Consider the following 72,089-nt stretch of genomic DNA (forward strand, 5'->3'; position numbering starts at 1 on the left):
TTTCTGCATCATAATAAACTTGGCACTGCTCTCTTCTTTCTGTCTGACTATGAAAAAATTATTACTGAGCCACTCTGCGTTAATTGGATAACAATCATCAAGAATAAACAGACCATACATAGTCTGGTCGAGTTTGAGTAGTGATGAAGTCTTCTATTAATATGATGCAAAGCTCTAGTAACTCTTTTTTAATTTAACTCAAAGTTTCAGGTGACAAAATTCTAAGTACTTTAACATAATTTGCTCCTTTTAATTTTAGAACTAAGACATTAAGCTATTTAAGGTCTTATTACATTAGAAATATTAAGAGGCTCAAAGTTTTATTTCAGATAATTCAGTGACATATGTTTCCTGATAGGCCATAGGTATCAATATTTCAAGAGTAGAAATAGTAACTACTGTATAGATAGTGAAAATGATACTTGACACAGTCCTGATAACACAGTAACGCGTGACACTCTATTTAACACAACAAATCATATAATGTATCCATTAGCACACATTTATATTTACTGCAATACTAAATCATGATTCTTTCCTTTAAATACTCCATTAAAGTTTTGCATTTTAAAATTTAAGCACTTATGTGCTTACATTTACAAACAAAACCAGCACTAACTTCCCTGTGTCTTCTCCATAAAAAATGAAAGGGATTTTCTTGTATTTAGTAGGCTTTACTTTGCCTTTAGAGCCACAGCAGGGACAAGGTCACAGACTTTCTCTGTGCCTCATGCTCTCTTAGTAACACTTAGAGGAGTTTAGATTCATAATATTACACAGATACCCTCTCTGTCAATGCCCTGTTTCTCTCTGGATGGTAGCAAGGCTTGATGCTATGTGTTCTTAGGATAGGGTCAGGAAGCCTGTTCTCTCAAGATGTATTTATCCTTAGATTCATCCATTATCATTAGTACAATGGTGTATTGTGGGCTAAGACACAGCTAAAAGAGCTGCTGTTCAAACCTGTTGTATGGCAAGGTTTTGGTCCACTTTGAACATAAACACAAATAAAGACATCTGTTACTGAGAATAATAACCACAGAAGAGATTCTATTTTTTTTCTGTCCACATTGTCCCAGGAAGCAAAACCAGCCTTGAATGTCACCTTATGCTCTCTATATGTAATTTTTCTGCAGATTAGAAGACTTTGTAATGTGAAATGGAATGATGGGAAACCAGTTATGTCTAGATTAATAAATGTAGGTCTTTAATGTACACACACATTCATTTGCCACTTAAGACTCACAGATGATACTGCTCATTATTTCCTTCTTAGTTGTAATATGAGCTGTGTTCTCCATTTTCCCACCAGGAAATGTGGTTATGGACCACTTAGAGTTACTAGTATTAGACACTGTTAAATAGGTCTTATTTTGGCAATGACTTATTTACACAGTTTTATTAGTAAAATATCAAGTAAATAAAAGTTGTAAGTCTTCGTTTGTTTGTTTGTTTGGGTGGTTGGTTGGTTTTTGGTTTTTTGAGACAAGGTTTCTCTGTGTAGCCTTGGCTGTCCTGGACTCACTTTGTAGACCAAGCTGGCCTTGAACACACAGCGATCCACCATCCTCTGTCTCCCAAGTGCTGGGATTAAAGGTCTGTGCCATCACCACCCAGAAAGTTGTGGGTCTTGTAGTCATGAATTTTTCTTCTTACTCTTTCTAATGTTTGAGAATTGCATACATACATACATATATGGCATATATTTTGATCATATCTGTGATTTCTCTTCCAATTCTTAAACTAATTCTCACCATTTTCTCTACTTCATGTCCACATGCTCTTCTCACTTTAAAACCCAATGATTCCGAGTCCACCTGGTGTTGTCTGTATCTGCATGGATATAGGGATCACTGCTGGAGCACAGGTGCTACATTCCTGAAAAAAATTAACTTCTCTTCTCACCCTAAACACACAGGTTTCATTAGGCAACAAACAGAACTATAATTTCATGAGTTTATTCTGTTTCCATTCTAGGATTTCTGCTGGCTTGATTTCCGACAAGTCCAGAACAGACAATCATATCCTATATGGGTTGTATGTGCAACAATTCTGTTCTGTCTGGTAGATGCCATGGAAAGAATTGTGTTTCATTACTCCCATAACATGTGTGCTATAATTACACCTAGGCAAATCTTACCAGGCCACTCATTATTATCTCATAAGGTTTATAGTTAGCTAAAACTGTTAATCACTTATTTCCATTGGTAGCATACATAGCACTTCCCACTACTAGAATTAGTAGTCAGGATAGATGGAGTTTCCAGGTTAATATAAGCTTAATTTCTCCATGTTATATGATGCAGTTATATGCTTTTATCTCCAACATAGTCACTCCATCGAGTTCTGAAGATTATCCAAGAACAATAACACAGCCTATAATGTTTGGGAAGGATTATGGTATTCTGTTGAATAATAAAGAAAAAAGAAATAATCATTCCTGGTGCTGACTTTTTAATTGATAGTCTATAGTATCTGAGGGAAACACTGCCCTCTCATTATAAGATAATTCCTGGTAAAACACAATACATAAATACCTAAACACCTTCAGCAAAATAGCTGGATACAAAAGTAATTCAAAAAAGACAGTAGCCTTCCTATATACAAATGACAATCATGCAGAGGAAGGAATTAGGAAAACTACACCCTTCACATTAGCCTCAAGCAATATAAAATATCTATGAGTAACTCTAACCAAGCAAGTGAAGGACTTTTTTGAAAAAAAAAAAAAACTTTAAATCCCTGAATAAAGAGATTGAAGATGGCATGAGAAGAAGGAAGAGTCTCCTTTGTTTATGGATCCAGAGAATGAACATAGTAAAAATGGCCATGTTACCAAAAGCAATTTACAGATGCAATGCAATCCCTATCAAAATACCTACAAATTTTTAAAAAGACATTGAAAGGTCAATCCTCAGCTTCATATGGAAAATTAAAAAACCACAATAGCTAAAACAATCCTGTAAAATAAAAGATCCTCTGAAGGACTCTCCATTCCTGATCTCAAGCTGTACTATAACAACAGCAATTAAAACAGCATGGTATGGCACAGCAATAGACGGTTGATGAATGGAATCAATTTGAAGACACAGATAGGAATCCTCACATATATGGTCAATGATTTTTGACAAAGAAGGAAAATCTATTCAATGGAAAAACGATAGCATCTTCAACAAATGGTGCTGGTCTAACTGGATGTCTCCATATAGAAAAATGCAATTAGACCAATATTTGTCACCAAGCACCAAACTCAAGTACAAGTGGGTTAAAGACCTCAACATAAAACCAGAGACACTAAATCAGTTAGAAGAAAAAGTGGGGAAGAGCCTGGAATATACTGGCACAGAAGACAACTTCTTGAACAGAACACCAACAGCCCAGGCCTTATGGTCAACAACTAACAATGGGACCTCATGATGCTGCGAAGCTTCTGTAAAGCAGGAGACACTGTCAATAGAACAAAGCGACAGCCTACAGACTGGGAAAAGATCTTCACCAACCCTACATCTGACAAAGGTCTATTATCCAAAATATATAAAGAACTCAAGAAATTAAAAACAACCAAATCAAATAACCCAATTAAGAAATGGGGCTCAGAACTAAATAGAGAATTCTCAACAGAAGAATGTCGAATGGCTGAGAAACAGCTAAAGAAATGCTCAACCTCCTTAGTCATCAGAGAATTGCAAATCAAAACAACTCTAAGATTCCATCTTACACCCATCAGAATAGCCAAGATCAAAAACTCAAGTGACACCACATGCTGGCGAAGATGTGGAGAAAGGGGAACACGCCTTCATTGCTGGTGGGAAGGGAAACTAGTGCAACCACTTTGGAAATTGATCTGGTGCTTTCTCAGAATAAATGGGAATAGGGCTTCCTCAAGACCCAGGTTTTCCACTCCTTGGAATATACCCAGAAATTGTTCCATCACACAACAGGGTCATATGCTCGACAATGTTCATAGCGGCTTTATTCATAATAGCTAGAACATGGAAACTGCCCAAGTGTCCCTCAGTAGAAGAATGGATAAAGAAACTGTGGTACATTTATACTATGGACTACTACCCAGCTATTAAAAACAAGGAAATCCCGAAATTTGTGGACAAATGGATTGAACTAGAAATGATCATGATGAGTGAGTTAACCCAGAAGCAGAAAGACTCAAATGGTATATACTCACTTATATCTGGACACTAGTCCAAGGGGCATGTCTCATGAAAGTCTTCACTTACCAGGAAAGTGGGACAGAGGGGAGGACATTCTTTGGGACACTAGGTGAGAGAAGCATGAGAGAATGGGGAAATAGAAGGATCTAGAGGGTCCTAGAAACCTACAGGAAGAACATTATGAAGGGCAGATCTGGGCCCCGGGAGTCCTGCTCAAACTATGGCACCAACCAAGTACAATACATGCAGCAAATTTTGAACCTCTACTCAGATCTCGCCAATGGACAGGACATTCTTCACATTTGAGTGGAGAGTAGGGTCTGACTTTCACGCAAACTCTGGTGCCCTATATTTGACCATGTTTCCTGGATGGGGAAACCTGGTGGCACTCAGAGGAAGGATAGCAGGCTACCAAGATGAGACTTGATACCCTATGAGAATATACAGGGGGAGGAGGTCCCCCTCAATCACAGTCATAGGGGAGAGGGGAGAGGGAAGCATAGGGAGAGAGGAATGGGAGGATACAACGGATGGGATGACAATTGAGATGTAATATGAATAAGATAGATAGATAGATAGATAGATAGATAGATAGATAGATAGATAGATAGACAGACAGATAGATAGCAAACAATGCACCAACACCCTTCTGCTACTTCCTAAATGCACATCATTACGCTTTAGATACACAGCGTTATCAGTGTAGTTCATAACAGAATCAGAGAGGTTTCAAGAGAAAGCTCAGACACTAACAACACTGGCTTCTCTTCTTGATATATCACAATTGTTTTTAAGTCAGGTTCAAGGCATCTGCTACCCTTTTTATGCCTTTGCATGTACTAGGCATGCAAGTGATACTCAGATAAACATATAAGGAAAATACTCATACACAAACACATTTTATTTTAAAATGTAAAACAGACAACAAACATTAATAAAAATAAAAGAAAATAAAGAATAGAATAAAAATAAATTTTAAAATTGTATTGTATTCGATACAAGTATCTTATTTCTAATTTTAAAAATTAGTGACCTAAATATTTACAGAAAAAATTTTCAGTTTAGTAAAATGTCTAAGGTAGGTTTGAACAGTTTTTCCTACATGAGAACAAAATAAAGATAAAGGTAGGCAACTCAAAGATACTTTTTATTACCAGCTAAACACCAACAAAATTCATGTTATAATTGAAAAACATGAAAAGAAACCAAAGCTTAAAAATGATTCATCAATTATGTCTCAAATAATTTATAGTTGTACTAAAATTTTCAGCTGACAAAAATTACAGAGACTAATCAAGATTTATTATATATTTAATATGGAATAAAACCTTTAAGTAGTAGGACTACTTTTAGCATTCTAAGGCTAAATATTTTGTTTTCTGTGTTTTCTGCAGCATAAAACTAGGCATAAACTGGTATTTAAGTGCCCAGAGGCAATGTATTTTCAGATGCCCCAAGGGGACTTCAGAGTGTAGTTGTCAGCATTTGCAGTATACTTTTCGTCTTTAAGGTGGTAACAGGTAAACCCTCCATGACTAGATCATCTGAGCTTCTCTGAGGCATCTTAAATGTTAGAAACTCACTAATCATTGTTAATCCCCCTTTTCCATAAACTTGCCTTGAGTTGTTGACAATCTTGGCTGATTATCTTTGTGAATATAGCTCAAGTGCAACCCATCACCCTGCCTTTCCTCACCCCATCTCCATATCATTAGTCATCTGATTTTACTACTTCAATTCCTCCACTGTCCTCCTTTATCCACATATGTACACTCAAAATGATCTTCTAAAATGCAAACAGATTTATCCATATTAAATAATATATGGCTGCTTTACTCACTGCCTTGTTATGTAAATCTAAGTTTTGCTAGGGCTCCTAGTACAAATTGTTTAATTAGAATAGTGAAAATGCAATGTCCTGATGATAAGACACTGATTATTTCCAATTCAACATTTGCCCCTCTGGTCCTGCACTGTAGTTTACGCTTCCCAGAACAAACCATTTTTCTCTGCAGGAAGAGGCTTATTTGACTGAAAACTCTATTTATATTTTCATCTGTTTAAACCTCTCAACATTATATATTACTGGTCAGCTATAACTCTCAATAGATAATATTTGCCAAAGTATAACCACTGAACAATTATTCATTTGACTTCTCTTGAATTATCTTCAGTTATACATAGCAAAATATTAATCACAATATAATTAATTTATATATTTTTTAGAAATAATGAGGGGCTGTAGAAATGTCTTAGCTGTTAAATGTACTTGCTGCTCTATCAGAGGACCAGCGATTGGTTCCAACTCCTACGTCAGGTAGTCAAATTATCTGTGGTTCCAGCTCTAAAAGATCCAAAGCTCTCTTCTAGCCATAGTAAACACCAGAACACAGACACCAAACACACACACACACACACACACACACACACACACACACACACACACACACATACAGTAGGGGAAATGCACATACATAAAATGTTTAAAATGTTTTAAGAGTGACCAGGATGGGAGAGATAGCTCAATGATTAAGATCACGTTTTGCTCTTCCAGAGGTGCTACATTCAATTCCCAGAATCCACAATGGCATCTCACAACTGTTTGTAACTCCAGTGCCAGGGGATCAGATGCTATCTTCTGGCTTCTGTAGGTACCAGATACGTATGTAGTATACAGACATAAATAGCAGAGAAAGAAACACTCACATTCACACACAAAAAAGTCAACAAATGAACCAAATTTGGGAGCTAGAGAGATGTGTAAATGGTGAAAAGCACTTGCTTTTACGAAGATCCACTGTTTGATTCCTAGCACCCTCATGAGTCTCACAGACATATGGAACTCCAGCTCCATGGGACCCTTTGTCTTCTTCTGGCGTTCGCTGACCTTTGCAGGCAGCACACATGCACATGATGCACATAAAAGCATGCTGACAAAGCACTAACACATAGAATAATATTTTGAAATCTAATAAAAACTACAAAACTTTGAATACTTCCATCATATTCATCTCATTAGAGAGTCTTCCCAGACCAAACCATATTGCTTTAAATGAGAAGACACAATTTCATGAATATAATCAATATCAGTAAATTTCTTTGAATTTCAAGGTAATTACCAAATTTTCATTTGTAAATATGAATAATACACTTCATTTTGTTTAATTTGTTAACTTAAAACCAACCCAAAATTTAGTGAGTCATATCATAACATGGACACATAAACTAATTTTTATGATTTTTGTTTGTATGTACAATTTAGAAAAAAATCATAGGATTTTATATTATCTTTCCTATTAGGAATTATAAAGCAATTAAAAAGTTTTTAAAATCAAGCTAAGAAAGGAAGTGTTTCTCTCAAAATATAAATATATGGTATGCAAAGGCATTTGCTTAAAATAGAGTATATTTTCAGCAATAAGGAAAAATAAGTAAGAAGAATAATATAAGAGGCTTTACTATGTCTGAAATATTAAAGCTCAGGTAAGCATCACATTGAGATAATTTACATTGGCTATAACATTCTAAATAGTGTTACAGCCTTAACTTTTAAATGTTTGGATTTCATTCTTTTTGGAGTGTTTCTCCTTCCACGGTGACAGAAAGTCGCTTCTTCTGAAATTATGCCTTACTCATTTAAAAGTAGAAATTAAATTAAGGCATATTTAATTTCTCTCTGTTCAGGAGAAAAAAATTACAGACATGAAGGTCAACTGCAAATCGAGCGTTAGCTGGAACGACCCCATCTAACCACTGCGGGTTCTGCTGTGACATAAATGAGCACCTGAAACGGTAAATTGGTGCTTTTCCGAGAGGTACTGAAAAATAAACTGTTATGAAATTGTCAGCAGCTGCCAAGCAGAGAACTGATTCTGTAATTTAGTGAGAAACTAAAAAGATCAAGATCGCATTTCTGCCTTTTAACGGACCTATGGCTGTTGCACAGAACCTGTTAATAGCATCGTAGAAGCGGAGGAGGAAGTGGAGGTCATAGGCTCACATCGCTGGGGAAATGGATGTGCTTGCTCTTAGGCAGCTCTGAATCCCAAGAACAAAAGACTTAAAAACATGCTGGCTTTGCTGGGAGAAAAATTAACCAAATAACTTCAAATGTATCATCATGATATGTGAAGAGCCATTAATGTATCTACTAATAGTTTTGATTTGTTAGGCTTAGATAATTCTTCACCACGGGACACAAAACATCCACTGGCCAGCTTAGGTGGAAAGTGGATTCAGAAGAGGGATCTCTCTCAGGAGTTTTGTTTCTTTTTGTTTTGACTTCTGTTTTTTACATTACACCAGAGTAGCATGTACTACACAATAATTTCTTTTGTAATCCTGTGCTGTCCAGTAAATACAGTTTGAGGACAGGTGTGTGTGTGTGTGTGTACATGTTTGTGTGTATACATGAGTATGCAGAGTGAGGTGTTAGGGGGGAAATGTTCAATGTCAGTGGCTTCCTCTATTTTATTTCTCTTTGCACTTTTTTTCAATTGCTCTACGTGTTTATGTGTTTATTATCTATAATTAATGAGTAAGAGGGATCAGAAAGTTTGAAGGCTACACAATTTCACAAGATGCATTGCAGGGAAAAAAGAAGGGCTGATATTTATCAACCATGTCTTAGGGGCTTGGTGGATGCATTCCTGGGGGAGGTGGGCCTCTAGTGCCTGGTGGAGGCGGGTCTTATTCCTGGTGGGGGCACGCCCATAGGTGTCCCTCGAGCAGTAGGGTGGCTATTTTGAGGGCCCACGGCTGGTTTCATACCTGATACGTTTAAACTGGTTGGATTCGTTTTGTTTGTGCAATAAATTACTTGGCTCTTTAAAAAGTGCCAATGAGACAAAAGAAATAAACAGGGAGGACTCACTTTGTCAACTTCAAGGGTACAGCAAGAAGTTTTAGCTCATTAGTCGAAAGGAAGTAGTAGTGGCCCAAGAATTGATGTATTCATAGGTACAGAAAAGGGCAACAGAAAAAAGTTAAGGCAAAGATTTGTGGGAAAAGCTACTTACAGAACAAAGATTAAATGAGAATTTACTCTAAAAGAACATGCAGTTCATTTTATCGAAACAAACAACTGTGCTCTTACCAGCACAGACGATTTGGTCCAGCATAATATAAAATTTTATGACATCTGTTCACTTCTCTATCCCACGTGAGGTTTTGTTTCTGTTTCTGTTTTTTGGGGGGGGGGTTATTTATATAAGAAAAAGAAGGCGTAAGTGTATTATTATAAATACTATGTAAATATTACAGACTTCTAAAATTGAATGAGACTACTAGAGTACCCTGTAGCTTTCTGACATGCATAATTTTTGACTGAAAAGTCTTGGCCACAGCAACTGGTCAAGAAACAGTGCACAACTCTCCATTTACATCTTGCCAAAGAGCCTTCTCCCCTGAGCGGCTGCACTTGTAAAATATGTGCCTGCTGCTTCTCTTCAGCGTATAAACGTATTCAAAGTACAAAGAAGGTCTTCTGCTCACAAGTGACTGTGAAATTGATGGGAGGCAAATCCTTCCCAATCGGTGTGTACTGATATACTAGGGTGTGATAATATCAAAAAAGGGATGATCCAGAGTAATTATACAAAAACCAAATAGTAGCTTCTTGAAGGGTGGAAAGCAGGATAAAGACAGATTTTCAATAAGTTTTATTCATTGAACTGAGTTCACTTTGGACCTACGTTATCATTACTCATGATGTAGGCTATAATGTCATCCATTCATTCATGTTTTCTTTGCATATCTTTATATATATATATATATATATATATATATATATATATATATATATATATATATGTAAAATGTGTGCCAAATCTAAGATATAAAAGGTTTTGAGATGCTCAGAGAAAGATGTATGAGATAGTAACATGGACATTAAGAAGTTGAGAAAGGCACTGAGATTTAATAAAGTTTTTCTTGTTGTTGTTGTTGTTGTTTTACCATTTTGAGATCATAGAAGGCTGGAAAGTATAAGGAGAGAATATTACTGAGGCCAGAGGCAGGAGCAGCATAAGGACACAGAGAGGAACACTGGAAAAAGTGCTATATCTGTTGGTTGTTGTGATCTGTTTACTATTTGGTTATGGATAGAACCAACGTCACAGGACAACACTCTAAACTGGTTCTCATTATCAGGCTAAGAATATGCTGTTGAAAATCGGAGGAACATGTCAGTTTCTCCCTGTTTTCCTGAAGACAACACAATATTCTTGCACAGAACATTCATAAGAAATGTCAAATTGTTACAGAAAAAAAGTACTAAAACTGACCTTTGTTTTTGTTTAGCTTGTCAAACTAAGTAGTTTGGTAGTAATTTCACAATATTCACATGTCCAGTTTCTTGTTACAATACTAAGCTTTTGCCCTATGAAATCTACACAAGAAAAGGAAATTGTAGCAATAAAAGGTATGTAGCTTTTATTTTATTCTTCAATACCTAAAAAAATACTCACTATTTATTTTGAAATTGTTATTTTGGATTTTCTGGTGTTCTTATTTAGTGTATTAGTCAGCATCCTTTTTGTCCCTAGTATTTAATCCAACACATTTTTTTAAGTGGGAACTTAGTTTAATCTTTACATGAATTATATTATGAAAAAAATAGTGTTTTTCTCCAAAATCAAGTTAATTATGTTATAATACAATGTGTAAATATATTCCTAAATGTAGGGTTTATTTGTTAGCTATAAATGACCTCATAAATATACTTGGGATATGTTTCTAAAATTGCCCAGTGTTAGGGAGAAGGTATAAAGTGCTTGTATTATACGCACTAAAATTACAGATACATGAATGGAGTGGGAAAAGTCCACTTTGAGATTACCCAGGCCTAGAAAGTAAAACACTACATATGTGGAGACTAGAGTGTAATCTTCAGATTTTTATGTTTACTATGTAGTACCTTTAGATGCCAGGAAATAGAGAGGTACCAGAGAAGAGGGAGATTCTCTAGGGGATAGTGGAGCAGGATATAAGTGACACGAAAACAGAGAAAGGAAACTAGAGCTAGAGAGGGTTAAACAGGGAATAGGATGGAGAGGCAGGAAAAGTGGGTGGAATGGGGCAGTGAAGCAAACTGAGGGGAGTATGTTAAGCTGAATGGAAACCTACCTTCTTTTACCTAAGCTAAGATAAATGATGTATTTTTCAAGAAAAATTTGTAAGAATCTACTTTTGATGGGTGACAATCACTCTAATTAGAATGTATTAAATAAACTCCCTGGGCAAATATAGAATACATCCTTTGATATTGACCAAAGAGTCTCCAAAGTCTCCCAAAACAATAAAGGTTCTTGTTGTTCTAGGTTATCTAACAGATTTAATTGATAAGACCGTATAGAAGAAAATATCTAATCTGGTTACAAGATGGAATGAGATCAAGCTGGGGCTTAATCCAAAGTTTCATCTCTGATGGCTAACTTTCATGGTGGCAGAGGGTGATAAGCAAGTAGTTGTGGGTGGTAGTGCCAATGATCTTAACCAACTGTGAGGACTATGAATGAAAATATCAACTTCTCAGACTTGATTAGATATTGGTACAACAGTAGCATAACTTTGGTTGAACTTTGGTCTTCCCCACAAAGAAATGAGAGAGTCGTAGGGATTGGGATGACTTTATGACTTTTGCTTTGCCAAATTTGCATGGCAAATACAAAAATGGCTTTACATATGTGTGTTTATACCCCAAGACAAATGCTAATTTCTGCCTTAATCAGAGAAGTTTCTTTTTGCAGTTTATGTAGTGAATGCAGACTCACAGCTGTATAATCTAGCGAAAATAAGTTCTAACAAAGAGCTTACTATATGTGAGGTATTCATATTACCATTTAAGGCAGAAGATACACAATAAAAAATGGGCTTTAGGTATATAGAAGGAGGGGATAGAAAATGTTAGCAAACACTCTTTTCAGGGTATGGCATAAGCATTGCCATCAGGACTTCACAGAAACCATAGATACATCCTTCAGGCATGCACAATACTGGGGCAGTAGATAATCAGTTACGGATTACAGGACAACTCAAAGAATATTACCTTCCCTGCTGAACTGTTGGGTAGTGGTTGATACTGAGGGAGAGTAGTTTTTTCTCCCCAGCTGTATACTTACTTGTGAGCCCACCAGTGTCTACTGGGGAGTAACAAATCTATTGTCATACAGATAGGATTGGTAAAATACGGCCACAATTAAAAGAAAAATTAAGTAAAACAGACAAACAAAGAAACAAAAAAGCACCAAAAGAATACATGTAGAAAATAAAATTGTAGGGAAGAAGGAAGTTTGACAAGGTAATAGGAAATGAGGAAGCTTAAAGTTAGAACAATCATGGTGAATTATATATGTATAAATTGTCAAAGGATAAATTTGAGAAAAGTACTGTTACAGACACACTTAGATGAAAACACTTGTGTTAGATGTCGCATTTTGAAGTGTAGTCAGAACTCAAAATTCTCAAACACGATTTCGGAGCTTTCCACTGTGTGGTGTTACCTTTACGGAAGATTCTCTATTCTGAACCAGATTTACTAGTACTACCATGGTAATTTTTTTTTTTTTTTTTTTTTTTTTTTTTTTTTTTTTTTTTTGGTTTTTTCGAGACAGGGTTTCTCTGTGTAACCTTGGCTATCCTGGACTCACTTTGTAGACCAGGCTGGCCTCGAACTCACAGTGATCTGCCTGCCTCTGCCTCCTGAGTGCTGGGATTAAAGGCGTGCACCACCACGCCCAGCTTTACCATGGTAATTTTTATTGTCATAATGTCAAAATAATTTCCTCTGCCCAAAGCTCTGATCAAATGCTCCTAGGATTCAATACATTTTATTAATCCCTCTTGATATGTACAAATGTTATTATTCGCCCATCTAACAAACAATTTTGTGTTTTTCTAAATATAATGGTCACTCTAAGTATAAAAGTATGAAGAAAAGCTCCTCCCTTAAACTGTTTTCATGCTTCAGTTGGAATTGCTGAAGTTATGCCATAAAGACATACTTCTCCTTCGACTGCCATTCACTTTTCTCCTTTGAACATATCACTGGAAAATTCTGAAGCAGGTAAATTATAAGAGGAAACACCTGTGTCTCTTCCTAGTTGAAGCTTTCAGAGCTCTTGTGGACCAAGCAAACAGTTCTCTTCTTGAATATAATAGTAATATACCTTTAATCATCCCTGGATCATTCAGTCCTCATGAGTACAAAAATCTTCTGGCTTTTTGTTGGTTGCTGACATTTTAACCTTTGTTTGTTAGATAATCAAACTATTGTGACAGGCATATATGCCTAAGTGCCTTCTTACCCAGAAGGCATGGAATGCTCAAGGTGGAACTGAAGAAAAGTTTAATAAAGGAGAATGAGTCTGGTAGAAAAGAAGAGAAATAATGGTGCAGTATGTGAAAGCCAAAGCCTTATTGCATGATTCATAGACCTGTACATCAAACCTCAAGTAACTTCAGGCAACTAAATAATTAAGAGAAATAGTCTTCCCAAGGCAAGAGTACACCAAGTGTTTATCCAATACCAAATAAGCAGCCCTGAAAACATGTACCTATGTGTAACATTATATTGACTAAGCAGGATGTATGTATGTATTTAGTGACACACACACACACATATCACACATACACACCTGCCCCCCCATAAGACTTTTATGTCACACTAGTTAAAGGAAAAGAGGCCAAAGCAGAAGGTACATGGGAGGCTTTGGAGGGAGGAAAGGGAAAGGACACATGGTATGTTAAGGTTCAAAGGTTATAAAATATTTCAAATACCCATGTTTATATCACAACTCTACCAATTCCCACTTGGAAGATCCAAACATTTTTACTTACATGTATAATTTCTCTTTTGTAACATGGAGCATAATTCTCAGACAAATTATGCAAATTTGTATATGTATATGGACATTCACACATGACATACTAAATAAATGCTTGCTGTTATCACTTAAAAAGCCAATGAAAAGGTGGTCACAGGCTTTTATGGAGATAAGGTTCTCTGGATATAACTTTGTCAGGTGCTTCTATGATAAGCCACTTAGGGAATTAACAGAACAGCCTCACATTCTTGCACCTCTTGAGAAACAATGCTCTGGAGAGTGGAACCTAACTGGAAATTATAAAAAGAACTAGTAGTTCACAGAGTCAGAAGGAATATGGGTCTAGAGGGCAATGGGGAACAATTCACAAGAACAAAAATAACCACGTGTGTACAGGTAGTTAAAAAAACATGAAATAAGACATCTGCAATAAGCATATGGAAGGCTTTCTAGAAAATGATGGTAGAATGGACCAGAAAGTGATGAAAAGCATGAAATAATTCTTTTAGAAAATGCTCTTGGGTCTTTTATCCTGACAGAGATAAATCCCTTCTATATGTGATCTTCAGAATGAGAACAATGTCTGTTAATTATGTCTAAGATTTTAATGACACAAACTGGTGACTCATGAAGTGCCCAGATCAAAGACATTTTATATATTATATAAAGTGTCATTGTCTTTACCTTTAAGACCAAGAGCTTTTTTTCCTAGAACATTTAAAATTATAGAACTAGTTTGTAATTTTAATTGCACAATTAATATAAATCATAATACTTTCTATTAATTGAATGGTTACAATGTGCTAATTCCTATTCTGAGCTTAAGCACCTCCTTAATGCAGGTATCATTCAAATTCCTGCGTTACAGCAGACAATTGTCTCATCTGGTAAAATCCTTATTGAACAAGCCCAGTGACCAGTGTTTTATCCCAAAGTTCTATGGTGGAAGTAGATTATTGATTCTTAAGTGTTGTGTCTGACATTCACATGTGCCATATGAAACATGCATGTTAGCACAATGCACATGTATGCTACACACAATCCCACAGACATTCATGCACACATGCACATGGACTCACCCTAAAACACACATACCCACACTCACACATACACATATGAACATATGCACATAAACACACATTAATGTTAATAAATATTTTTAAATCTGAGCACCACAAATAAGTATTGAATCCAAAAGTGATTGTAGTAGATCATAAAAGACCAAGCAATGGAGGGGTGGATCTAAAGCTATAGATCTTACACAGTATAGATATGCATGATTACAAAGCTGAGGGTAAGAAAGCATTGGCAAGATCTAGGACTCAGTTAAGTAAGAACCAATAAAATAAATAGCATTTGATTTCTGAGATTATATATTGTGCTGATGGGGTTGAAAGGGCAGATGGGGAGATGTGATTGCAATTCATTGTGGGCTATATGGAATTCCCAAATTAAAGAAAAGCATGTCTTTAAAATGATTAAATAAAATGAAAGAAGAATTTAAATTGAAGGCAGACAGGACCAATCATTCCTCATGTTGTTTTTAACTAAAAACATAATAGCCACAAAACTAAAATGCATTCTTGCCCTTTGTTGGGATGCACTGTGAGAAGGTGTGTCTTTGTATATTCAATTGCTATTGTGTACCTGCAAAGAGTTATGGCCCATCACTGCCTTCATATTTTGTAAACATGCAACTAATAATAATCTAGAATTGTATTTGATTGGCTTTAGTAAAGATCTGACAGCCAATGGCTGGGCAGAAGGGGAAGGCCAGACTTCAGACCAGACTTCTTCCAGAGACCCAGCATTGAAGGGTCTATGTGAGAACTGAGATGCTGGCAGATTCATCAGAAAGACACAGAAAAAAACAGAAGTACTGGAGCCAAAAGAGAGGTAAAGAACTAGCCACAATGTTTTTAGTTCATGGCCTGGACTAATTGGTGGCTCAAGTGAGATGAGCTAGCTAGGAGTCTTCCCAGGTTAATACCTGAGGTTTTAGATATTGATAGTTCCCTGTTTTTTATTTAACTGCTGGCAGGTCCAAAGAGGGTCTTGCTGTAGCCCTTCAAATAATTAACATGATACTTAGAAAAAAGTATCTATCCTTACTAAGATTATGTATACTCACAGATGATGTGACTGTGTTATTTTAATTTAATGTATAAATACATTTATATTTATAGCCCTACATATGACAAAATATAGTAGTCTGTTAAATATGTCATGTTTTAATGACTTTGAGTTAAGCAATAAAAAGGAAAACAGAAAAAGTGTAATAGATGGATTTACTTTAATTGTTCAATTCATAAAGTGTGGGCTCAAGAAATCAGGCCCTTGAGATAGCTGGCTTAATATACCCATATCATTTGAATATTATAAAAGCCATTTGAAGAACCGGTGACAGTGTGTCTTCATCACTGTATCCATAACTTTGTAGGACAAACCTATTTTTTATCTTCTGCATTTAATGCTTAATTGTTTCTTATCTTCCTCTAAGGTGATCTAAGATGATTTTGGCTGTAATAAAATTTAGATGTGCTATTAATGAATGGTTTAAGCAGTCTTATTTTAAATGGCATGTTTCTTTCCCTTCTTTTAGTCCAGGTTTCAGCACACAGTTACTTATGTAAACCTTGCCAAAGATGTTTTCTATGATCATAATATGTTATTGTTCTCTCCTTTATGTAATATGCCATTTGCCATTGATATGTTAAAGGTAAAACATGTATTTAAAATATATATAACTTTGAAAGTGAGTAATTTAAATCTAAGATTATCAATGTTCATATGGTTTAAACCGACATGCCCACTTAAAGGATACTACTTAAAATTAAAAATCATGGAAAATACACTTGCATATATAGAATTGGGAAATACTAAAGGTTATAAAATGTGGATGAGAACTTAAGATCATAAGGTTATTCATCTGTATAAATACAAGAATATATATAACACTTGTATTAGTTTTCTTTTGTTCCATAACAATAGAAACCTCATTTATATGGTCATAGATATGAAACAAATTTTTTGTTTTGTGTTTTTCCGTCAGATTGTCTAATAATAGAATTACAGAATAATAGAATTAACCTTCTTTTTTTCTTATTGAGCCATGAAGAAGAAACAGAGTGGACACAGGAATGTCTATAACCTAATTTTCTGTGTATAATTTGTATTTTCCATGTATTATCACTAATAAAAATAAATGCAAAAGTGTCTGAAATTATGAGTGTGAATCTTAATTGAAACAACCTTAGAAATAATTTTAATAGTAGTTTATTATAATTTCGTTATATAAAACAATATTTGGAGGCTTTAAATATGGTTTTGTAGTAAACAGTGCTTGCAGTTCATATGAACGTCCAGAGAATGGTCACCAGCACACACGTTGGGCGGCTCATAACTCCTGCAGTCCAGTTTCAAGGACTATGGTGTCTTTGGTAGCCCTGAAACTTGCAGTCCATCAGGTGCTGGTATTACAGGTCTGAGCCACCAACCTGGCCATTTTCATTACATTTTTTTAAGTCCATGAATATTTTTCATCTTATCTATTTGTTTCACAAGTAATACCATGATGAATATTTTATACAAAATCGATGTGTTTCAATTCCCTCAGACAGATTTCCAGAGGGTAGAATTGTTAGCTGCATGAAAAATCTCATAATTATTCTTTTAAGAACTCTGTTTTGAGAAAGAGGCTACAGCACTGGACAATCACACCTACAGTAAGTGGCTTCTTGTGAGATTGTCCTATTGTTGGAAGAGGAAAAACACAGCTGAGATTTCTGGGTTGATCATGTGTAATGTTTTGGATATTGGATGTCTCTCAAATTTTCATGGTTTGAGAAACTGGCTCTCAGCTGGTGGTGCTTTAGAGTTGTTGGAAAAGGTAGGAGAATGTCTGAGGGTTTCTGTGGTTGTGATAAAATTATTACCAAACTCAACTTGGTATAAAATGTTTATTTCCTCTCAGTAATGTCAGGGCAGGCACTCACACAGGAAGAAACATGCCTTCAGTCATTGCTTAAGAGACCGGGAAGAAATGCTACTGCCTGCTCCTCATGCCTTGTTCAGACTGTTTTAAGGAGCAATGTGGGAAGGGTTAGAGGGAGGAAAGGAAAAGGGGGTAATTGACATAATTATATTTTATTAAAATATTCACACCTTGGTCATACAAATTTAAATGATCATTCTTGAAAACATGTACAAAAGTACCATTGTACAGAGTGAATGGGTTCTATTTATATTCAGAAGAATGAGTATACACAAACACAGACACGCACAAACACACACACACACACACACACACACACACACCAACACAACAACAACAACTGAACAATGAGAGGACATGAATTTGAAGGATGGTAGGAGGACAGAAACAAGGCATAGTGGAGAAATGTCTTGAGTAGATGTAACAGCCATCAATAAAGCCCTGTTCAGCCAATCGGCTGTGTAGAAGGTTAGGGAGGCTAGGGAGGGGGCCGAGCCAAGAACTGACAGTTGAAGGGGAGAAAAAATGGTTGACCGGAAAGAAACAAAGTTGATTCTTTGAGAAAAATCAGTAGGATTTAAAAACTCCAGTGCTCCCCAGGAGAACACTGGAAGCTGTTCCATAAGACGTAGTTTCAATTCCCAGCACCCCCATGGCAATTCACAACTTTCGTAAAACCAACTTCAGGGGATGTGACAGAATCACATGACAGGGCATATATGTAGGCAAAACATCAATGCATATAAAAATAAATAAATTATCTTAAAACTTGACATAGCCTTATTCAAATCAACTTAAAGAAAAAGAAAGAATATCCAAACTAACAGTATAAGAAACGAGAAGAAGTAAAAAGAAAATCACACACCAAGGAAATCCAGAGAATATGGACATACTTGAAGAATATGGATATACTTTAAGAACATGTACCCCACCTAATTTGAAAATATAAAATAAATTTATAATATTCTTAGCAAGGACCACCTATGAAAGGTAAATCATCATCACACAAACAAATTAAATGAAATTATAACCCTAGTAAAATAGGAGTGGTAATTAAACATCTCCTAACCAAAAAGGGACAGATGATTATAGCACAAAAATCTTCCAGACAGTTAAAGAAGGCTTAACTCAATACTCTTCAAATTATTCCACAAATAACAGAAGCAACATTGCCTAATTTATTTTATGAGGCCACACTTACCCTTCACCCCCCAAAAAAGAGAATTGCAGAGCAATTTCCCTTATTAACATAGATACTAAGCTATTCAACAAAATGCTTGCTAACCAAATCCAATAACATAAAAAAGTCATTCACCATGATGAAGTAGACTTCAAACTAGAGATACAGGCATGTTTTAACATACATAAATTGAGCTGGGTGTAATGGTGCATGCCTTTACTCACAGAACGTAGAAGGCAGAGACAGACTGATCTCTGTGAGTCTACAAAGTGAGTCCAGGACAGCCATGGCTCTTGTTACAACAAAAAACCCTATTTAAAAAAACCGAATAAAACAAAACAAAATAACAATAACAATATGAAAATTGATAAATGTAATATACTATATAAAAAAAAAAAAGACAAAACACTCATGGTCATCTCATCAGATGCAGTAAAGTCCTGTGACAAAATCCAACACATCTTCATAATAAAAGCCCTGGAAAGATTGAGGATACAATGGAAATATACCTCAAAATAATAAAGGCAGTTAACAAACCAACAGCCAACATGGAAATAAATGGAGAGAAGCTCAAATGAACTCTATGAAAATCAGGAACAAGCCATCATTGTCAGCTTTTTATGTACCTATTCAATGTAATATTTTAAGTCTTAGCTAAGACTATAAGATAACTGAAGGAGATCAAGGATACACAAATTTCTGGATGATATGAGAGAACACTTGCTGACCCTAAAATTCCACTGGAATATTCCTACAGCTGATAAACACTTTCAGCAATGTACCTGGATACATAATTAACTCACAAAAATAAATAGTCTGTCTATGTGCAAATAAGTGGACAGGGAAAGAAATCAGAAAAAAAAAGGAAAATAAAACAAACAACCACAAAAAAAACCCACCTTTTATAATAGCCACAAATAACATAAAATATTCTGGGGGAACTCTACTAAGCAAGTGAAAGATTTTTATGAAAAACAAACAAAAAAAAAACAAAAAAAATTAAAATATTGAAAAAAGAAATTGAAGAAAGTATCAGACAATGAAAAGATTGGTCATGCTCATGGATCAGGAGAATGATTACAGAAAAAATGGATTTCCCACCAAAAGCAATTGACATACTCATTGCAATCCCCATAAAATTTCCAACAAAATTCTTCACAGATCTCAAAAGGATAATTTTCAGCCTCATATAGAAATACACACACACAAAAATTGATAGTGAAAATGATCCTGAATAATAAGAGGACTGCTAGCGGTGTTACCATCACCTCTTTCAGGTTATACTACAGAGCCATAATAATAATAGCAGCATGGTATTGACACAAAACCCTAACACATTGATCTATTGAATATTATTGACAACCTAGACATAAATCTACACACCTATGGATACCTGATTTTTTTTTATTTTTTAAAAACTGTACAATTAGGCACTAGAAAAAATACACACTGGAATAAAGACAGCATCTTCAACATACAGCTCAAAATATGGTGCAGATCACAATGGATCGCCACTGATAGTAAAGCCCAAAATGCTCCATACTACTCACCCTGCATAAAACTCAATTCCAAGTGGACCAAAGACCTCAGCATTAAGCTAGATACACTGACATTGATACATGAGAAAGAGAGCAGAGTAGTCTTGGACTCATTGTCACAATATCCAAAATAAAGAACTCAATATACCAGATATCAAAAAAGCAATCAAATCAAAACTGAAGTGAAGATCTAAAGAGAATTATCAAAACAGAAATCACATGGCTGAGAAACACTTAAAGAAATGTTCAACATCTGTACTCATCAGGAAATTGCAAATCAAACCACTTTGAGATTTCATCCCACATTCATCAAAATGACTAAGATCTATTAAAGTGAAAGGTCCTGCAGGTGAGATATGGAGTAAGGGAAGCACTCATCCATGGCTGGTGGTAGTGAAAAAATGTACAGCCAGAGCAAAAATCATTGTGATGTTTCCTCAAAAAGAAGGGAATCGATCGAACTCATTATCCAACTATATGACTATAGGACATACACTAAAGGGCACTTCATCCTACCAAAGAGATCCATGCTTAACCATATTCATTTTTGTTCAGTCCACAATAGCCTGAAATGTAAACCACCTAGGTTTCCCATAAAAGAAGAATGGTTAAAGAAAACATGGTTCTGAGCCTCAGCATCTGACTCACTCAGCTGCTTCAGGTGCCTCTCAGAGAACAGTTAAGTAAGGCTCCTGTCTGCAACATAGGAGGATACCTTTAATGGTGTCAGGGAGTGGCTCTCTCCCATGGGATGGGTCTCAGGTTGGGCCAGGCATTGTTTGGGCATTTCCTCAGTCTCTGTCTTTATGTTTGCACATCTTATAGGCAGGGTAAATTTTGATCTGAAGGTTTTATAGGTGGATTGTAGTTCCCTTCCTAAAACTATAGGTCCTGCCTGGCTAAAAGGAGGCCTCCTCAGTCTCCTGTGCCCTGCTGCTAGGAGGCTCAGCTAGAGACAACACCATATCCTCCCTGTAGCCTACCCTGTTGCAGGTCTCCAGCTTGTCTCGATGATGCCTTTTCCCTCGGTTTCCTTTTTCTCTCCAGGTCCTCAAACCTCCCCTCTCCACTCTCCCTACATCTGATCCCCTCTCCTCATTTCTCTCCCCACACCCTTTTCTATCCAGTTCTCTCTCTACTTCTTCTTCTTCTTCCATTGTCTATTTATTAAGCAGAGCTGGGGGGAATCCTGTGGAAGAGTAGTAGGAAAGGATAGAAGGATCTGGAGGAGACAAGAATGCTACAAGACCAGCAGAGTCAACTAACATAGACCCATGGGGGTTAACAGAGACAAATACACCAAACAAAGCATGCACAGACTGGACCGAGGCCTGCTACACATATGTAACCAATGGGCAGTTTGATCTTCATGTGGGTCCCCTATTAAGTTCAGCAAGTACTGCCTATGACATGGACTCTGTTTCCTGTTTTGATCACATTGCCCTGATGGGGCTACCTTTCCTGGCCTCAGTGGATGAGGCAGAACTCAGGCTTGATGTGATTTGATATGCTGTGGTGAGTTGATGGGGAAGAGCCCCCTATGCTAACGACGAGGGGAAGGGGGATAGGGGAAACAGGGTCTGAAGGATAGACCTGGAAGTGAGGAGGAAAGAGGCTATGATTGAGATGTAAAGAGAAATTATAAATTAAAACTAAATTTAAAAATTAAAACAAAATGAGTATTAAAATAATCAAAATATATAAAGGACCCAAGAAATTAAACACTACCAAACCAAATAACCCAGTTTAAAAAATGAGGTATGGAGCTAAACAGACAAATCTCAAGAGAAGAATATAGAATGGCTGAGAAACTCTTCAAGAAATGCTCAACATCTTTAGTCATCAGGGACATGTAAATCAAAATGACTCTGAGATTCTATCTTATTCCTTTTAGAATGGCTAGGATCAAAAAACTCAAGTGGCAGCACATGCTGGCGAAGATATGGAGAAAGTTGAACACTCCTCCATTGCTGGTGGGAGTGCAAACTTGTACAAGCTATACCACTCCTGGGCAGATAGAGGGTTCATGAGCTCAACGAAGAGACCATCAAAGCTGAAGGATCTGGGTGGGGGTGGGGGTGCACAATCTGTTGCACACTAACTAAGGACAATGCATACAGCAAACATAGACCACCTGTTCAGATATAGCCAATGGACAGCTCATTCTTTCCAGTTGTGGTGAGAGCCAGGACTGCCTCTGACATGAACCCTGGTGTCCCCAATTTGATAACTTCCCCTTTGTGGGGAATTCTGGTGGCACACAAAGTAAGGCTTGAGACCAGATATGCTGTGGTCATATGGTTGGGGAGGATGTCCCTTCTGTCAGAGGTCTGGGGGAGGAGAATGGAGTGGAAGAGGAATAGGGGTAGGAATGGGAAGATGCAAGCAATGAGGTAACATTCAGGATCTAATCTGAATAAATTATAGTAAATTAAAATTAAGAAATAAAATGTGGCTCATTTATGCAATAAAACTTTACTCAGCCCTTAGAACATCCTCTGATAAATGAAAGGAACTTGAAAAACCACTCTAAACTAGTTATCCCAGACCCATAAATGCAAATAGAGTTCATATTTGGTCATATGTTGATTTTAGCTTTTAAGTCAATAACAAAGTAGCTATAGCACATATAAACACAGAGGTTAGGTATAGTCTTAGGCAAGGCAGATTGATCTCCTTAGGAAAGGGAAGTAAAATAGCTATAGCACATATAAACACAGAGGTTAGGTATAGTCTCAGGCAAGGCAGATTGATCTCCTTAGGAAAGGGAAGTAAAATAGCTATAGCACATATAAACACAGAGGTTAGGTATAGTCTTAGGCAAGGCAGATTGATCTCCTTAGGAAAGGGAAGTAAAATAGCTATAGCACATATAAACACAGAGGTTAGGTATAGTCTTAGGGAAGGCAGGTTGATCTCCTTAGGAAAGGGAAGTAAAATAGCTATAGCACATATAAACACAGAGGTTAGGTATAGTCTTAGGGAAGGCAGGTTGATCTCCTTAGGAAAGGGAAGTAAAATAGCTATAGCACATATAAACACAGAGGTTAGGTATAGTCTTAGGGAAGGCAGATTGATCTCCTTAGGGAGGGAAGTAAAATAGATAGTTATGAAAGGATTTGGCTAGAACATGATCAAATAGAGTGAGGAATGGAGAATGGTATGAGGAAGGAAATCCAGGAAAAGAGTTAAAATTTAGGGGCATTTGAGGGTCTAAATAAAGGAGACACTGCCGTGTGTGTGTGTGTGTGTGTGTGTGTGTGTGTGTGTGTGTGTGTGTTGTAAGGCATATAAAAGAAATTGCCAGATAATAGAGGAGATACAGCCCCAGCAGGCTGTCTCTTGTCTGTAAAAGAAGCCTTAAGTACTAGGATTGGATAGCCATTGAGAAGTAATATGAATAAATTAATAAAAAAATTCAAAAATAAAAAATAAAGATAAAAAAAAATGTACTAGGATTGGGTCAAAACTAATTGAGTTGTTAGCCAAAGGTGTCCTATGGCAATACACAAACAGTTGAGTCTGTTACCAACTACAGGTTGTTCTCTACAAACTAAAGTCAATGCCCTGTTCCTAAAGAGGACACCTACCCAACTCACTGATGATGGCTGGTGAGGTCAAGACGGTGCCTCCATAGAGCCTTCAACTCTACTGTCAGTATCTTTGGTACAGGAATATACTCTTCACGCTACCAAACAAGAAATATAAACGCCAACCCAACACAAAACCTATACGTTGGACAATGGTAGTATAAAGCTTTTTGGGGTAATCTACCAGTATCTGATTTTACTAAAGCTCATTCTGTGAGATGGAAAACATAGTTAACCCTCCTCGGGTATCCATGACCCTGAGACTAGATTGGCTGGATAAAGCCAAGTACTACTGTTCTAAATAAATAAATAATAAATAAATAAAGAAAGAAATAAAGAAATAAACAAAAATACTCCTAATGGCTTTTTGCTATGCAGAATGATAATTAATTCATATTATTAGTAAAACAGGGTTTGCTCCTTTTTTTCTCTTCAAGAAAATGTTTCTCTGTGTTGCCTTCACTGTCCTGGACTCCTTTTGTAGTCCAGATGGGCTTCAAACTCTCAGAGATTTGCCTGCTTCTGCTTCTCCAAGTGCTGTGATTAATGGTATACAACACCACAGCTGGCGGCAGAAGTTGATCTTTAACCAGCTATTCACTCAAATAACCACACAGAGAGACTAGGATTTATTTAATTTGCCAGAGCACAATACTGACCAATAATTACTCCATCCAAGCTAGTATCACTTCTCCCACTCGGATTTCCCATTTTATTCTTGCTTTTGAATCTTCTCCTAGGTCTGGTTCGTTTCTTCTGATGTTTCTTAGTCCTTTTCTCGCGGTTCTATATCCTACTTCCCCTCTCTCTTTCTCAACCTCTCACTGGTCCAGGATATCCCACCCTGTCCTCGGTATTGCTTTTCATTGGCTAGTTGATGTTTTATTGACAGAACAGAGAACAAATGGTAGGCGTGTTTACATAGACTTGAGACAGGAGGTACTTAAAATATACATTAGCATTTGAATAAACAAGAGTAAACTGTACTCAGTCCACAAAAACATGCTAACAATGTTGTGCCCCTAGATCAGAACCTTGCTCAGCCACCATTAGAGAAGCGACCTTTGGCAATATAGTGGGACAAGCAACAAATGCTGAGACCCATGCCCATACATTATGCAGAGAATGAGAGATTTTGGAAAACTAGTCGCTAAGGGGATGTCTCCATCAAATCTCTCCCTCGGGTCTCAGAGAACCATGACCAGCGGAAGAGGAGACAGAAGAGTATAAGGACCAGAGCAGGAAGGCCAAGAAAACATGTCCCTCTAAACCAACATGACTAAAGGTCATAGGAACTCACAGAGACCGAGACCCCGTGCACAGAGCCTACATGGGTCTGCGCCAGGTGCTCTGTGTATACATTACGGTTTTGAGATTAGTGTTTCTATGGAATCCTAAGTGAGAAAATTACCAGGGTTCTGATTCTCATGCCTTCTCTTGGGCTCTTTTCCTTTTATTTGTTTGTTTTGTCCAAGTCCAATTAGTTAGCTCTTGCTTCATATTATATTATATTTTACAGTTTTGATTATTTAAATAATATTCTCCTCTCCTTATATACTTTATGAACATGTATTTTCAAAAATGTGTGTTTGTTTGTTTGTTTTTTAAGCACATATATACCTTGCCAAACATGGTATAGGTCATACAATTTATACGAGCACTTCGTTCCTTTCGCCTTGTGGGTTCTTAGAAACAAACTGAGGTTGCCAGGCTTGTGGCAAGCACTGGCACCAGCTGTTCCTGCTATCCAGACTGAGAGTTTACTTTCAGTGGTTCTGAATCTCTAATGGTGTCTATAGTTTATTCCTAGAATTGATATACATGTTCTTCTTCTGCACTTTTATACTACCTTTTGAAATATATCACTTTAAAAATTTTCAAAGAAATCCCGTTTGATTCATATATTTTCTCTATTTCAATTACTTCAGTTTTGTCCTTATTACTTATTTTATTATGCTGACTCTGTGCTTCCTTATAGAACACCTTAAGGAAGGAAATTAGCATTCTAATTGAGAACTTTCCTCATCTGAAATGTCAGCACACACTTCTATAATTTCATCAGCACTGTCTAGCTGAGTCCTGCATATTTCTAATTTTTACATTTGCTTTCCCATTCAGCACTCTATAATTTATATTTTTAAAAGCTTTCAGGGGCTGGAAAGTGGCTCATTGGCTAAGACTATTTATTAATCTTGCCAAGCATCTAAATTCAATTCCTGAAATCCAGGTTAGGTAATGTACAGGCTCCTGTAACTCCGGCTTCAGAAAATATGATGCATCTACACTCATTATTCTCTCTCTCTCTCTCTCTCTCTCTCTCTCTCTCTCTCTCTCTCTCTCTCTCTCTTTCTCCTTGCCTCTTTTTGTCTCTCTTTTCTCTTTTACTTTCCTTCTATTTAACAAATGTGCATTTAAAAGGAAATATTGACTCATATATATTATTTGGAATGTTCTTTTTATACACATTTATATATTTTCTATTATTATTTTGATTATTTCTACTTGGTGTCTACTATCAAGTGATACAAAGTTCAAGCTGAAGTGAGGTTTCATGGCTTCAAATATGATTTATCTTGGTAACATCATACCTAATAAATTAAATGTAGCTAAATATAAAATTTTATAACTTTGCATGTGCATATATCTAGATACGTACATATATTCTTATGCAGATATCTATCGTATGTGCATATGTGTGCAAATGCTATGTAGAATTTTCTATGTATATTAGTTTACATCTCCAGATTTATCTTGTGACTCACTAGTTCCATACTCTCAGTTGTGTGATAATTTTTTAAAATACGTTCCATCAAACGCTGACATTTAACTGATTCAATTACACCATTTAAATTTAAGCTAATTATTTAAATGTTAATGTTTATATCTACATGTTTTAATTCATTTTTCTATATCCTCGAAAGAAAGTTTATGGATTCTTTGAACATAATCTGCCTAGGGTTCACCCAAGTTTTAAAAGCAGTTTTACGTCTTTTACCAAATTCAAGAATTTCTTAATAACATTTGCTTGTATTATTTGTTTCAAATAACCTGATACTCCAATGACAGAAATTATTAATGAAATTTCCCTATATATTAGGTACCAGAGGAATATTTTGTCTCCCGTTCTCTTGCAGTTGGGTAAATTTGTTGCTCCTATCTATTTTTTTCTCCATTGTAATTCTAAAATAATAAGATATCTAAGATAATGTTTTCTAATTGCAAGATTTGTTAAACCAGTATTTTTCCATTCTGTGTGGTGTTCAATTACTTGTTATAAAATCTTTATTAAGTTCCTCAAAATTTATCATTTTCCTTTATTTCTTTTTCTGATTAGTAACCTTGTGTTATTCAATAATTTGTCTACTGTGATGTATATTTCAGAAAACTGCGGTGTTGGAATCATTTCAGACTTTATTTTGGGTGACACCATCTCTCAATCAAACAACAATACTCTTTGGCTCTGCTATGGTGAAAGCTTTCTTTTTCATCCTACACGTGTTTTTCTTTCTCCATTTGATAGAGCACTTATGATCCCATTTAAACCTTTTATTTAGCAAGCAAGCAAATTAGGTTTTGTGCAAGAGCTTTAGCCTCCTCTCTTGGATTTCCGTTCCAAGTTCTGTTAATTTTAGAATCTCTCCGCGCTGTGTTGATCTGTGTGGTGGGCTGAATGAGACTGACCCACAGAGGACAATCTGTTAGAATACTTTGTCCCACGGCGGTGGAACTGTTTGCAAATGATTAGGTAGTGAAGCCTTGTTGGAGGAAGTGTGTCATCGGAGTCTGCTTCCATTGTGCTCTCTGCCCCCGTTTGTGTATCTGAGCTGTGAATTCTCAGCTGCTTCTCCCTTGCCTGCTGCCAAGCCTTACTTCTGCCGTCATAATGTAAAGAGCTCTAGTCCTCTTGAACTGTAAATGCAAGTAATGACTTTTTTTTTTTAAATAAGTTTTCATGGTTGTGGTGCTTTATCACAGAAATAGAAAAGTGACTAATACAGTTTTCTTACCACATTTGGTTCCATTAAGGGTCCCATGAGACTTACCTTTAGATCTTTTATAAAGGTAAAATGAGACCGTATAAAAAATTCAGCTTGTCAAATTACAACTTAAGACCATGACATGACAGAGACTATGCAGTTCCATACAATCAATTTCTTATTGCTCCCATGTATAAGTAGCTGTTACACACTATGGAGAGAAAGATTCTCCTAGTCTTCGATGTTAGGTCCCATCTGCCAATGTTGCTTATATCCTCTGCTTACATTCTGGAAAAGGAAAATAACATGAGTTGTGCAATACATCAGTTAGTTCTTTCTATAGGGAGAGAGATACAGCTTCTCTGAGTAGAAACTGGTTTACAAGAACAATATTTCAGCAACAGCTGTGTTTTCCACTATTAAGTTTTCTTAGAATTTTGTATCCTTTCAGCAGAGAGAACTTGGAATGCATATTTTTCATATATGCATATATTTTACATATGCATGTCCATTTATACATATTCATGTATAATGTGCTTATCTCCACACAAATTTAACAATGGTTATAAATATATAAGCCCATATCTTTGTATGTAGTCAAATATTTATAGACTCTACGGAGGCTATTACAAGAATCCATCACTGTCTCTGCATGTGTCTGTCTCCTTTCTCTCTTTCCTGTGTAGATAAGAACAGTAAAGTTACACCAACAGCTTCAATTGAGCTACAGTTTGCACAGAAGCACAGTTTGCATTCTCCAGTTAAGACTTTCATTTCTTTTGGCTGCAAACTGTAACTTCTTCTGATTCATTTTCTAACTTATTTATATGTTCACTGTGGTTCCAGAGCTTCTAAAGCCATACTGAACACATATAAATGTGCATAACCATGATAACACAGCTCAGCTTTTTGCCCATGTTCTCCAATCATAGAGTATAGTCTATGACTGTGGTCAAATTTGCCTTGTGTTAGCAGTGAAATAAAAAGAGATAGAAAATGGTCTTATGTTATAATTTGACAAGCTGAATTTTTTATATTGTCTCATTTTACCTTTATAAAATATCTATCATTTCTGTCTCTTTTTAAAATATGGTATATTATTTAATGTTTTATATAGTAACATATGATATAAAGTAATTTGTAAAAATTATCATTAACCTCTCTTTCAGCAAAATAATCACATAGTTGCATCTGTTCCGAGTGTAGTGGATAGCTAATTCAGATATTTTATACGAAATTTAGATTACAGAGTAAAGACTTCTGATTTTCAGATGTTGATAGAAGTTGCTAATATTTTTCCATCCTGCCCTTTCTCTTTCTGTTTTCTTCTGAGCTGAAAAGTAAATTCTTGACTGCATATTTAGTTTGAGAAATATTTTTTTCCACTTAGTTCTCTCTTTTTAAAATTTTATTATTTATTTAATTCATTCAGATTACATCTCAATTGTTTTCCCCTCACTTGTATCCACCCGTTCCTCCCTCCCTCCCTCTTTCAACCTGTTTCCCTTCCCTAGGTCTATGACTGAGGGGGACCTCCTCCCCCACTATATGGTTATAGGCTATCTATTAAGTCTCATCTTAGGAGCCTGCATATCCTTTCTGTGAGTCCACCAGACCTCCTCAACACAAGGAAGTGGTCAAATATGGGGCACCAGAGTTCATGTCTGAGTTAGTCCTTACTCTCCAAACAACTGTGGAGAATGTCCTGTCCATTGACTAGATCTGAGTAGGAGTTCAATGTTTACTGCATGTATTGTCCTTGGTTGGGGAAGTAGTTTGAGCAGAACCCCTGGGTCCAGATCCACCCTGGGTCCAGATCCACCCATCATGATGTATGTTTCTAGGACCCTCTTATCCTTAGAACAGAAAGGAACTCTTTGGATTCCTGTTGTCACAAAATCTAGAAATTTATGCTTAAGATGATTCTAATGTATGTAAACGTAAAGGCACACTGACTCAAGGAGGGTATAGACCCGGTTTTTATTTTGTCTGAAGCATGTCCCTCTATTCTTACTGTCTTAATATCCTTATTATTCATACACTGACTATGAAAGAAATGTAGTAAATCAAAACCAAATTAATATTCATCTTATGCAGAGGAGATCTGTGAAGATAGGCTCAATTTTTAAACGTTAAATGTTAAAACAGTACAGTTAGTGCCTGCTGCCCAAGTGTTTGTATGACTCATGTAATGTCACAGGTGTATCCTCTTCAAAGGACCTGAATTTAATTTAACAGTAAATGGTTATCAGTTGATATGTAGTAATATTTTTAAAAAGATATTTCTACTTTCCTTCTATTATTGAGCCTTCACTTATATAGAAATCATTGCTTTAAGTTCAATAAATTATGGTAACTATTAATGTGTTTTTTCCATGAGTTAGAATAGAGTGTACCTTGATGAATTAATTATAGTGTAGCTTTAATCTTATCTGGAAAGTCTTTCTTCCCATTTTAAGAAACATATTCAAAATTCTCATTATTAAATCCTGACATTATTTTGGTGGTGCAAGGTTGACAAATTAATGTTGCACAAACAATGATGCTTTTTTTTACTTCAAATGTTTTAGTTTTAAGTATTAAAATTTTAATTGATTTCAACTTTATAGACACTCTTCTCCATAACAGTGTATTAGTTAATTGTGATGTGCTTTAATTTGTGTGTAATCAATGATCAATTTCTGATTAGAATTTCCTTATATCATGTTTATTTGTATAGTAAAAGTTTGGATTGCACCTTAATTTTTTAGGCTGTATATCAGAAATGCTGATGCTATTTTTATTTTTATAAATATATTGAATAGTTTAAAAAGTATATTTATCTTTTTCTATCAGTTTTCTAAGGTAGCCTTCAGTTAGCCAGGTATGTGGTGTGTGCGTGTGTGTGTGTATGTGTGTGTGTGTGTGTGTGTGTGTGAGAGAGAGAGAGAGAGAGAGAGAGAGAGAGAGAGAGAGAGAGAGAGAGGTCAGTATAAAAGTCTATGTTTTTGTACATGAAACTCAGAAGAGGGTCTTCCAGTTGTCCAGTATCCTTTCCACTTTGTGTAAGTGAAGACCTACTCCCATCTAAAGGATTCTCTGATTATCTGGTCTCAGCCTTCCATTTTACAAAGGAGGCACTGGAATTACAGATAGACACTGTGTCCTGCTTTTACATGAGTTCAGGGGAATCTGGGGATTCCAACTCTAGTCATCTAATTTGTTCTGGAGGAGGTCTTCCACTGGAGCCACTCCAGCCTCTTTACAATTTTTTGTAATCTTTGTCCATTTTTATTATTCACTTAGTAAATATAAACTTCAGAATGTAGATAGACAGCCATGTAGTTGGAATATTTGTGGCAGACTTCAGTGTTCTTTCTTACATTCTCCTTTATTGTTATATTACATGGATAATAACTAGGTGCTGTAAGCAATGCTATATATTATAAAAGTTAAAATATAAAACACTTATTTCTGAATTAATAATGGCTATGATAAGCACAGAATTCATGTTATGTTTTTTCAGAGGCTAGAAAAATAAGTATTTCAAGAAATGTTTTAGTCAAGAAAATAACAATGATCATGGTCTCTTCTCTAAATGGGAGACAAAGTATGAGCCTCTATCAGAATAAAGTCTATGTCTTATAATTATTTCACTCTCTTTTGCATTTGGATTTAGGATCGTACTGCACATAACATTCCCCATAAATGTTAGACTGAACATTACCACACAGATATGGGCATGCTATGCCTCTGCTGTAGCCAGTTCATAGGACATTCTCACCAGGCACAGATGTGACAGAATGCCTTGTTGTTGTGTCCTTATCTTCATACCAAGCTAAGGTAAAACTGAAAAGTAGTGGTTCTCAACCATCTTAATGCCATGACATGTTAATACAGATCCTCATGTTGTGATGACCATAAAATTATTTTTGTAGCTACTTTGTAACTGCAATTTTCTACTGCTATAAATTGCAATGTAAATTTCTGATATGGAAGGTATCTATGAAAGGGTCATTTAACATCCAAAAGGGTTGCAACTAACAGACTTGGAACCACTGCTTTTAGAGAAATTCAAAAAAAAACCTTCCAGTGTCAGTCATCTCTTTAAAATGGTCTTGTATAATTTTGTTTTTCATTTTTTATCATTTGGTTTTTCTGCATATTATATAAGATATTGTTGTCTTTTCAAAGCTTACAAATATATCTTTTGATGTCTTATGGTGTTCTTTAGAAAGGTATTTAAAGCTTTTAAAATGAAAGTTTTCAGGGCTGACTCTTTGGCACTGAATGCCCAATTGGAGAGCTCTTCTCTTGATCCCAGCTTTGCTTATACTTCTTTGTATAGAGGATGAGGTCTTTGGGGGCTGTCCTCTTTTCAGTTTAAATTGCCCATCTGTTCAAGTATGGCAGTCACGTTGATTGAACTTTATGGATGTAACTTCTGATGTTAAAAGGACACAAAATATCACAACAAACCCAACTATATTGTTTTTGAATATGATCCATAAAGATAGTCACATATTTTATTTTATACTATTTAGTTAAACATGTGACATTTACATTAACTTTAACATTCTAACTTTGTAGGATATGTGTTTATATTCTATGCTGATATATTACTGGAGATTCTTATGTATTATATTGAATGCAACTGTGACATTGACCAGTACTGCACTGTGTTGTTAACTGCAGCAATAGAGTAGTTACTGAAAAATGATAAAGCTATATTCCATCTTTGCACATATTCATAATAATGCTGTATTTTCTATCAGTGCTAATGAATTACCTAGGTTCCCCTTTTCATCAAGAAATCATTCTGCTCTAGAGCCATACACAAACAATAGAAGAAAAAGCCATAGAACCCATAGGAATGGGGGCATCACTGGAGCTAGGGATTCATAGTTCAGAGCCCCTGTAGATGGCTCCGTTGTATAAAAGACACACATATGGCCCTAGGCTCTGGGAACGGTGCACTTTCCACCCACCCCAACATGTGTCTCAAGATCTAGAAATGCATACCTCCAGCATCTAGACCCCATACTCCTCCCATTTCTCCAGGACAGCTCCCAGATACCAGGTACAGTGTTCCAGCCTCAAGTCTATGGTTCTACTCATCCCCTGGTGGAGTATACAGTATCCCATCCTAAGAAGACAGAGCCCAGAGTAATCTGAGTACTAAGAGTGCAGTGTCTGAAGGGCCAGCAAACAACCACAATTCTGACTCTGAAACACAAGTGTCTGTTTATATTTCCCCATAGAGATGAGAGGATCCCAGCTTTCAGACATGCACTATAACACCCTTAGTTCTCCCAGCTACTCCTGACATCCTAAGGACAACTTCAGATTCCAGAGGCATGCTAACCCAGCCTATAACTCACAGCTCTACTAGCCTTCTTGAGGAGATATGCAAAACTTCAAGATTGCATAGGTTAGAAACCCACACCCTTATCCCATACATATAGATCCAACTGGGATGAAATCAGCAGATAAAATCTGTAGGCACTTTGAGGAGAACTAGCCCACAACCTAGGCCTCCCCACACCCCACTGGCACAACCCAGTAGTCTAACAAGCTCCAGGAACAACAAGCCAATGCCAGGGACAACCAGATGACTAAAGGCCAGCATAAGGATACAATAAACAAAAATTATATCAATATATAAGCCAGTTCTGGATATCCTAACACATCTAAAACATAGGAAAACAACCCTAAATCTATACTTAGGAAGATGGTAGAGACCTTGAAAGAGGAAACAAATGAACACCTGAGAGAAATACAGGAAAAAAAACTCAAATAAATAGGGGCCTTTAAAGAGAAAAAAAAGACAATTAAAGAAATACAGGAAAATACAATCAAACAGGGGAAAAATAATAAACAGTTCAATACCTGAAATTGGGAATAAAATACATAAAGAAAACACAAAATGAGGAAATCCTGGAGATGGATAACTTAGGGAAAGGAAAAGGAACTACAGCAGTAAGCATCACCAACAGAATACAAGAAACTCAATTCTCTAATAAAAAGACATGAGCTATCAAATGTATGCATAAACAGGACCCAATATTCTGCTATATACAGAAACATACCTCAGCAAAAGAGATAGGCATTACCTCAGAGCAAAGTGCTGGAAAAGGTTTTCCAAGCAAACAGACCCAAGAAACAAGCTAAAGTACCCATCCTTATTATCAATGAAAATTAATCAAAGAGGTGAGGAAGGACATCTCATTCTCATCAAAGGAAAAATAGATGAAGAGACATCTCAATCCTGAACATTGATGACCCAAATAGAAGGGCACCCACATTTGTAAAAAGAAACAATATTAAAGGTTGAATTACACATTGATTCACACACATTAATAGCTGGAGACTTCAACACCCCACTCTCACCAATGGAAAGATCATCAAAACAGAAACTAAATAGAGAAACAATGCAACAAACAGATGCCACGAGTCAAATGGAAAAAAATAGATATCTACAGAACTATTCACCCAAACACAAAACATTATACCTTTATTCTCAGCACTGCACTGAACCTTTCCCAAAATTGACCATGTAGTTGGTAACAAAGCAAACCTCAACTGATACACAAACTTTGAATTAACACATTGTACCTTATCTGCTCACTATGGACTAAAGCTGAACTTCAACAACAACAGAAATAAAGAGCCCTCACAATTGTGTAAACTGAACAACTCCATACTCCATACCCATGACGACTGGCTCTGGGAAGAAATAATGATAGAAGTTAAAGACATCCTAAAATTCACTGAAAGTGAAGGCACAATATACCCAAACTTATAGGACACAATGAAGGTAGGGCTAAGAGAAAAGTACATAGCCCTAAGGGCCTTAATAAAAATCGAAGACATTTCATACTACAACTTAACAGATCACCTGACAGCTTTATATTAAAACATAATAGATGCAAACACAGCCAAGAAGAGTAGATGGAAAGAAATGAAACTCAGGGCTGAAATCAATAAATTTATAAAAAAAGAGAACAATACAAAAGAAAAATATTAATAAACCAAGAGCTGGTTCTTTGAGAAAATAAAAAAAGTTAGACAAACCCTTAGCTAAATTAACTAAAAGGCAGAGAAGCAATATACAAATTAACAAAATCAGAAATTGGAAATAGTGCTGTCTAAGTCTCAGCTATACCAACACTGGGCATGTACCAAAAAAAAAAAAACCAAAAACAAACAAAAACGCTGTACCATACAAGCAGTACACTTGCTTACCTATGCTCATAGCAGCTTTATTTGTAATAGTCAGAATCTGGAAACAAACTAGATATCCTCAACCAAAGAATGGATAAAGAAACTGTGGTACATTTACACAATGGAATACTATTCAGCTTTTAAACACAAGGAAATATTGAAATTTGCAGGCAAATGGATGGAACTAGAGAAGAATATCCTGAGTGCTATAACCAAGGCCTAGAAAAGCACACATGGTATATAGTCACTCTGAAGCAGATTTTAGGCATATAGTGCAGGATAAATGTATCACATACCCAAAAAGGATAAATTACAATGATGAACTAAGGGAGGATGCTTAAACCTCCCTCAGAAGGAGAAATAGAATGGGCAGATGTCGCGGTTGAAGAGAGGGAACAAGGTAGGAGAGGAGGGAGCACAGATAGAAATTAGGGTGGAGATCAGACCTCTGGAGAGTGGGGGCTGTAGGACAGATGGCCTGCGGAGAGAAGAGAAACTGTGGGCAGAGGTTCTCTTTGACTAGCTGGAGACCTAAGACAGGGTAGGCTTCTGGGAGGATATGGTGTGACACTAGCTGAGACTCCTAGTAGCTTGGATCATGGAGACTAAAGAGGCCACCATCTAACCAGATAGGACTTCTAGTAAAAGCAGGAACACCAACCACCCACAAGATCATCAGCCCAAAATTTACCCTGCCAAGAATATATGCAGGGATAAATATGGAGCAGAGATTGAGGTTGTGTCCAACTAATTCCTTTCCCAACCTGTGACCCATCCATGAGAAAGATTCAACCCCTTACACTATTAATAATGCTCTGCTAAGCTTGCATAGAGGAGCCTAGCATAGCTGTCACCTCAGAGGCTCCACCCAGCAATGGATCAAACAGATGCTGAGACTCACAGCCAAATATTTGTAGTGTTGTGGAAAAGTTGGGAAAATAATATAAAGCCGTGGAAGTGTCAGGAGCTGCACAAGAAGATCAACAGAATCAATTAACCAGGGCCAAAAGGGGCTTGTGGAGATGGAAACACCCACCAAGGAGCATGCATGGGCTGGCACTAGGCTCCCTACATAGATCTAGCTGATGGGCTGCTCAGACTTCTTGTGGGTCCCCTGGTAAGGGGAGCAGGGGATGCCTCTATCATGGACTCTGTTGCCTCCTTTTATAACTTTCTGCTGGCAGGGCTACCTCTTCAGGTCACAGCATAGAAGGCTGCACTCATTCCTTATGTGACGTGATGAGATGGGGTGGCTTGGTATGCAGCGGTGGAGCTACTATTCTCTGAGGAACACTGGAGATGAGGTGGGGGGCTGAGGGAGGATGGGGCCAGGAAGAGATAATGGAGGGGACTACATCCGGGATATAAATTTAATAAATAAAATTTTAATGGCCAGAGACGGAGAAGACACGCATTCTTAATCACTGTTGCACTACTATTATGAAAAAGTTTATTTTCAAAATTTATCTAATTGGATAGATGAAAAGTGACGGGTTGGGAAGTGGGGTAGAATGCTGGAAGGATTATCAAGATTATAAAGATGCACCAAAACTTTTTAAAATAATTGATATATCCACCTACTTAGTTCCCAAAATGGGTGCCTGTGTTCACGGTTACCAAATCACAAACTTTAAGTGTGTGGGATACCAAATAGAAACGTCTCATTACTATCAATAATAAAACTGGTGCCTTTTCACAGGAGTGAGAATGTTTTCCAGAGAGGGTAGGTATGTGGTTTTTAGAAATAAGCTTTGATTTTTTCATTTTACCATTTTATATACATCATTTATTCACCTTAATAGTATTTTATTAACTATTTAAGAATTTAATACAATGAGTCTGATCGTATTTTACTTGTTTTGCCCCTTTGCCCTAACTACTCCTATGTCCACCCTTTCTAACCATACTTCCCACCCATGCAACTTTTAGTTTCTTTTTAAGTCCCATCAAGTCCAGTTTGCACATATTACTACTCTCTGGAGTGGGAACTACCCCACAGTATACTGTACTCATCAGGGAATCACAGAATTAAAAAAAAAATGACTCCCAGAAACCATGTGATTTCAATGGCTCCTCAGTTACGGTGTGATTCCTGCCCAATGACATACTTCCATTCAGTGATTTTGCCTTGATTGAGCTGTTCCAGATATTTGCATATGCTGTTATAATCACTGTGATTATATTTGTGAAACTTCACTGCTATGACTGGAAAATGTTGCTTCCTAGAAGTCCTCTACCACCACTGGCTCCTACAAGCAGTCCGCCCATCTCTATGGAAATCCCTGAGCAGGAGGTGTAATAAGTAGGTCCATCCCATTTAGAGATTCATAGTCTCTTATCTTCTAAATGATGACTAGTTCAGATATCCATGGTAACTACTGTCTACTGTAAGAAGTTTCTCCAGTGAGGGATGATGGATACATGGATCTGTTGGCATAGGATACTAGACTTTCATATAGCTGGTGGTTGTGATAGATTATGCCAATGATCATAGCACTTGTGTTGTATGTAGCCTTGAGAATTAGGAGTTCCAAGTCAATCTTGGAGAAGCAATCAGTTCAAGGATATACAGCAACACAAGTTTCTTTCTTTTTTGTTTGATTGGCTTGGCTCTTTTTTTCCTGAGACAGGATTTCCCTGTGTAGCATTGGCTGTCCTGGACTCCCTTTGTAGACCACGCTGGCCTCAAACTCAGAGATGAGACTGTTTCTGTGCCCCTGAGTGCTGGGGATATAGTTGTGTGCCACCATATCCAGCTAATATTCTTTCTTAATAAAATAAACAACAACAACAAACAAAACAAGTAAACCTTTGCCTATAAGTTTGTTTTGAATCCTCATTTAAAGAGAGAGGAGACAAAAAAAGAACCAATAGCAAAAACAACACTAGCCAAGTTACCAACACTGTCTGCAATTTAAAGGGCTTCTATGTTTTTTGTTTTATTTCTACATGATTAAGGAGCTAGATGTTTCTTGTAGACAGATTGAGTTTCGTCTACTTGGTAGATTTCCTGTCATGCTGGGGGACAAATCAAGGTTGTATATTGGTGACAAATTTAATTACAGGTGCTATCACACTTCATTCACCTTTGTCTTTGGTATCTTATTTAATTGAGGCAAACATAAAAACTCTTGAATATTTTGATTTTAGCAATTAGAATGTAATGGTTTAATGTAAACAAAGAGAAGATAATAACCATGGGAACAGAACTCCTTTAGAGATACTTAATTCTTTTTTCTCTCCAGTGCTGAGCTACATAATTAATCAGTGCAGACATTGAAAAACAGAGGGAGAGAACAGTGGAGAGCAGTCAGAGTTCCGGTGTCTCCTACCTTTCTCATTATCTTGCTCAGTTTTAGCCAGCTACAGAGAAGCTCTATTTTGCCTTTAAAAAGACCAAGTACTTTCATTCAGCCAAACTTTGTGCTTAAAATAGCTTGCCTACATCTTCATATTTTGTTGAGGATAAAATATTAACATGAACTGTCATCAAAAAAAAAAAAAAGTTTGTAAATAACACAAGTAACAGAGCACACAACATCCACCATGACTCCATGATTCGGCTGCACATCACTGGCAATGATTAAATAGGATTTCTGAAGTAGATACATTTTTTTTAGCATTCTCTGATGCGTTCCTCCTACTTCAGAATGAGTATCTGACATAAGCACAGCTCATGCTCTTACATTGTTCCTCTAAAACTAAGCCCTCCCATGTAAGCATGTAGGCATCCATTTGATAAATATTGATTACATCAAATTTGTCAAACATAAAACAAGCTTCATGTGGGCAACACAATCTCATGATTTCAGTTTTACCTCATTTAATACAGCTCATTACAATTTATATTTTTGTTTATTCCCGTGGGGAGCATCCATAATAATCATCACGGGTACAAAGGGCTTTAAAATAAAAATGACAAAGGCAATAAAATAATATTTGTTTGGAAATTAATGTCATTAATATGATTTTGTGGCTCTAAAAATTTAAAGATTTGGAATTGTATAACATGCTCAGCTGAAGAGTAATTGTCTCACATGCACCAGGTACTGGGTTTCAGCATCAAGTGCAATTAATTGAATAAACATTATAGAAAATATAATATGAACACTTCAACTCCAAGTTAAAGGTCTTTGTAAATTAACTTACTGTAATATAAAGCAGAGTAGCTCTGTTTTGTTCCTTCTCAAGAAAGGAATGTACAAGATTGAATGATATGCAAATGAAAGGCTTAGAACAGAGAGACTGAAAGTGATCATTGTTTTATATCCTCTTGAGACGCAGGCAAATACTCTCTAAAATAGTGTATGAAGTTCATCTCTACGGCCCAGGCAGCTATCTACGGCAGTTCTTTTAGCCAGGCGATTGCTACCAAAGATAGAAACAATTCTCATCCTAACTTTTAATATTAGGGTATGTCAGATACCAAGAACCTTCTTCATTGCAAAGCACTCTGGTACACAGCATATGTAGTTGAAGATTGTTGTCAATATCCAGGATTCAGATATGAAACTTGTAATAACACACATCCATAATTCACGATAATGAGACTTTTGACTCATGAGTTTGATGTTAGCATGTGTTGATTAATGATATATTGAAAATAATGGCAAATACAACAACAACCCTAAAAAATATACATTTTATGAGTGTATACCTGTTTACAGGATTATTTTTTGAAACTGAAGTAAAATTTCCATATTTCTCTCTTCCTTTTTGTCTTTCCAATCTCTGGCAGGTATGTGATCCTGCTATCCTTTACATTAATGGCCATTTTTCATGAATTATTGCTTTCATATTATTTACATATATAGGTATCTATAAATATAATAAACTATATTATTATTAATGGTTTTTTGGTTTTAAAAAGTTTGTACACACAATGAAATATGACAATATCTACCACCATTACACCATGCATCTTCCCCATATCTCCTACAAATTCATGTGTTGTCTTTTTTTCATATAACCAAGTACAGTAAAGTACATACTCCATCAAAGAAGCTGTATATAACCAAGTACAGTAAAGTAAACCCTCCATCAAAGAAGCTTCACTTTACAGTGGATGGACACTATCACACAAAACTACAAATGGATGCAAAATAGAAACCAAAGGACCATGTAGAGCTCAGGGCCTCTTGATCCACCTGCATCACAGGTCCTGCGTCTGTGGCTCAGGGAACACTCTGGAAGATGGGGCAGAAAAGTAAAGGAAGAATGCCAGGAAATCATCTATTAGACAGACTCTTCTTAAAATGAGCATATAAATAAAATATAATCAATTACAATAACAACAAGCATGTTATAACTGGAGGTGACAAATCTCATGGGGTTTCAATGCTAGACAGAGCTACAAGCAAATATTGACTGCTGAGAGATGGAAGAGGAAGAATTATTCTCTAACAGGTATAAACTGACTACATAAAATTTAAGGAACAGTTTCAGTAGGACTCTCTCTGTCTCTCTCTCTCTGTCTCTGTCTCTCTGTCTCTCTGTCTCTCTCTGTCTCTCTCTCTCTCTGTCTCTCTTTCTCTCTCGCTCTCATATCTCCTCCACTCCTCTTTCACTCTCTCTCTCTCTCTCTGTTAATAATAGTCAAAGAAAAGACCTATGTGTGAATGTGGTATGCGGGAGAGACGCTATGGAGAAAAGAAGCCATGGGAAATTATGTAATTACATTTCTATTAAACTGCATTGAAATAAACAAGAAAACTAAAAATATATGATGTGTATATGTAACGTGGCAAATACAGATGCCTTCCTCAAGCCACAGAATGCAGGGTTTACTGGTAGGTCAGACCACAGTATTCATAAGTGGGATCATACCTTGTACTGTGTGTACCAAGTTCGAAAGGTTTCATGGCCAAAGTTTTTACACACTCACTTTTACACAAAGTTTTACATCTCACTTGCCCTAGAATACATTTTGCAATTCTTGAAGATTGGTTTCTTTTGCATTGCAATAGGTTATACATTAAAGTTTGAATGAATATCCTTGCAAAGAATTTTCATCGTTACCACAGATCTTTTACCTTTCCTTTAAATATCAAGAACATAAGAAAGTCAACAGGAATTGGTGACCTATTTCTTTACTTTCAAGCACAGAAATAGCACAAAATTAAACATGAGTTCAGGAATGAAGTTTATATATGCAATTATAATATGTCTGTTTAAATTGTCAGCACAATTTAGCTCATCATATAGAGTTTATAAATCACAAGTAATAAATTCAATATTTTATAGCTTGGCTATGATGAAATGTTTTTAAAATATGATCTGTATTCTTCTAAATATTAGAATATTTGTATCACAGAATTGTAAAATATAAAATTCACTGTACAATTGAAAGATTTGCATGAACTATTGACTATTTCACATGATTAACTCATATACCACTAATTAATATTTGACTTGTTCTCCATTGTCAAGGAGACTTCTGATTTAATAGTATAGAACTTAGTTGTGTGTCTGATGTGCAGAGTGGAAACCTTTATTTCAAAGGAAAATCTCTGTAAATTCCTGTTCTTCCAGACACCAACAATCAGTGTCAAAGTTCTACGAACCCACTAGATTGAGTGAGATAATTTAGAGTTATGTAACTTTCCCCCAATTATATAAGGCTTACTGTAAAAAATGTAATGTGAATAAAAGTTTCAAAGATTATAAATAAATTTATACAATAGACAATGAATTTTTCAACTTAGATAGATCGATATTACAGAGTTTTAGTTTCATATAATATTGAAGTAGAAATAATTACATGTATCAAATGAACAAATGCTATGAATAGATTATGTTTTTGTCAATCTGAAAAATAATTGTTAATTTAATTTATTTATTAGTCTATCAATTTCCTGAAAATGAGTGGTAAAACTATTAATTGTTAATGTATTAGCCAGTGAATATTTATGATAAATCAATGTCTGCTTTATCAGAGAGTAATGAATATTGGAGAATGGTAATAAATTTTTATCAACAGATAGTATTTGTGTTTATTTAGGTATTTAAATATGTTAAATTTACAAGAGTAATTCTTAAAATTGTTAAACTTGCTTTTTAAGGTTTATTATTTCTGTTATAATGTGCATTGTGTGTAAAATATGTAGTAAAATCAGTTAAAATATATGATTCAATATATGCATATTTATCTCAGATATTTTATATAAACATTTACAAATTTACATGAATATTTAATCTTATCTTGAAATTGAAATATAAACTCATGTTTTTCTGGAAACTGTTACATTGTTGCCATAGAGAAAACAGTTAATTAGACCAGGCTGTGTTTTTGGAAGTTCCTTGTAATTAATGTTAACAATATGGATAGCCTTTATATTCCACATACAGAAAACTGGAAATGCCATACTGAGGGTCATTATTACTATGCAGTGGTTGATTTTTTTTTCTGGGTCACATGGTTCTTATCAGAGTAATGTTAGAAATGCATAACATAATAGTAAGCAATTGTACTGAGCAGGTTGCAAATATTGGTCAGTGGATGATATACTAGCAGTTAGACAGATTCTGTCATTTTTAGTAGCTAATAGAGTACTAGGGCAGTTTTAGAATTTGATAATTGGGATTCAGCAAAATCAACTTGCCATTTGGAAAATGATAGATGCAACAGCATGGAGTTTATATTTTAATTACTTCAATATCTCGCTGACATTAAAATCATTCTACTGGCAAAGGATAGGAATGTAGGGATATAGGATTCACTTGTGCTGACTAATCCTGCCAGTATTGGACAGACTTTAGTGGGCAGAAATGGGTGTTCAGTAGTTGTCAGTAGAAGAACAAAGTTATGTTTACTTAACAGCTTTCTCCTTTGACGTAGAGCCTATTGAGGGCTTGTCAATTTTTAAATCTAATTTTTTATCATAATATTTTTGATATTGATTTTATTTAAATATTAAGACTGGGAAGATGGCGATAATATTCAGTGGATGATAATTTTGCAGAACCCTAGGTTCTCAACATACACATAATGCCTTAGAACCCTCTATAAACCTAGGTCTGGAGGATCTAACCTCTCCTCACCTATTAACACTGGATAATCGGATGGCATACATAAATATATGCAGGTAAAGCACACACACTTATATATATTTTAATGCAATACTGAAATGAGTTAGTGTTTACAGAATTCTATGCTCAGGTGTAATTCAACCACTGCTACCTGGAAATAAGAGCACCTGTGAATACTTTCTGGTGGCCATCATAAGATTGGACCCATTAATTCCCCTAAGGCAGAGGAGGGAAGAACCTTAAGGTATTGCAAAATGATTTACTCTATTCACAAGTTCACAAGTGAGACTTCAGAAGAAAAGCCCCATGATGTGGCTAATAGTTTTTTTTTTTTTTTTTTTTTTTTTTTTTTTTTTTTTTTTAGTTTATGTGCCTATTGCAAATTATTACTTAGATTAAAACTATTTATAGGCAAAACAATACCATTAATCTTCATTGGAAGCATCAATATTTTTCATATATTTTTAAATGATTTGCTTTTTTGGAAGTGTTGTACAGTGTTATTTGATCACATTCATTCTCCTTCCCAGGGTCTTTTTTATTGATCCCTACTTCCATATCCACCCAACTTCATGTGCATTTTTAAATTGTTATTTTATTTTATGGAGAAAAAAAAAAAAAAGGTCAACATTTATTGCCAGGAAATCATGAGGGAAACAGTGGCTGGACAGATGGAACATTTTTGGGAAAACTTCCTGGTAGGCTAAGGCCAAGGTAGCACTGACCCCTTGGCCTATGCTGGTAAGGTCTATCTGGAGTCACTGTCTCTCTGGGCAGCAACACCTGAGGGCTTTTTGTCTCTAGTCTCTCTACATATAAATGGATGGTTGAGTCTCTTGGGGAGGATATGGGGGCCACAGTCCATTTGATACTTTGCTCTCTTATGATCTGGGTCACGGGCTGTTTCAGTAGCAATGCCTGGTTGCTGTCCCTGTTCCATTTTCTTATAATTATTTTGCATGGAACTGCATGGATGGCAAGAGACACTTCCTCTCTTTACTCTGTTCTGTTGATCACAGGCTGCCTGGGCACCAACACCCGATTGATGCTTGTCTCTCATTCCCCCAGTACAAGAATGGATGACTGTGCCCCTGGGGGCTGGTGGTATCACAGCTCATTTTCTCTCTTGTCTGTTACTCTTTGAGTCATAGAGATCCTCAGAAAACTGGGACCAGCCACCCAGCTTGGATGCCAGTGCTTCCACATTACACCATTGTATCTTTGGTGGGAACTCCACATTAAGGTGCAGCCAGCTCCCCAGGGCCTGTATCACAATATTCATGAGGTATTGTAATTCAGGTGTCATAGTACAGAAAAGCTTTTTTCTTGTTACTGCCTCCTGTGTCTGCACAGTAGACAATAGAGGGCTTTCAGTTTTCAGAGAATCCCTTGCTCCTTGTATTTTGTGCTGAGGCTTAGATACTGTAGCATACTCATTGTGATGTCCTCAGACAGATTTCTGGCAGGGCCTGTCCCTTTTCTAGCACATCAAGGGAGGACTGACTCTCAGTTGAGGCTACATTCTTGATCTGAATGGACATATTGAGGCCACAGGCTTGGAAGAACTGCATTCCCCCAAGTCTTTCTCTCTGGCATTTGGTTCTGGGTCTCATAATTTCTCTCCTCTCTTCATCTGGATTAAATACCTTGGGAGTCTTTTCTATGGTCTTGTCCTTGGGGACTCCAAGTTCCCAAGTCATTTTGCTGTGTTCTCTCCCTATGAAACACATCACCAAGGCTCTGGAATGTCTTGGGCTTTTTGGATCATTTCTGGGATCTGGGAAGTGAGTCCTGTAAAGGCAAGCTGACTGTGGCAGGGTGCACAGGAATTTTACATTCTGGAAGGTGCCCAATAGGGCATGACTGTGGCTGCTCATTTGCTTTGCAATCACCCTTAGTAAGCAGCTGTGGTTTTAGAGCTGGGCCTCTTGAGGGATATAGACTAGGTGTTTGGAAACAGCCTGGGCTTCTGTTGGCGTCTATATACTCAAATTCTCTGAGATAGATATAGACGGCATGGCCATTGGGAATCTCCCTGGACGCCAGCCTCACTTTCCACATAGGATGTGTCTTTTCTTCTACCTCTGATGTGCTAATTATTTGGTCACTGAAGCTTTGTCCTTCTTTTGATGGCCAACCACAGTCCCTCTTCAGCAAGGATGCCCTGAGGTCACATTCCCAAACCACTTCCATGGTGCATGCTTGGCCATTCTTGGACTGGTAGTGGGTTGCAGGCTGCCTCTTCCAGTCCCTCACATAGTCCTGCTGTGCTGGGATGTTGCCTGGAAGCAGAAGGCATGGGTCTTAGCACTCAGGTGTCTCTGCCATACAGATGGATGGGCTTTTGTGGGCCCATGGATGGCAGCAGGGGGAGAAGCTCCATGAATCTTTAGAAGCTCTGACTGTGCATATGCAGATGGAGGGTTCTGCAGCCTGACTCCTGATACTGTTTCTACCCTTTTCCCTCCTGGCAGTCTTGGAAAAGTATTCAGCCTTGGAAGCATAGGTGGGTGAGGAAGGAACCACAGGCTGGGGAAGGGGTGAGGCTGGATGTGCTGGTGGGGTGAGATCCCATTAATTAAGCATCAGTATATATGGTTTCCATCTGCATTTCACAGGAAGCTGCTTGATGGTTGATTCCAGCTTCATTTGAGTCTTTGGGTCAAGGAAAAAAAAAAAGGATTTGAGTGATGTTCACATAGGACAGCTGATCTGTCCTCATTGCAGGGTTTCTGAGTTCCAGGTCTTGTGCAGGGGTCTTGCTTGAAGTGGAAGGCATGTCTTTGGCTCCAACACCAAGGTCTTTTTGAATGGAGTCATCTATGCCACATTTTGCTGGGCCCTTCTTTAAGGGCACTGCAGAGGACACAGACCACATTAACTGGCTCAACTTGCAGCTTTGGAGTCAAGGATGGAAGATTGAATAGGCTGGGAGAGGTCAGGACAGTTCTTGGTCTGGTGAAGACAGTGTGCTAGGAAGTGATTTTGAAGCTTCTCTATTTCATTGACTGGGAGGAATCCGATGGATGTTCTTTGTTCTGCTATCTTATTCACCATGTCTTCATTCCCTGTCTCCTCCTGGTGCTGGAGGGCCTGACACTACTCAGGAAGGATGGAGGCTGACCTGGTAGGTTCAGTGGGCAGGGGTCTCTGGGCAAGTTATCAGTGGGCTGGATGATGGGTGCTTGCCAGCCTTGGATATTAGAATCTATAGTTTCTGTCCAATTCAGTCCTCCTGGGAGTGCTTGTTTTCAAGCAGGACGGATGCCCATATCCTTGTCTCAGTAGTAGGACATGCTATTCCACAGTTCCTACTTGTGGATGAAGAAGGTATTTGGTTTGGTGTAGATCTTGGGAGTTTTTGCAGTTGCTGGACCTCTGTTACATCTACCAAACGTGATGACACAGGTTGGGGGGAGAAGGGTTGGTGCTTAAGCAGTGGAGATCTTTGAGCAAGAGCAAGAGCCAAGGGAGGGTCATGTGTATCAATGAACCTCACAGTCTTAGGTCCTGCAGAAGAAAGTGTCCTGGAAAGCCAGTCAGTAGCCACAACTACCTGAGAGAGCACAGAAGACTTGCTCCAGAAAAGTGGGCTAAATTTCTGCTGTACAACATCCTCTAAGACTCTAAAGTAAGACAACAGATAGGAGAGGAAGCTGATCCAGTTTCTCATTAAAGTTCCAAAAGAGATGTAGCGTGGAGTCCAGTAAAGGATGCTTGGAGATTTACTCAGGTCATGATGCATTCTAGGTATCCTCCAATCTCTCTCTGCCATGTCTACAACTTTTTACAGTAGCAGTTCTCTTTCCTGTGTTACTCCACCCCCTCTTCACCACCTTGGGGTGTTCCTTTGGCTCCCAGGTAGTGGTGACACTGGGTACTTCTTCAGGAATGGGATTAGAAGAAGAGCCCCACTATGCACATAATGCCAATGGTCATGTCTACTGCTATAAACATGGAACTGACACTCATCTATGAGTCACTAATGCTTTTCAAGGGAAAGAGGAAATCCTTAATCTTCTGAATCACAGTGCAGCTCTCAGGCCAATGAGAACTGGGAATGTGGTGTGAGACTTGTCAGGAGGACTCAGGACACATCACAGAGCTGTGTCCTCCTCATAACAAAGGGTTCCCAGTAGAAGGCAGTGTGCCACAGCCCCTCCCCAGACTCGAGTACAACAGACCCTCCTACCTCTTGGATTTCCCTGCCTTCCCCTTCCTAATGCAGAGATAGAGCTCCATCCATGTTTTGTTTCTTCTTCCTGAGGCCCAGACTGTCTCTGCCTTCTAAAAGATGTCTGTTTGAGTCCATGAGCTTCACACTTTTTGACAAAATGGTCTTCTCTATGAAAACTGAGTTGTTTCTGAGGGACTGTGGCTTGAGCTCAGAGTAACTTCTGTCTGCAGATACAGGTCTTTTCATTATAAGATTACAATATGTCTCATCTCAGACATGAAACTTTTATTTGTCTCACACTTACTTAGCTTGCCAGTTTTCAATAAAATCTAAAAATATATAATTTTGTTGTCTTTAGCTATAGAATGCTAAAGAAAGATTGAATCCAGTACTTTATTCTAATAAAGTACTTTGACAATTATAAATTAAATTTGACTGCTTTGTATTTTGCTTCTTTTCTTTACATGTTCACTTTTAATTAGCAAACATTAATAGAATTCCTTTAAGCATTTACAGTAAATTGTCTTGTTATTGTGAATACCTCTGTTTTTTCTTTTTAATTATAGTTTATTCAGATTATATCCCTATTGTTATCCCCTCACTTGTATCGTCCTGTTCCCATCTGCTTTCTCCTTATTGCCCTTGCTTAGACCTCTGACAGAAGGGGATCTGATTCCTTACCATATGACTACAGCATATCAGGTCTCATCCAGATAGCTTGCTTCCCCTTCCTCTGTGTGTTGCCAGGCCTCCACACCAAGAGGAAGTGATCAAATTGGAGACACCACAGTTCATTTCAGAGGCAGTCCCTGATCTCCCCACAGCCACAGAGATTTAACTGTCCATTAGCTTGATCTGAACAGTGGGTCTACATTCACTGCTAGCATTATCCTAGGTTGGTGAGGGTCTAACTTGGTTCAGATCCTCCAGCCTTGATGGTCTTCTTGTGGGGCTCCTGAACCCTCTGGGTCATTCACCCACCTCATTCTTCCATATCATTCTCACCTAGAGTCCAGCAGGTAGTCCCAGAGCTGTCCTGATCCCCCACTGAGTGGCGTCTCCCAGAGGACATCTATGCTGGACTACTATCCACCTATAAGTGAGTATATACCATGTGTGTCTTTCTGGGTTTGGATTACCTCACTCAGGATGATTATTTCTAGTTCTATCCATTTGCCTGCATGTTTCAAGATTTCTTTGTTTTTAATAGCTGAGTAGTATTCAATTGTGTAAATGTATCACAATTTATTCATCCATTCTTTGGTTGATGGATCTCTAGGTCATTTCCAGATTCCGGCTATTATAAATAAGTCTGCTATGGTCATAGTTGAGCAATTGTCTTTGTTCTATGGTGAAGCACCATTTGGGTATGTGTCTAGGAGTGGTATAGCTTGGTCTTGATGTAGCACTATTCCCAATTTCCTGAGAAAGTGACAGATTTATTTCCAAAGTGTTTGTACAAGTTTGCACCCCCATCAGCAATGGAGGTGTGCTCCTCTTCCTTCATATCCTCACCAGCATATGCCTAGGTATAATTTTGATGTTAAGTTTTAAACATAATTATCACGTTGATTGAACAATTATGTCTCAGATACCTTGCTATGTGTAAGGTAGGTGTCCTGCTTGAAAACAAAACTGTGAAGAAAATTACTCTATGATGATATAGCTGGATCAGACTCGACAAGGTTGGTTCCTCACAGCAAGATGCACAATGACATCCTGCATCATTTATGTTCCAGTACAAGTGCTTTTATTATAGTTCCTCATCAGAACAGGACAGCTCCCAGAAAAGCTTTGAAAAAAGTTTCCAATCCCAATTTTTCCAGAATCTCAAAATGTCCTACATAGGACTCTAATTAAGCCTGGAATTTCTCAACATTTAGAAAATGGACCACAAATGTTATTCCTAGCTGGTTTAACCATTTTTCTCAATTTTACTAGGGCCCTTACAAAGGTATTATTCATCCCAAAACAGCTAGATGAAACCTTAAGAGAATGACACCCCATTTCCCTTAATGGTGGTTAGATAGGTTTTTGGTTGTTTTCTTGGGCGCTCAATATTTATTTTCATTGGGAGTTGGTTATGAGTTATTATTGGTCTTATTTAGAGAGAAAACCAGGTTGGATACTGGGATGTTTCTCTTTCCATTAATCTTTTATTATTAGGTTTGGAGATAGAAATATATAGGGGATATAGAGGATATTGAAATATATAGGGATTATAGGACAAAAATAGATTAGTGAATCTACTCCTCAACTTAAAGCCTTAATTGTTATTCAGAAGGTTATTTTTAATTCACCAGTATAGAATTTTGTATATAGAAGCAACATAAGTTTAATTTTAAATTCATTGATATAGATTATTCTTCATACACATTATTTATGTTTCTACTCTATTATGTGGTATTGTACCCATACAACTCAATTACAATCAAGGTTTAATTCTAATACTTTGAAATTGATGTTGCAGGCTGTTCAGTATAAGTAAGTTATAAAAGTTAATTGTTAGATGATCAAATCATGGTGTGTGTGTGTGTGTGTGTGTGTGTGTGTGTGTGTGTGTGTTTATCTCTCATTTGGGAAGTTGCTAAAATGCACTCCTAGTATACTCAGTTAATTAATTTTTTTTTCCTTCTCAAGTCTCTGATGGGGTTAAAGACCAGATAGTTAAGTTTTACAATTAAGCTTAGTTATTTAGGTGTTAAGATATTTCTAGGTCTAGATAGATGTTTTAAGTTGATAATGATGAGATATTGTAGATATGGATTTACATTCGGAATCTTAGAAGCATGGAGATTGGAAAGATGCTTTCTACAAATACCAATAGCCAAACTACTACTAATGTAACATTTATATAATTCCTGATTGCTTCATGGTTCTTTTTGCTGTAGGCAGTTTATTGTATACACACACACACACACACACATTGCATATATGATAATAATATAAATATTATGTAAAAAGATTTCTCATAAAAATTCTGCAGCCTTTATGACTAATCACCTCCTAATGATTTGAGTTCCATATATTCTCACACTGGGAACTTGAATTCAACTTGTGAGTTTGGAAAAACAAAATAGTCACAGCATTCCAACTATGTATTTTTTAAATAAAGAAGTATTACCATGGGTATAAAGACGTTTCAGAACATAATATTAATAAATTAAAGACTTGTATTACATTAACTAGAAAAATGAAAAAAAAAAAAGATAAAAGAATGAAAGAAAAAATAGGTGAGCTCCCATCCCTAGCCAAGGAGTTATTTCAAATTGACAACTGCTTTCAAAGGAAAAGTTAATTTTCACCAATGGAGCTCCAATGGATATATAAAGCCACTCTTTATAAAATTTATCATAATTCATTCCTATTAAATCTGAAGCATTATCTCCTTGATTGTATTTTCCTGTTCCCACTGTCCCTCCTTCTTCCTCCCTATTCCCCTCAGCTAGACCCCTGACATGGGATCTTCTCTTCCTGGTCAACACAAAATTAACTTACTGATATTTTTGTAGATTTTTTTTTTGTCTCATAGTACATTGCTTACACTTTTTTTTTTTTTGCTAGTATTTTGCTATTATATTATGGTTTTCTAGTTTCCCCCCCCCCTCAGGCACGCATGCATGTGCATTCACATGTTTCTATGTTTCTTATGCCTTTTCTTTGTTTGATTTGGTTTGTGGTTTTTTGTTTGTTTGTTTGTTTTTTAGTTCTGGTTTATAAGTTTCATTTGCTTGTTTATCAGACTTTTTAGTTCAAATCTAGCCTGGCCTGCTGAGCAAGTTCCAGAACAGGAAGGGATATGTATAGACACTCTGTGCAGAAAACATTAAACCTACACAAACAAATATACATACAAAAAGCAAGTGGAAAGATACAACAGACACACACAGAGGAAAAGAAAAACTGAAGAAGGGCATAAAAACTAGAAAAACATTGTTTGCATGGATTGATAGAATTAATATTGCAAAAATGATAATCTTAGGGAAAAGGAATTTACAGACCTATAGCAATCCAAATAAAAAACATGCACAATACTGCATAAGAACAAGAAAATTTTCCTAAAGCCAGATCTAACCACAAAAATAGCAGATAGTAAATATAAATCTAAATAAATAATACTGATTTCAAGATATATGGTAAAGTCATTAAAAGAGAAATAATGTGGTGCTGACAAGAATACAAACATGAAGAACAATATAATAAATTAAAAGTTTCCACATACACACATGCAACACCTATCATATGTTATTTGTCAGACAATCAAAAATATACATTCATGTCAATTCAGAAGATAAAACAACTGTATGACTTTTCAATGGGAGAGGATTTCATGGAATCACAATTATCATTGGAATAAAAAATTTGACTTTGGGGTGGGAGTCAAAATGTTTCATGCTGACTTTGGGGATTAAAATTTGTATACACATTCTACTAAGACAAAAACTCTAGTTATATTTACCATAAAGTCAGAATATATTGTTTTAGGAGGTCCATATTCATAGTAAAAAAAATCCAAGTAAAATTGTAATTTTAATAATAATCATTACAAAAAAAATCAGGTCTGACAAATTCTCGTATTCTGCACCACTGAAAAATGAATGCCTTCCATTGCATACTTCCAGTACAATATGTCAATCCATTAATTGTGTAGAAGCTGGTTCCATAGGAAACCATCATAGTGGTGGTGTACGTTCACAAGCCAAATTCAACAGCAGTTGTATATGTTCATCAAAAACAGTGGGTTTTCTCAAACACACTGATTTGTAATGACCGAAATGAGAAATGCATAACTACTAATGGGGCCTGAGTATCTGTAAGTGGAAGCTGGCAGATGGTGTGGACATATCACACTGGCAGAGGAAACAGCAGAACAGACAGCCATGCTTACTACGATGACAGATTGACTGAATAAAAGAAGCTTGGATGCACTTGTAGGGTTTTATCTAGTGCCTTAATTGGAGACATGAAAATTCATAGTAATGTCCACATTATGTAGAAATGGTAAGTCAAAATCATTTTATTCTAAGCTTCACGCTTCTAGTAAAATCCTTGGAAAGTGTCATGATATACATACAGTCTAATTATTATTGAACTAGTTTTCTTTTGCTTTAACTCTAATGATTTTAGAAAATGCCTTTTGAAACAAAAAGAAGTAACCTCAAAAATACGACTCATGCTTCTTTATATGATGTATTTCTTTGTATAATAAGATGATGTCCTAGGTTACTTTCAAGAAAATGTTACGACTAATAAAATACAACTGAAGTTTTACTCATTATCAATGTACTTCCAGGAGTTGCTTGTATCACCCAAGGTAGGGTATCTTTCTACATACAATGTAGTAAACTGTCAATATAATAGAAGGTGAATCCAAACAGAGGTGAAGAACCCACGTTCCTCAGTAAAGAAAGCATCATGCTACCTGAATTTAAATGATCAATGATATACTAAGTATGCCAACGACAAGAGGACCTATGTCTCCCAAATCAGATGAATAGGATGACCTGAGGACATAATATAAAGAAGCAGGAGCTTTGATGACAGAGTGCTCGCCTCGCTTGCACTCAGGCCTGGGTTAGCCCCTCAGCACCGAATAAAATTCGGCTCAATGATATACTTGCAATCCTAGTACATAGGAAATGGAGGCAGGAGGATCAGAAATTCAAGGTCACCTTCGGCTACATAGAACACCAAGCTTCCTGCCCTACTACAGCAGGAGAACTCTACCATTCGGCAGAAATAAACTACAGAAAACCTGCGCATCACTGAACTTGCAGAGAGCACGGACTCCCTGGAGAGCTGACTCGGTGGCTGCAGCGCCAGAAGCAGCAGCCGCGGCTGAGTCAGGAAGCTAGGAACACCGGCAGGGTTCTGCCAGCAGAGGTGATTGGCATGGTGTCCAGAATATCTGGACAATACTAGGTCCAGGAGAAATGGAGAGTATGAATCTGTGCCCACCAGTACACAGAGAGACCCAGAGCCCACACAGGGAACCTGGCAGCTGTGGATACCACCTCCAGCTGCAGCACTAAAGTTGCCCACTCAGCTTGTCTGTTCAAAGAACTTGGAGAAAGGGTGCACACTTCCCAGAGGCTGGACAGGCTCCCATCATTAATAACTAGGAGCTTTGTATCTGAGACTGAACTGTGGGTGGTGTAACCCCAGGCTGGAGCTACTGGCCCAGGAAAATGGGTGGTTCTGACCCCAAACCGACGTGCTAGTCCTGAGAAAGCCCCAGAGGCCGGTGTTCAGGTGAGTGTGAGTGCAAAACCAAAACCCAGAGCCAAGGGTGTTGCCCTCACCTTGGATCCCTGCGTTCCTCTCAGACCATTTGTGGGACAGCTGGCCCATGGGGAATGGAGAGCATGGACCTGGGCCTAACAGTCTACGGAGAAATCTAGGGCCCACACAGCAGACCAGGCGGCTGTTGACACACCCTCTAGTTGCAGTGCCAGAGCTCCACACTCAGGTTGTCTAAAATAAGCACATGGAGGAAGGGTGCACACTTTACAGCAGCTATTCAGGTTCCCACCAGTGAGTATCTGAGACTGAACGTGGGCAGTGTAACTCCAGGCTGGAGGTGCTAGCCCAGGAAAAAGAGAGGAAAGTGGGTGGTTCTGACCTGACCTGGGACCCACCCACAAGTTCTGAGAAAGCCTCAGGGGCCAGAGACTGCAGGAGTGTGAGTAGGAAACAAAAATCTAGAGCCAAGGATATTTGCATCAACACCTCCCAACCCCCCCAACCCCCATCCACATCTTCCTCTCTGACCATCTATGGGTCTGCTGGGCCCAGGGGAAATGGAGAGCATTGATCCGGCCTGCCAGCCCAGACAAGGGCCCGGGCAGCTGCGAACACACCTTCAACCACAGCTTTAAAGCTTCCCTCTGCTGAGAGTGCTTGCCTGTGTGTGTGTGTCACAACTGCCTACCTGCTGTCTCCCTCTCTGGCCAATTTGTGGGCTCATTGGGCCAGGGGAAATAGAGAGAATGGATCAGGGTCACAACGTCCAAGACAGGAAGATGTCTAGAGGTCAGTGCAAAAACCATAAACAACAAAAACTTTAAAAAAAGAAAAGAAAAGAAATCTCCAGATCTCAATTAAATCAACCCTGAAAACTCAAACACAATTGAAACACAAGAAAATGGCCTCTAATCCATAGTAATGAAGATAACAATGGAGGAAACGAATGAGATTCAAAAACAAATGCAGAAAGATGCAGCCAAACAGATTAAAGACGTTAAAGAGACTTACAGAGAGGCACTGGAAAAAATCCAGGAAAAGACAAACAATCAGATGAAGGAAATCCATAAAATAGTTCAAGATATGAAGATGAAAATGGAAACAATGATAAAAACACAGACAGAAGAAAGCCAGGAACAAGAGAACCCAGAGAAGAAGGCAAGTAATGCAGACCTAAGCTTCTCCAACAGAATTCAAGAGATGGAGGAATGAATCTCAGCAGTAGAAGATACTATGGTACAACTTGAAACAGATATTAAAGAAAATACTATATCTGAAAAATTCCTGATGAAAAAAACACCATGAAAAGATAAAATCTGAGGATAATAGGAATTGAGGAAAGAGAAGATGCCCAGCTCCAAAGACCAGAAATTATCTTCAACAAAATCATAGAAGAAAATTTCCCCAATTTAAGGAAGAAGGTATATATATACATACAAGAGGCCTACCAAACACCAAATAAAATTGACCTGAAAAGAAAATCCTTCCACCACATAATAATCAAAACACAAAGTATACAGAATAAAGAAAAATATTAAGAACAGGAAGGGAAAAGAGCCAAATACCAATTAATGGCAAACCTATCAGAATCACATCTGACTTCTCAGCAGAGACCATCAAAGCCAGAAATGCCTGGACAGAGGTCCTGCAAGCCCTAGGGGACCACAGATGCCAGGTAATACGACTCTATCCAGTGAAACTTTCAATAACCATTGATGGAGAAAACCAGATATTCCATGATAAAAACAAATTTAAACAGAACCTAACCTCTAATCTAGCCTTACAGAAGTTAATAGAAGGAAAACTCCAACTCAAAGTGATGAACTACAACCAAAACTACATGGTAAATAGATAAATACACCATCGCAAAAACATAACCAAACAAGCACTCTACTGCAACCAATAACAAAATCAAGGGACTTAACAGTCACTAGTAACTAATGTCTTTCAACATAAATGGTCTCAATTCTCCAATAAAAAGATATAGACTAACCGAATGGATGCATAAACAAGATTCAACAAAACACATCTCAGCCACACTGATAGACATTACCTCAGGGTAAAAGGCTGGGAAAAAGTATTCCAAGCAAATGGACACAAGAAGCCAGCTGGTGTATCCATTTTAATATCTAATAAAATAGACTTTACAACAGTACTAAACAAGAGAGATGGGAAGGACACTTTATAATCTTCAAAGGTTAAGTCAAGGAAGATGACATTGTAATTCTGAACAGCTATGCTCTTAGTACAAGGGCACACACATTTGTAAAAGACCAATTAACAAAGCTTAAACCACACATCGATCCACACACAATAGAGGTGGGAGATTTCAACACACCACTCTCACTTAAGGATAGGTCATTAACAAAAATTAATCTGAGAAATAACATCATTAACCAACATCATGACTCAAATGGATCTAACAGATATCAATAGAACTTTCCACCCAAACACAAAGGATTATACCTTCTTCTGAGCACCCCATGGAACCTTCTCCAAAAGTGATCACATAGTAGGTCACAAACAAGCCTCAACAAATTTAAGAAGGTTAAAATAAACCATGTATCCTATCAGATTATCATGGTCTAATGCTGGACTTCAACAACAACAGAAATAATAAAAAGCCTATTCACACTGGAAACTAAACACCTCTCTACTTAGTGACACCTGGTTCAGGGAAGAAAGAAAGAAAGAAGTTTAAGAGTTCCTGAAATTCAATGAAAATGAAGGAACAACATACCCAAATTTGTGAGACACACTGAAGGCAAAGCTGAGAAGAAAATTCCTACCTCTAAGTGCCTTTATAAATAAATTGGAAACATCCCACATAAGCAGCTTAATGACACAGCTGGAAACCTTAGAAAAATAGAAGAAGAAACACTCAAGAGCAGTAGACATTTGGATACAATCAAGCTCAGGGCTTAAATCAATAAATTAGAAACAAAAATAACAATTAAAAGAATCAACAAAAACCAGGAGCAGGTTCTTTGAGAATATCAACAAGAGAGACACACTGTTAGGCAAACTAACTAAAAGACAGAGAGACACTATCGAGATCAAGAAAATCAGAAATGAAAAGGGAGACATAACAACAGACACTGAAGAAATACAAAGAATCATAATATCGTACTTTAAAGGCATATATGCCACAGTATTTGAAAATCTAAGGGAAACAGACAATTTTCTTGATTGATTCCACTTGCCAAAATTGAATCAAGATCAGATAAACAAATTGATAGCCCTATTTCTCCTATAGAAATAGAAGCAATCATTGATAGTCTCCCAACCTGAAAAAGTCCAGGGCCAGATGATTTTAGCACAGAATCCTACCAGACCTTCAAAGAATTAATACTGATCCTCTTCAAGCTACTCCAAAAGAGAGAAATGGATAGAACATTACCAAATTCTTTCTATGAGGCCACATTCATGTTGATACCTAAACCCCACAAAGACCCAACAAAAAAGAGAATTTTAGACCAATTTCTCTTATGAACATTGATGCAAAAATACTCAATAAAATACTTGCAAAATGGACAGAAGAAAATATAAAAAATGTCATTCACCATGACCAGGTATGCTTAATTCCAGGCATGCAGGGATGGTTTAATGTATGAAAATCCATCAATGTAATCCACCATAAAACAAAATGAAGAAAAAAAACCCACAGGATCATCTCCTTATATGCAGAAAAGCATTTGACAAGGTCCAATACCCTTTCATATTTAAAGTTTTGGAGAAATCGGGAATACAAGGCACATCTAAACATGATAAAGGCTATATACAGCAAGCCAATAGCCAACATCAAATCAAATGGAGAGATACTCAAGGAGCTTCCTCTTAAATTAGCGACCAGACAGGGCTGCCCACTTTCTCCATATCTCTTCAATATAGTTCTTGAAGTTCTAGCCAGAGTAATAAGGCAACAAAAGGAGATCAAGAGGGTCCAAATGGGAAAGGAGGAAATTAAATTATCCCTATTGGCTGATAATATGATAGTGTACGTAAGTGACCCCCAAAATTCCACTAGAGAACTCCTACAGCTGAAAAACACCTTTAGCAAATTGTCTGGATACAAAATTAACACAGAATGTCTGCAGCCTTCCTATAGACGAATGACAATCATGCAGAGGAAGAACTTAGGAAAACTACAGCCTTCACAATAGCCAAGGGCACTATAAGATATCTAGAAGTTACTCTAACCAAGCAAGTGAGGGACTTGTTTGAAAAAATTTTAAATCTCTGAAGAAAGAGATTGAAGACAACATCAGAAATTGGAAGGATCTCCTTGTACGTGGATTGGGAGAATAAACGTAAAAATGGGCATCTAAACAAAAGCAATTTACAGATTCAATGTAATACTTACCAAAATACTTACACAATGTTTTAAAGACATTTAAAAATCAATTCCCAACTCCAAGTAGAAAAACAGAAAACCCAGATTAGCTAAAACAGTCCTATACAATAAAAGATCCGTGGAGGAATCTTCATACCGATCTCAAGCTGTGTAATAGAAAAATAGTAATTCAAACAGCATGGTACTGGCACAGCAATAGGCTGGTTGATCATTGGTATCGACCTGAAGACCCAAAATGAATCCACACACATATAGTCACCTGATTTTTGACAAAGAAGCCAAATCTATTCACTGGAAAAAGGATAGCATCTTCAACAAATGGTTCTGGTCTAACTGGATGTCTGTGTGTAAAAAAATGCAATTGGACCCATATTTGTCACCATGCACAAGTCCAAGTGGATCAAAGACATCAATATAAAACAGAGACACTATACTAGTTAGAAGAAAAAGTGGGGAAGAGCCCAGAATTCATTGGCACAGGAGACAATTTCCTGAACAGAACACCAACAGCCCAGGCCTTAAGGTCAGCAGTTAATAAATGGGATCTCATGAGGCTGAGAAGCTTCTGTAAAGCAGGAGACATTGTCAGTAGAAGAAAGCAACAGCCTACAGATTGGGAAAAATCTTCACCAAGCCTACATCTGACAAAGGTCCAATATCCAAAATATATAAAAGGCTCAAGAAACTATACCAGTTTTAGCAATTTCACATCACAACGAGGTGGAATCCAGTTTCATTGGTGGATATGCACATGTTTATTACAGTTGTAAGCACACATCCTCATAGTTAACTTATAATAGATAACACATTTTTGGTATGTTATCATTATATGTCACAGCACTTAGAAACGTAAATAAAATATGAATGTAATAAAATTTAGCTGATTTGTCTCATTGTTGCATCACTGTGTTTTGCTTCCTAAATGTAGTCAGATATTGCAGTTTGAGAATTGGCTCCTTCATCTCACCTCTATTTTATAATTCTGGTAATTAAAAGAGACATTGTACTTCATAACCTTCTTAGTAATTTTCATGGTAATTTGTCCTCACACCCGGGAATGGCTCATTGGTGATTATGGTGGATTTATGCCTTCTTAATAAGAAACATTTCAAATATATTAAAACTGAATCAGTAGGCATATAAGGTTATTATTATGTTTAAATATTTTCACAGACTTTTATAAGCAACAGCTTTCTGGCAAAGCTCATATACCACCAACAAAGAAAAACCAGTAACTCAGTATGCTTGGTGCATTGTGCCTAGGGCAGCTTGGAACCCCAAGATCATCAATGAAAAATTAATGTGACATAAATAAAACTGTCTTAGTTTTAAACATTTGGAGACTCATTCACGATAATCCACATGGAAAATTAAAAAAAGTAATAACACAGATTTCAAATTGACAGTTACCTCTTAGAAAAAGAGAAGTTGATGAAATTTAGGATGAAAATGTAAGACTTGTCAAGTGTTCAAGTAACTTTATATGCTTTTAAACAAATTGTTGACATGTAAAACATTCAGCATTACTCTTTAAGTTGTACATGCAGTGTGATCTTTTATATGCATGTTTCATAATAAAATATGTATTAATAAGATGCAAGTTAAGACTATGTATGCCATGGTAGACTTTCTAATGAATGTAAATCAAAAGATATAATTTGACATTAATATATGACTTCCAAATACTTAAAAATAAAGGAATTATCAATGTGTCAAGTTAACTGTCTTCTATGGATAAGAAAAATACTCTTATGCCCATAGGATTTTCTGTTTCTCTGAGTATACTCATCATTTCTCTTCAAAGACAAAGCATTTTTACATTGCCATAATGTCATTATTTTATTCATTAGGAGCCTTTCTCAATAAGAAGAGCACATTCATTTCTTATTGAAAGTACAAATATAGAATAATCCCAAAGCGAATGCATAAGAATCTGGGGCTTGACCTTGCAGCAATCAATATTTAATAAGATTTCTATGTGATTCTGTTGAATGACTGGGTTTAACGTTATTTTGTGAAAGATATTTTTTCTTATTATATCACTGTGATTTTCTCAAGTGGAATTTAACTCTGTTTGTTATTTAATATATAAGACTAAAAGTGAATATATTTTACATATAGAAAGATGCAAAGTTATTCAAATGACAATACTACACATATTGTGTATAATGCAACTTTCATGTTTTAGAGCTGTTTGTAAACTAAAAAGACTAAAATAAGGTAACAAGTCATATTATTTAAATGTTCAAAAATTTAGGATGAATTATGCTACCTATTCCTTACCGACTGATATTTCAATGGGCTACACACTCATAGAACTCCATAAAATGTTCTAAACAATAAGCTACACAATAAAATATCATTTAATTTAATGTCTATAAAAATTATTAGCATTGCCTTTGTCATGTTACATGAATCAGATAAATAATTTTCTCTACCTTTATTTTACGAATATATTCAGTATATACATTGGTATTCTCTTGGTTATATCACCACTTTATCTAGTAATGATCAGAACTGACAAAAAAGATATCCAAGAAATATGTGGACTTACTAATTTTCTTTCATTTGGAGGTACTTAAAAGTTTAGCTCCTTGATCCAGGAGGTTTGCTCACATTCTGATGAGTGGGACAGTGAGTGATTACAAGCTTACTTTGAGGAACTGGACAGAAATTGTACCTAAGATTTTATTTATGTATTAACTGCAAAAGGTAAGGAAAACATTATTAATGGAATCTCAATCTAAAAACTTTTGTTATGTAAATGCTTATTCTTCATAAAATAGGAAAAAATTGAATTTTAATTATTACAAAAATATTTATATTGAAAATAGATTCTTCTCTCATACAATATATAATCACAGTTTTTCCTCCTGCACTCCTCCTAGACTGCTCCTTAATTCCTGTCTTTCCAAGATAAATTCCCCTTATATTTCCTCTTCATAAAAAGCAGGTCTCCAAAGCACAGCAAAACAATATATAAGACAACAAAAGCACTGATTATTTAGGCTGGACAAGGTAATCCAGTAGTACAAGAAAATTTCCAAGAGCAAGCAAAGGAGTCAAAGACACAACACTCTCATTCTTAGGATTCCCATAGAAATACAAAGGTAACACACACACACACACACACACACACACACACACACACACACACACACACACACACACACAGAGGGCCTGATGCAGAACTATGCAGGCCTCCTGGTTTCCAAATTCAGTCTCTGTGATTCCATGGGATCCTTGCTTAGTTGATTCAGTGGGCTATGTAGTTCTGGTATTCTTCATCCCCTTAGACACCTAGAGTCTCTCCTTCTTCTCTTCCACAGTATTCTATGAGCTTTGAGTGATGTCCACTCATCCTGTGAAGCCCTACTTACTTCCTCAGAGATTACATAGTCCTTATCATCCCCAAGAAAGGAGTGCTTAAAACCATCTCAGAAAAGGCCTTTTCTCTTGCATTTACTGCCTGAGATCCTGCTAACCCATGTACCCAGTTAAGCTTCATTTCTTCTAGCCATGTGTGCAGTGGTCCCTGGGCACCTCAGGCCAGAGGCAGAACCCTGGCAGGCACAAATACTTGAAGATTTTAATCATATATGATTTTACTTACTTGGTTAGAATTAATCTAATATTTTTTATGTTATTTGCAATTATGGTGAAGGATGTTCTTTCAGTGATTTTTTTCTTGGTCTGTTTGTTATTTGTGTATAGGAGGGTGAGTCATTTTCTTGAATTAGACTTGTATCCAGGCATTTTGCTAAAAGTATTTATCAACTACAGATATTCTATGGTAGAATATTGAGAGTCAGTTATGAATAATATCACACTATTTGCTCATTATGACACCTGGTTTATGACTTCTTCCATTCAAAGTGGTTTCCTCTTATCTCCTTCTGATTTTGTTGTTATTGATTTGGTTTTGCTTTTGCTTTTATTGCTCTACGCAAAACTTCAAGCACTATGTTAAATAAATATTGAGAGAATGAGTGGACAATGTTATCTTGTTTCTGATTTTAGTGAAATTGATTTGGGTTTCTTTCCATTTTAATTTAATTTTGGCTACATGTGTGATTTAAGTTTCATTTTTTGTGTGTGTTTAGCAATTTCTGTTGTAAACATCCAGTGTCCATCCCTGATCTCTCTAGAACTTCTATCATGAAAGGTTGTTTCATTTTGAGGAAAGGTTTTTTTGACATCTAATGAAATTATCATGTTATTTTTGGCTTTCAGTTTATACAGTGAACTACATTAATTATCATATATTGAACCATCCCTGCATCTCTGGGATGAATTCTACTTTATCATGGTGTATGATCTTTTTTATGTTTTTCCTCAGTGCATTTGCAAGCATTTTATTGATTTTTTTCCTTATGTTAAAGTGAGAAACCAGCTTCCTTCTCAGGTTCCTTTGCTTGGATTAGGACTTTCCAATAATTTACCCAGATAGGATGTCTGCCCTTGATATTGAGGTGTTTTTCTTGGATGTAATATAAGAAGAGATCTTGTTTTCACATCCATTGTTTGTCTTTTTAATGGAGAATTGAAGCCATTGATTTTTTGAGTTATGATTATTAATTTCTGTTATTATGTCTTTGGTAGTTTGTCCATTTATTTTTTGATGGTTTATTTTATTTATTTTCTATTTACATGTGTGTAGTTAAGAACCTTGTAAGAAATTTCTCTTCTAATACCTTCTTTAGAAATAGATTTTTAGATAGACATTGTTTAAACCTGATTTTGTCATGGAACATCTTTATTTTTCCATCTAGGATGATTAAAACTTTTGCTAGATATAGTAATCTAGTTTCCATCTGAGGTCTCTAAGAGTCTAAAGCATGTCTCTTCAGGACTTTTTGGCTTTTAGAATCACCAATGAAAAGACAGGTGTAATTCTAATAGGTCTGCCTTTATTAGATACTTAGTTTTTTTCCTTGAAGCATTTAATATTATTTCTTTGTTCTATATGTTTAGTATTTTTATTTTCATGTATTATGTGGACTTTCTTTGCTGGCCTAGTCTGTTTGGTATAATGAATGCTTTTTATACCTTTAAAGGCATCTCCTTTCACTTGGGAAAGTTTCTTATATGATTTTGTTGAAAATATTTTCTGAATCTCTAAAGTAAGATTTTTCTCCTTCCATTCTTATCATTCTTAGATTTGGTTCTTTATTAGTATCTAGATTTCTTGAAAGTTTTATGTCAAGGATATTTTTAGATTTAAATTTTCTTTGATGTGTCTATTTCTTCTATTGTATCTTCATGGACTGAGAATTACTCTCTCTCTCTCTCTCTCTCTCTCTCTGTGTGTGTGTGTGTGTGTGTGTGTGTGTGTGTGTGTGTGTTCTGTTCATGAATCTTGCCTCTGTAGTTCCTGTTTACGTTCCGAACTAAATCTTCCATTTTCAGCTTTCCACACTTTGGGTTTTGTCTTTATAGCTTCTATTTGGTCTTGAACTGTGTCCTTCTGCTGGTGTGTGTGTGTGTGTGTGTGTGTGTGTGTGTGTGTGTGTGTTTCTAGTGTTTTCCCAACTCATTGAGGTATTTATTCAATTGCTCCAATTGTTTGTTTATGTTTACAGACATTTTTTATGGCAGTTAATATTTTGCTCTTTATGTGCTTCTATCATCTTCATATAGTTAGCATTAAGGTCTTTTTTTCTGTGCCTCAGCTATGTTGAAATATTCAATGCCTGCTCTGGTAGGATACCTGGGCTCTGCAGGAGACATAGTCCTCTGGATGTTCTTATGATGTTTTAATGATGATTGTGTTTTTATGATGATGTCTAGGTGATGATTTCTGAGTTTGTCTTTGTTTGGTGGATGTTTTGTTCCTTGGTTTCTGTTTTCCCTTTGGATTTTCAGAGATTGTATTAGCTGTGTGTTGCTGATTTACTTATCTGCTCAGCTGGTGTGTTCTTGGAAAATGATTGCAGGTGTTAGAAGCTGGATGTTGGGAAGGTCAGGGAACAATGTTCTGTTTCAGGGCTAAGGCTGAATCTTGGGATTGGTTCTACAGGAACAGAAAGAAGTGAGAATTTTCGTGGCTAGCCTACCTGGTCATCTGGCAAGTGTAGCTTGTATTTGAGAAGAGATTGTCTTCCCATGTCTTGGGCTGCAATACCATGATGGCAGGGAGGGGAAGCAAAGTGGAGATGGTCTGTGATAGCCACAGGAGGCATAGACAGGAGGGTGGGAAATATGAAGCTATCATTCTCCTGAAGCACTAGGGGTGACCCAGAAGTTTGCTTCCATGAGACGTGAGAGAGTGAGTCTATTACCAACATTCAAAGTTGTGCACTTGTACAAGTGGTGCATCAAGAAATAGTCAAATCATTCTGGGTTTCTCTGCTGTCTTCTGAGAACTCTAAGGATTTCTGAACAAAGAAAGTTTAGTTCAGATATGTCACAACCATAGGGTATCATTGAAGCTCTAGAGAATTGTTTCTCACCTGGAGCTATCAGTACTGTTGGGATCATGCCTAGAAGTAAGTACATTCTTGCATGTCAGTTCAGGGGACTACAATCAATTCTCAAAGAGTAGCAACCTCATTTCATTCTGATTTCAACTGACAGCTTTCAGTAAATGCTCTGGGGAATGTACAGACTGAATAGCAGACATGATGGATGCTCTTGTTACATACACTATTCTGAGGAGGAGTGTAAGACCAAGGAAACACTTGCCATGCCTCTAATTTCATTGTTTCCTCTTCAAGACAGCTGCAGTAAAAAAAAAAAAAAGTTTTTTTTTCTAGAGGAAAAGAACTGGTACATGTACTTTATAATTAAAAATTTATAGAATAGCCAACACTTGGTAGTGGCTGAAGAGTCTAAAAATGGTCTTCTATATCTGAAGAGGCAGGGAGTACTATAACTTCTTAGCCAACAAATTTGGACACCTCAACTGTTGTAAGCAGAAGATAAGAATTCTGATGACAGGAAAAGTAGCAACAAGGTAGACTCTCACTGAAACAAGAGCCTTCAGCAACTATATTCAGTGACAACTGAGGGAAAACACAAAACGATGGACTTGAATCTATTTTTCAGTTTAAATTATTAATTTTTTGAAAATGTTTAATGTGAGTAATGTATTAATATCAGCTCAACTTTCCCTCCACAGTCTCAAATTCACCTTGGGCTCTAATTTTCCCCACTCAAATCCATGGTCTTTAATTATTATAAGCGACTTTAAGTATTATACACTTATGCATGCCTATAAACACACACACACACACACACACACACGCATGCACACAAACACACACACACACAGTCTCTGTCTCTCTCTCTCTCTCGTGTGTGTGTGTGTGTGTGTGTGTGTGTGTGTGTGTGTGTGTTCTTGACTGAGTCTGTTTACTGTTGCTCATATGCTGACCACTGGGATCAGGTGATCCGCCAGCGTCTCATCCATAGAGAAATTGATTGTTCCTCTCTTAGCAGCCAGTGCTTGGAGCTCCTCAGATCTGAAGCTCCAGAGGATGGATGATGCTGACCAACTGAAAGAGGCAGTTTTTGAGGAATGGATCTTTACACAAGTATTCTTGTTGATCTCCCTTTAATTGACTCCTGACCCAACCGATTTAACGCTCTTGACTCACTATCACAGCAGGTAGTCTTAGAAAGGAGAAAAATGCAGTACATAATCATTTTCAAGGATATTGAAATAATGACAAAAACATTACAATATCACTCATAAAAAGTGTGATAGTGTAATAAATTAATCAGCAAATTAATGATTAGATCTCTTTTCTTGGGGATCGAAGATGGCAGTGAGCAGTGTGGACCATGTTTGGAAGCTCCAGTGAACAATTCAGGGAATTGCACAGATTTCTGAGCCAGGAACACCAAGGTCCCCATACCACGGCAGCAGGAGTGCTCCACGGTTCAGAGTGACCAGGGTGCTGCCGAAGACCTGCATACCCCTGCACACAGGAGGAGCGCGGATTTTCTTGGATCAGAGCAGCAGCGGCAGAGGCAGCAGCAGCAGCAGCAGCAGAACCAGTGGCACCAGCGGTGGTGGCTGAGGTTTGCAGCTCAAAGCCTTCCAGTGAAGGTGATTGGTGTGGTGGCTGGTGGGAGTTGCTGCGGAAGAGGGGAGTATGGGCAGGAATTGGGTTGCGTGGTGCTTTGAGACCCAAACTGGACTCAGCGGACAGTTCAGCCGCAGAGTCCCGGGTGGCTCAGCTCAGCAAGCAATTCTGCTTGAGGCACTAGCTCAGCGCAGCCACAGCTCCCCTGCTGTGACACAGGCTGGGCAGAACACTCAGTTCCACCAGAGGGACTAACTCAGCGTAGCTGCAGTTCTCCTGCTATAACACAGCTGGGCAGAGTGCTCAGTTCCACCGGAGGTGCTAGCTCAGCTCAGCAAGCAGTTCTGCTCAAGACACTAGCTCACCTCAGCGAGCAGTTCTGCCCAAGACACTAGCTCAGCTCAGAAGGCAGTTCTGGGGTGCTGACCCAGGCTGAGGTCAGCATGCAGATTTATCCCAGAGGCCCTAGCTGGACTTGCAGGACAGATTGGGCCCAGAGACTCTAGCTGAGCTGTACGCACAGGCTCGGCAGCCCTAAGACTCTGGCTGGACTATCCACGCAGTTTAGGCCCAGAGTCTCGAGCTGAACTCACCTCGCAGTGTGAGTCCAGAGTCCCTGGCTGAGCTCGGTGCACAATTCCACCCCGGAGACTCAGGTGGAACTCGGTGTGCACTTTGGGGCCACAGTCCCTAACTGTGCTTGGCAGACAGATTGGGCCCAGAGACTCTAGCTGAGCTTTGGGCACAGTCCCAGCTCTAAGACTCTGGTTGGACACAGTGTGCAGTTTGAATCCAGAATTCCTGGCTGAGCTTGGTGGACGGTTCAGGCCCTGAGTCAATAACTGACCACAGCATGCACTTTGGGCCAAAAGCCCCTAGCTGAGCTTGGTGCACAGTCCCAGCCCAAAAATTCTGGATGGACCCTGTGTGTATTTTGGGCCCAGAATCCCTAGCTGAGCTTGGCAGACGGTTCAGGCCCTGAGAAATTAGCTGAGCTCGATGCGTGGTTCGGGCCTAGTGTCCCTGGAAGGATTTGACAGGGAACTCAGGAGGCTGTGAATACCTTGTCCTGACCCAGCCCTCATTCAGAGACCCAGAACAACTGCAGGAACACAGCACAGGGGAGCTGAGGATCACTGGCTGTGAGAGTCCAAAACAATAGGGCTAACCTCCTAACATCCACACCAGTGAAGCATCAGAGCTTCCAGCCTAAGGAAATCATGAGAAAACAGGCAAGTCTACCATCAGACTCCCTCCATCCAACACTTGAGGCTACTCAACAAAAACAAAGACTGCAAGATGTCTAAAGGACAGTGTAAAAGCATACGCAAAAAACCCCAAAACAACATGGCATCTCCAGTTTCCAGCTATCCCAAAGAAAACAACCCAGAGAACTAAAATACAACGGAAATACAAGAAAATGACCTCAAATCCTTAGTAATGAGGATGATAATGAGGGAAACAAATAAAATTTGTAATCAAATTCAGGAAGATGCAGCCAAAGAGGTGAGAGACATAAAAGAAGCACATAGAGTGGAACTGGAAAAATTTCAGGAAAATGCAAACAACCAGATGAAAGAAATAAATAAAACGGTTCAAGCTCTGAAGATCTATAAAGAGGCAATGGAAGAAACTCAGGAATATACAATCAGATAAAAGAAATCAGAAAATCAGTTCAAGATCTGAGGATGAAAATGGATTCAATGATAAATACACAGAGAGAAGAAAAAATGACAACGTGAGACCTCAGAGAAGAAGGTGGGCAACACAGAGGTGATCTTTTTTAACAGAATCCAAGAGATGGAAGAATGAATCTCAGGTCTAGAAGATACAATCACAGATCTTGAAGCAACCATTAAAGAAAATGCCAAATCTGGAAAACTCCTGACACAAAACATCCAAGAGATTAAGGACACCATGAAAAGAAGAAATCTGAGGATAATAGGCATTGAAGAAAGAGAAGATATCAGACTCCAAGGCCCAGAAACTATTCTCAACAAAATCATAGAAGAAAATTTACCCAATCTAAAGAAAGAGATGCCTATAAACATACAAGAGGCCTACAGAACACCAAATAGAATTGACCAGAAAAGAAAAACTGCCTGTCACATAATAATCAAAACAAAAAACATACAGAACAAAGAAAAAATATTAAAAGCTGCAAGGGAAAAGGGCCATTAATATTTAATGGCAAACCTATCAGAATTACACCCGACTTCTCAGCAGAGACCATAAAAGCCAGAAGGGCCTGGACAGAGATCTTGCAAAAACTAACAGACCACAGACGCCAGGCCAGACTACTTTACCCAGCAAAACTATCAATAACCATTGATGGAGAAAACAAAATATTCCAGGACAAAAACAAATTCAAACAGTACCTATCCACAAATCCAGCTTTACAGAAGGTACTAGAAAGAAAACTCCATTCCAAAGGGTCAAGCTACAACCAAAACTACTCAGGAAATAGATAACTATCCCAGGGCAAAAACACAACTACACAAACGTTCGAATGGAAACAACATCAAAATTAAGACTCTTAACAGTCACTGGTCGTTAATATCTCTCAACATCAGTGGTCTCAATTCTCCAATAAAAAGACACAGACTAACTGAATGGGTGCGTAAACAAGATCCAACCTTCTTCTGCATTCAAGAAACACATCTCACCCATAATGATAGGCATTACCTCAGGGTAAAAGGTTGGAAAAATATTTCAAGCAAATGGTCACAAGAAGCAAGCAGGTGTAGCCATTCTAGTATCGAACAAAATAGACTTTCAACCAAAATTAATCAAAAGGGATGAGGAAGGACACTTCATACTCATCAAAGGTACAGTCAACCAAGATGACATCACAATTCTGAACATCTATGCTCCCAATACAAGGGCACCAACATTTGTAAAAGATCTGCTAAAAAAAAAGCTTAAACCACACATCGATCCCCACACAATAATAGTGGGAGACTTCAACACCCCACTCTCACTGAAGGATAAGTCATTGAAACAGAAACTAAGCCAAGAAATAACATCATTAACCAAGCCATGGGTCAAATGGATATAACAGATATCTATAGAACCTTTCACCCAAACAAGAAAGAATATACCTACTTCTCTGCACTCCATGGAACCTTCTCCAAAATTGATCACACTGTAGGTAACAAAGCAAGCCGCAATAGATACAAGAGGATTAAAAAAATACCTTGGATCCTATGAGATCACCATGCTCTTAGGCTGCAATTCAACAACAACAGAAATAACAAAAAGCCTACACGTATGTGAAAACTAAACAACTCTCTGCTAAATGACACCTGGGTCAGGGAAGAAATTAAGAAAGAAATCAAGGAGTTTCTGAAATTCAATGAAATGAAGAGACAACATACCCAAATTTGTGGAATACATTGAAAGCAGTGCTAAGAGGAAAATTCATAGCACTAAGTGCCTTTAAAAAGAAATTGGAAACATCGCACATAAGCATCTTAACAACACAACTGGAAGCGCTAGAAAAAAAAGAAGCAGAAACACCCAAGAGGAGTAGACGCCTGGAAATTATCAAACTCAGGGCTGAAATTAACAAATTAGAAACTAAGAAAACAATCCAAAGGATCAACCAAACCAAAAGCTGGTTCTTTGAGAAAATCAACAAGATAGACAGACCATTAGCCAAACTAACTAAAAGGCAGAGAGACAGTATTGAAATCAACAAAATCAGAAATGAAAAGGGAGACATAACAACAGACCCTGAAGAAATACAAAGAATCATAAGATCCTACTTTGAAGGCATATATGCCACAAAATTTGAAAATCTAAGGGAAATGGACGATTTTCTTCATCAGTTTCACTTGCCAAAGTTGAGTGAAGAACAGCTAAACAAGTTAAATAGTCCCATTTCCCCTACAGAAATAGAAGCAATCATAGATAGTCTCCCAACAAAAAAATCCCAGGGCCAGATGGTTTCAGTGCAGAATTTTACCAGACCTTCAAGGGCGAGCTAATACAGATACTATACAAGCTACTCCAAAAGATAGAAATGGATGGAACATTACCAAATTCATTCTATGAGGCCATAGTCTCATTTATACCTAAACCTCACAAAGACTCAACAAAGAAACAGAATTTCAGACCAATTTCTCTTATGAACATCAATGCAAAAATACTAAATAAAATACTTGCAAAACAAATAAAAGAATACATCAAAGATATCATTCATCATGACCAAGTAAGCTTCATTGCAGGCATGCAGGGATGGTTTAATATACGGAAATCCATCAATGTAATCCACCATATAAACAAACTGAAAATAAAAAACCACATGATCATCTCCTTGGATGCAGAGAAAGCATTTGATAAAATTCAACACCCATTCATGTTTAAAGTTTTAGAGAGATCAGGGATACAAGGCACTTTCCTCAACATAATAAAGGCTATATACAGCAAGCCAATAGCCAAAATCAAAGTAAATGGTGAGATACTCAAGGAAATTCCTCTAAAATCAGGAACAAGGCAAGGCTGCCCACTCTCTCCATATCTCTTCAATATAGTACTCGAAGTTCTAGCCAGAGCAATATGACAACAAAAGGAGATCAAGTGTATCCAAATAGGAAAGGAGGAATTCAAATTATCCCTATTTGCAGATGATATGATAGTGTACATAAGTGACCCTCAAAATTCCACCAGAGAACTCCTAAAGCTGATAAACACCTTTAGCAAATTGGCTGGATACAAAATTAACTCAAAAAAGTCTGTAGCCTTCCTATACACAAATGACAAGCTTGCAGAGGAAGAAATTAGGAAAACCACACCCTTCACATTAGCCACAAGCAATATAAAATATCTAGGAGTTACCCTAACTAAGCACGTGAAGGACTTGTATGAAAAAAATTTCAAAACTCTGAAGAAAGAGATTGAAGATGACCTGAGAAGATGGCATGATCTTCCTTGCTCATGGATCGGGAGAATTAACATAGTAAAAATGGCCATCCTACCAAAAGCAATCTACAGATTCAATGCAATCCCTATCAAAATACCTACACAATTTTTTAAAGACATTGAAAGTTCAATTCTGAACTTCATATGGAAAAACAAAAACAATCTTGTACAATAAAAGGTGCTCCGGAGGAATCTCCATACCTGATCTCAAACTGTACTATAAAGCAATAGTAATTAAAACAGCATGGTACTGGCACAGCAACAGGCTGGTTGATCAGTGGATCGAATCGAAGACCCAGATATGAATCCACACACATATGGTCACTTGATTTTTGACAAAGAAGCCAAATCCATTCAATGGAAAAAAGAATAGCATCTTCAACAAATGGTGCTGGTCTAACTGGAGGTCTATGTGTAAAAAAATGCAACTGAACCCATATTTGTCACCTTGCACAAAACTCAAATCCAAGTGGATTAAAGACCTCAACATAAAACCAGAGACACTAAGTCACTTAGAAGAAAAAGTGGGGAAGAGCCTGGAACATATTGGCACAGGAGACAACTTCCTGAACAGAACACCAACAGCCTAGGCCTTAATGTCAACCATTAATAAATGGGACTTTATGAGGCTGAGAAACTTCTGTAAGGCAGGAGACATTGTCAAGAGAACAAAGCGACAGCCTACAGACTGGGAAAAGATCTTCACCAAGCCTACATCTGACAAAGGTCTAATATCCAAAATATATAAAGAACTCAAGATATTAAACACCACCAAACCAAATAACCCAGTTGAGAAATGGGGCTTGGAACTAAACAGAGGATTCTCAACAAAGGAATATCAAATGGCTGAGAAACACTT

General features: G+C 37.1%; 1 pseudogene; it reads right to left on the minus strand.

Annotated features, from left to right (window-relative positions):
• Window positions 1–44,617: 44,617 nt before the first annotated feature.
• Window positions 44,618–47,475, minus strand: LOC127204743 (uncharacterized; annotated as a pseudogene).
• Between the last annotated feature and the right edge of the window lie 24,614 nt (window positions 47,476–72,089).

The sequence above is a fragment of the Acomys russatus genome, chromosome 20, assembly GCF_903995435.1.
Source record: "Acomys russatus chromosome 20, mAcoRus1.1, whole genome shotgun sequence".
Lineage (NCBI taxonomy): Eukaryota > Metazoa > Chordata > Mammalia > Rodentia > Muridae > Acomys > Acomys russatus.